Source organism: Blastomyces dermatitidis, assembly GCF_000003525.1.
Source record: "Blastomyces dermatitidis ER-3 genomic scaffold supercont1.3, whole genome shotgun sequence".
Lineage (NCBI taxonomy): Eukaryota > Fungi > Ascomycota > Eurotiomycetes > Onygenales > Ajellomycetaceae > Blastomyces > Blastomyces dermatitidis.
In genome coordinates this window covers 7,573,241-7,645,329 of record NW_025544776.1, presented here as the reverse complement: position 1 = coordinate 7,645,329, position 72,089 = coordinate 7,573,241, and the positions used below count along the sequence as shown (strand labels likewise).

The 72,089-nt window shown below is 32.5% G+C and overlaps 3 protein-coding genes and 1 pseudogene across 4 annotated transcripts; 2 read left to right on the top strand and 2 right to left on the bottom strand.

Annotated features, from left to right (window-relative positions):
- Window positions 1-3,538: 3,538 nt before the first annotated feature.
- On the bottom strand, window positions 3,539-3,627 carry BDCG_16801 (annotated as a pseudogene). The gene has a single exon. The product of its transcript is annotated as a tRNA-OTHER (tRNA).
- A 3,641-nt stretch (window positions 3,628-7,268) lies between these two features.
- BDCG_16800 (uncharacterized protein) lies at window positions 7,269-9,113 on the top strand (the record flags this gene model as incomplete). Its single annotated transcript, XM_045425998.1, has 4 exons — window positions 7,269-7,272; window positions 7,362-7,574; window positions 7,855-7,934; window positions 8,697-9,113. 4 exons carry the CDS (start codon window positions 7,269-7,271, stop codon window positions 9,111-9,113), a joined length of 714 nt encoding a protein of 237 aa, XP_045280664.1.
- Window positions 9,114-9,736: 623 nt separating this feature from the next.
- On the bottom strand, window positions 9,737-11,538 carry BDCG_16799 (uncharacterized protein; the record flags this gene model as incomplete). The annotated part of the gene is made up of 4 exons (XM_045425997.1): window positions 9,737-9,825; window positions 10,125-10,253; window positions 10,993-11,253; window positions 11,478-11,538. The coding sequence occupies 4 exons, from the start codon at window positions 11,536-11,538 to the stop codon at window positions 9,737-9,739; spliced, it is 540 nt and encodes a 179-aa protein (XP_045280663.1).
- Window positions 11,539-46,350: 34,812 nt separating this feature from the next.
- On the top strand, window positions 46,351-49,394 carry BDCG_16798 (uncharacterized protein; the record flags this gene model as incomplete). Its single annotated transcript, XM_045425996.1, has 6 exons — window positions 46,351-46,506; window positions 47,250-47,354; window positions 47,475-47,825; window positions 48,031-48,052; window positions 48,793-49,044; window positions 49,225-49,394. The coding sequence occupies 6 exons, from the start codon at window positions 46,351-46,353 to the stop codon at window positions 49,392-49,394; spliced, it is 1,056 nt and encodes a 351-aa protein (XP_045280662.1).
- Between the last annotated feature and the right edge of the window lie 22,695 nt (window positions 49,395-72,089).

Below are 72,089 nucleotides of genomic sequence, written 5' to 3'. Positions count from 1 at the left end.
GTCAAGTGTTGGTTATACAGGAGGAAATACAGGTGTTGAGACCACGCCAAGATAACAAGAATATAGGAAAATACAAAGGAGTGACAATTAGATACATGTGATAATAACTTCCCAGCCCAGGAACATAGAGCGATTCATTGAAGTGATTTGTACACCTCTGTATTTATTAGGAACCTGAGGTGCTTGAGTTCTGGATTTAATGTATCCCCTGCGGGTTTCAAACCCACGCGCCTTGGTTTCCCAAGCCAAGGCACTACCAGGTGGCCGCATTAACCATTCGGCCACCGGGGCAAGAAGCCGGCGTACGCCTGTAATTGTACACTGGCTTAAGCAACCTTTGAATCATATCTGATAGCATGTCTAAAAACCAGTAAGAAGTGCAGGCTTCTTCAGAGTATGATAATTCTGTCTACAAAGCAATTCATAGTTATCATGTCAGTGTGATTCTAGAACATCTCAAAAGATAGTATATGAAGAGTAATGAGTGAAAGAGCATTCAATTAATACTGTTTTACTTGTTGAGAGAAAACTTCACATTCAGGCAAATGCCACATATGAGATGTGAATGAATGAGATATGAGAAAGAGAATGAGAGTGATGAACCAGATTCAAAGAAGTCTGCTTCTTACTCAAAAGAAGAATAAAAGAGAAGATGATCATCACCAGAGTTGTACAATGATAACAGAAATTATATAATAATACAGTAATATAATGATAAACATTATACAATCAATAAGAAATCATCAAAATAAATATCTTCTCTAGTTGATACAAATAACATCCTTCTCTGCTATCTGAACCAGAAGATATACAGAACCTCTCAGAGAGTCTACTTAAAGCAGTAAGAAAAGCAGCTGAAATCACTGAACTGAAATTGAAGCTCTGAACATGTACAAGAATTCTAAATGAGATTAAGGCCTTGTATACACAGTGACAGACTGAGATAAAAGTCAAACAACAATTGACATTCACTCTGAATTAAGCATTTACTATGAAGAGCTTCACTGATGCAATCATCATTATCAATAAGAATAGAGAAAATCAGATCTTAGGTCTGCAGTGAGAAATCAAATGTTTATATAGATAGATAACTACATCAAACCTGAAGATCTTATTATAATTATTCATAATCTCTTCAGAAGTGTATACATCATCAGAGACTGCTGTGCAGAATGAGAATCTAAGTATGAAATATATTAAGTCAGAAGATCTGCTGAAGTTATCAAGCTTTAATAGTGATTAAAAAAATAATGCTGTAATCAGCTGACTAAGTCAGATATAATCATATTATCAGATTGAATATGAACTCACAGACAGACAGTTAACAGAATTTCAACAAGTCTTAAGATCTGTCACATTTCTATGTGAAAAAGCAAAGTTATTATAAATGACTGATAAAAAGATAAATCTTGCAGACTTGAAGTGATATTCATTCTTATAAATATGAAATGAGTTTTTCAAATGAATCTTGCACAACTTTGAGAAAGTGAATATATGAGACAAGTGTTACAAATGCTTCACTGAGTGTAGATAAGTGAGTGATCTTATATTATACTTCACACACTTCAGTTTACACTATCTTGCATTGAATGAAGAGCTTTCAATATCTTTCTATTTACAGATCTTCATTCATGATCTTACACTCAAGTTAAGAGTGAAATGAAAATGCTTAATCTCACAGTCAGACATAGTGAAGAAAGCATATAATATTCTCATTATATGAGAATAAGTAAGTCAATTATGATAGAAAATACTGTAATTAAGTATGTCTCAGCAGAGAACAGATAATCAGACTTCTATAACATAAGTCACACATCTGAATGTGATGAATCTAGATCTGAATGCTATCACTAAAGCACTGAATCTTCTGAAAAAGGAATTTTCTGAGTGAAAATCTTGATATTATGAGTATTAAGCTTGCTTTAACTGTGAATGTCAAAATCATGATACAAAAGATTGCACTCAGTGTGTGCAGTCAAGAGAAGCAAGAGAGTTAAAAAACTAGCAGAATCAGTGAGCTTGAAGACACTTACTGATATTCTATGAAGAGTCTTCAAAGTGAAAGAGATGCCTGTGTTAGATGACTCTCTGAATTCTGTGAATGTTAAGAGAAAGCAGACTTCTGACTGAGATGCAGATGAGAATGAAGTAAATACTCATCTCAATACCTTGAGACCTGAAATGTTAATGTATAAGAGACACTTGAATAAGAATTGAGAGATAACTGCAAAAGTGTTAGTAGATATAGAAGCTTCTACATGATATATTAATAATTATATAATCTGAAGATTGAAAGAGATTCACTGAGTGAAGAATTTCTGATGTATAAGATTATCTGATAACTGATATTTGATATCATCTGCAAAAGTAAGAGTTTTCTTGCACTTTAGAGAATAATCTTGCTATATTTGAGTGTGAGAGCTGCAGAATGTGAAATACAATCTTATTCTCAGACTCAATTGATTTCAAAGATTCAATTCACAGATTCAATGATGTACATGTCATATACAGTGAACTGATAAGAAGAAAACAGTTCATACAATTCTATTAACTGATATGAGAAGAACATTTCACACCTCTGATATAGAAGAATTAAATCTGCTTACACATTAACAAGTAAAGAGAATGATTTGTAAGACCTTATCTGAAAGCATTCTGTATGTCATACAGAATCTGAAAGTGAAGGAAACCAAGATAAAGAATATATAGAAGAACAAGTGTATAAAGAAGCTTCTGAAGAAGCATGAGAAGGTCTTCTGAACAGATCTTTCATCAGAATTGCTGCTGGAACAAGGATTCATACATGAGATTAATACAGAGAATGTAAAACCAGTCAATCAGAATGTGTACTCTCTGTCACAAATGCATCTCAAAGAACAGAAGTATCAGATCACTGATCTTCTAGAATGTAATCTCATACAATTCTCATCAAGTGTGTGAGGCTTTCTAGTTCTATTCATGAAAAAGGCAGAGAAGAAGTGATGAATATGTATAAATTATCAAGCACTTAACAAGCTTACAATCAAGAATGAATATTCACTGTCATGAATTCAACAACAGTTGAATACAGTCAGAAACACCTGATATCTATTAAAGATTGATCTTCTCTCAGAATACTGGCAGATCTGTGTAGACAAACTGTCAGTTCTGCATAGACTGACCGTGTGACCGTGTCTGAGACCAGGACCAGAATTTTTGATAGTCTCATTGTCAATTCAACAGATCCCATTACACAGTTCTAACATTAGATAGTTATTATTATTATTATTATTATTCTTCCATTATACTCATATGCAAGCGGAGCTTATGATGAGTCCTTGCGTGATGTTAAATACAGGTCAAGTGTTGATTATACAGGAGGAAATACAGGTGTTGAGACCACATCAAGATAACAAGAACATAGGAAATACAAAGGAGTGACAATTAGATACATGCGATAATAACTTCCCAGCCCAGGAACATAGAGTGATTTATTGAAGCGATTTGTACACCTCTGTATTTATTAGAAACCTGAGGTGCTTGAGTTCCGGATTTAATATATCCCCTGCGGGTTTCGAACCCACATGCCTTGGTTTCCCACGCCAAGGCGCTACCAGGTGGCCGCATTAACCATTCGGCCACCGGGGCAACATTAGATAGTAGTCCCATACTGTCTCAGTGAGACTTACTGTCTACTCTTGTCACATTTTTCAAATGAGACCATGATTTCCACTTCTCAATTTAAATTATTTTTATTGCTTTAAATGACTTTAAATCTCATTTGAGCATTATCAAAAAGTGTTACTTTTTAAAAAATTAAAAATAGTCTAAAAAAAACCTTAAAATGTCTAAAAATAGTAACTTTATATCAAGAATGAAACTAAATGAGATCAAATGAGATCACTTTCTCATTTTTTTCAAGTCATGGTTTCATTTTGAGATCTGATATATAGTCACTTTGCATGTTTATTTAATGATTAGTCCCAGTGGGATTCACGCCAAGAAATGTATGAGACCAGATCAAATGAGATTAAATGTGAAATTCATAGTCTCAGCGGCCAGTCTAGTCCTGCAAACTGTGTTTAATACACAATGAGAGAAGTTTGAAGTTCTGATAATATCATTCAGTCTGACAAATGCATCTGTCATCTTTCAAATAATGATGAATACAATTCTTCATAAACAGAATGAAATCTCATGTCTCATATATCTCAATGACATTCTAGTCTTTTCAAACTCATATAATGAATATCTAAAGTATCTTGATAAAGTGCTTACAACTCTGACAGAGTATAAGCTCTATATCAAATCAATCAAGTGTGTGTTTGAAATAGAAGAGTTGAAGTTTATAGAACATATAGTAAGTGATAACTGTATACATCTTATTCTGAAGAAATTGAATGTTATACTGAATTGATCACAGCTGAGAAACATACATTATATACAACAGTTTCTTGAGTTGATCTCATATTACTGCAGATTTATCAAGGATTTCACACAAATATCTATATCACTCTCAGATCTCTTAAGAGAAATAGATATAAATCTGTGAAAGAAGAAGTTTCATTCAATTATCTGAAATGCTGTGTGTGAAGAGGCTTTTCTCACACTGAGAGAACATGTAATAATATTCTCAGTGCTTATTTAATCAGATTATGATAAATCTTTCTACATCAAGACAGATGCATCTGAATGAGCTATTGAAGACACTCTTCTACAGATGAGTAAGAACAGCAAGCTGTATCTGATAATATACAATGATAGAAAACTATCAGATGCTGAGCTCAATTATTCAGTGTATAAAAAGAAATTACTAGTAATCAAGCACACACTGACATTGTGAGATAGATATATTGACAATGAGTATACAACAACAGTGATCACAGATCATGAAAGTCTCATCTATCTATAATCAATAATAAAACCTTTCAAATGCTTAGCATGTTGAATCTCAGAGTTTCAAGTGTACAATCTTCATATCAAATACTGAAAGAGATCAGATGCAGTGATATCTGATGCAATCAGTCACAGACCTGATTTCATGAGTGAGAGTTCTGTGAATCAGGCACAAGAAACATTCATGTTAAATGTGCTGAGAGAATGCAAGAAATCAGAATGAGTGAACATCATGATCTCTCACTTGAAGAATGATAAGATGTCAGATAACAAGTGTCTCATAAGAGTAGTAGAAGAGATGCTTTCAAACTTCAAGCTGAGGAAATTGAGAAACTAAAATGACATTGTGCTTTACTGCAATCTAGAATACACAGAAGCTCCCTATCTAGAATCTTCATTTAGACATGACTTAGTGACTCACATGCACAAGGAATTCAGTCACTTAGAAAGCTCTGAACTCATGAGTGTACTTGAATTAAGAGTATACTGATCAAGCATGACTGAGAACATTCAGATATACACTTACAAGTGCCTGAAATATCAGATCATAAAAGAATCTAAGAAAGGATTAGAATGTGAGAAAGTGCAACATCAGATGAAGTGTATGATACAACTATTCAAATGATGAAAGATGAATCTCATAGATATATTACTGCAAATGCTAAATGAAAATTGATGAATAATTACTGCTATTGATTACACTACTGACTGATCAGTTGTAAAAGCAGTTTCAGAGATGATAGAGAAGATGATAGTGAAGTTTCTACATAATGATATCTATGTCAACTATGAAATGCTGCATGAGATTCTAACTGATAACAGTGTGAATCTTGTAGAAGAAGTGATGAGGCATTTCATCAGCCAGTTACAGACAAGACATCATAGAACAACATCATATCATCCGCAGATGAATAAAAAGATGAAACACTTGAATGAAATCTTGAGCAACATGCTGATGAAATATCTAGTGAGCAAGTCTACAAGACTATGAAATGAATATCTCGGGCAGGTGCTACTGATCATGCAGATTTGACAGCATGCAGTCTTCAAGTGTTTATCATTCTACCTGTTGTATGAATTGCATCCACACATCCCGGAGAATGCTTCGGAAAAGGTGAGAGAGAAAACAGCAGTTATGAATGCAGCAGTAGCAGTTGTGAATGCAACAGTTGTGAATACAGAACCAAGATTGAAAGAGATCAGCCATGCACATGTAAAAGCTAATGAGTTACTAACTTACTTCTAAACTGAGCAATTCAATTGAAAAGAATACAAGACTCACTTGTTAAGAAATCAAGTCTCAAGATGAGAATGTGAGTTCTCATACATAATGAGAGTTCTGAGAAGTTTCAATTTAGATGATTTGAGTCATATAAAATACTCAAATCACATTCTCTGAAAATGTACACATTGAAAGAATCAGAGAGATGAGTCTTATATAACTTAATTAATAATTTATAACTTATAAAAGCAAAGATGTAAGATCTGAGCAGATTATGATCATCTACAGCACTATCATCAGTGTTGAAAAAGAAGAGACTTATAATTGAAAAGTCTCACAAAGTAAGAGAAATCATAGACATTTATGAATCAGATAATCTCACTTATTCCAATCTTTTCACAATTACAAGAAAAGAATGAAAAGAAATGAAGAAATCAGATGAATATCACACTTCAATAAGTGATAAGACTGTAGCTGATTGTATAATAACACACTGCAGACAGCAGATGTAATATGATAAAGAGTAATCTCAAAGCAGCAGACTTATATATGAATCAGATTGCAGAAGAAAAAGGAATTCAGAGTTGAATTTAACTGTTTATATCAGTTCAATCACAGAGATCACAGAGAATGAACTATATAAAATATTCATAAATGTGTGAGACTAAGCTATCTTGATCTCTGAGAACACTCAGAGATTGAGTGAGATTAGTTTCAATGAGCTGTTCACTGTAGTGATCTAAGTAGATGAAGAGAGACAGTATAATATGTGAGACAGAATCACAAAAGATGAAAGCTGCTGAACCTAGTCACTGATCACTGTATTATATAGAGATTATATAAGAGTAGTGACTAGCAGATAAAGAAAAAGCATAAGAAAAGAAAAGAGATAATGAATTAATCATCAACTGTAAGAATCAGCTGCAAAAGACAAATGGTATTATACACATCTCATTCATTTTCATATGCTATACATTTAATCTATTTTCAATGCCACATCATCTGAAAAATGTCAAAAATAAAGGAAATCTCAAAACTCAAGATCTGCAAGGAATTTGAGAGCTGCAAGCTGCTCTTGCAACAATACTATACATGTCTCTGATTCCTCTATCACTCTGTGTACAACATTAATGTCATTTATCACAAGATTCACTGAAATGCTAATATAGAAATGTGTATGTGTATATATAGAGAAATTGAAGAAGAGCATGTGTGGCGGGCTGCGCCCGATCAATCATATAGACTATTCCGTTACACTCCACAGATTCTACGTACGCTCCGATCCTCGGCCATTCTCGATCGCCGATCCTCGGCCGCCACCCCGATCAATCATATAGACTATTCCGTTACACTCCACAGATTCCACATACGCTCAGATCCTCGGCCATTCTCGATTGCAGATCCTCGGCCATTCTCGATTGCCGATCCTCGGCCGCTACGAACGTGTATATGTTCTTCCGCCCCGAAGCTCCACCGCGTACGCCACCACATACACATATAAATATCCACCTCAATCGCTGATTCTCACACTTTCTCTTTCTTTCCTTCTCCAGCGTTTTTATCTTTGTTATATAAGATCTATCAATATTATACCGATCTATTTGGCGTAGGCCCCTTACACTATAAAAACGCTCATTGTCTCCTTATTAGGAAACAATTATCCAGCATCGTCTCCTCATTAGAAATGATTATCCATTGAGAGATATCCAAACGCGTAACAACATATAAGAAAGAGAAACAGTCACACAGTTAAGCAGACACTGAGTCCCCAGATAGTCCCCAGATAGAAGCTTGCTCGCCAGTCACCCTGGCCCTGCAACAAGATCTTACAAAGAGAGTAAGATCTTACAAGAGAACATCAGCGAAAGAAAGAGAAACACAGCTAAGCAGACACTGAGTCCCCAGATAGAAGCTTGCTCGCCAGTCGCCCTGGCCCCGCAACAAGATCTTACAAAGAGAATAAGATCTTACAAGAGAACATCAGTGAAAGACCCGAGAGTCCTGACACCCAGACGTATGAGAATACAATTACACTTCTTCAGATTCCACAGATATCACACATCCGACAATCGATACAACCATGTCTAATGATAATATGGAACCCTCAAACTCGAACTCGAACTCGAACATGAGCATAGATGCAGTGCCACAGTGGCTCTGAGCAATGTTGAAATTACAACAGCAACAGATAGCTGATATGCATGCAACTCAACAACGCCAATATGAAGAGATTCAATGATTATCACAAGGAACCCATGCAATTTCAACATCTACAGAATCGAATACAAAAGCGCCGAAAGAACGCTTAGATGCCCCTGCATATTTCAATGCTTCCAATCTCACTCTCTACTCATCATGGAGGATGGAAATGCTCGCGAAACTGAGTGTAGATGGAGATTCCATCAGTTCATTAATCAATCAAGGTTGATATATCAATGAAAGATTGAAGAATCGCGCGAAACAGAAGTTCCATCCATGGATGGAAGCATGTGAACCAGTGTTGCGAACGCCTGACAACATCATGAAACATCTTGATATTCTGTTCCAAGACACTGGCATGCAACAGAAAGCATTAGATTGGTTACAGAGTTCTTGACAGAGGAACACTCCTCTTACAACATTCATCCCTGACTTCAACACCAAGATCCTAGAAGCAGGTGATCAATCTTGGAAGGATAGAATGAAGATTAGCATGCTCAAGAAGACATTGACTTTTGAACTCTTACAGGCCCTTGTAAGTGCAGATGAAGACCCAACTTATGAAGGCTTCTGCACACAGCTCCGGACAATGAATGACCATCTTACCAAGCTCAAGAATATACAGAACAGTGGCAGAAGACATTACACCCCAGCGACTTATACACCTGCACCAATGAATAACCCAGTCACTTATACACCTGCACTGACAGATAACCCAGCCACTCATACACCCACACCGAAGAACAACCATGATGCAGATATCATGAACTGGATAGATTCAAATGCCTATGCACAAGCAAGAGTTTCTGCCATTTGAACAGGCTTCCGAGTCCCAGGGATCACTCCCGAAGAAGTCGCTGATCGACATCAATGTGAAGTATGCATCAATTGTAACTGATTGGGACACATAGCTTCCAACTGCCGATCGACCTATGTGCCTCCACACTCAAGAGAAAGATCAGCGCCTGTCCGCGCCAGCCATGTTACATTAGAGGAAGATTCAGAAGATAACTACAAGAATGCCCTGATGAAACAGGGAAAAGATTAGCTCCTGTTCAAATTTGCAAACAGGAGCTTGAAGAGATTGAATGATAATGATTTTAAGAGAAGCCACTATGCAATGATAAAATCTCCAGTCATAAGACATCATAACCTCCAGCGTATCCCCTTATCAAAAACTACACACCGAACCGCCGCGCCGCCACCAATCTGATCCCTTCTCAACTGACCTGGACTCCGAGTTCCGCGTTATCCGAAACAGCGGCCCTTGACTGATGGGAACTGCTTCTGGAAAGGGGGGGCTAATGTGGCGGGCTGCGCCTGATCAATCATATAGACTATTCTGTTACACTCCACAGATTCTACATACGCTCCGATCCTCGGCCATTCTCGATCGCCGATCCTCGGCCGCCACCCCGATCAATCATATAGACTATTCCATTACACTCCACAGATTCCATGTACACTCAGATCCTCGGCCATTCTTGATTGCAGATCCTCGGCCATTCTCGATTGCCGATCCTCGGCCGCTACGAACATGTATATGTTCTTCCGCCCCGAAGCTCCACCGCGTACGCCACCACATACACATATAAATATCCACCTCGATCGCTGATTCTCGCACTTTCTCTTTCTTTCCTTCTCCAGCGTTTTTATCTTTGTTATATAAGACCTATCAATATTATACCGATCTATTCGGCGTAGGCCCCTTACAGCATGAGACTTACAGAATCAGAAGTCAAGAAAGAAGAAGTGAAGATAAAACAAATGAAAGAAGGAGATGCAGAATCAGATGAATAATAGAAGTCACTCAGAGCTGAACACTTACAATTCAGTGTGTACACAGCCTTCTCTGCAGAGAAGAGAGAGGAAGTGATGAGACAAGCTTGAAAGTGAGAGGAAATAGTCTTAGCAGTGTTATCATCTTCAATTAGAATGATCTCTGACACTGAAGCAACTAAGAATCATTGTTAGCATATAAAAATCACAAACTCAGAGATGAGAACAGTTACTGAATGAACATCTGCTAGTCTTAGAGTTGTACATGCAATTACAACACACACAAGACTTCTCAGAAAGAGAGAGAGAGACACAGAGAAATGCAGGAAGCAGAACACAGTATACAAACAGCTCATTTTCACAATGACATCTTAGACAAGGTGTATGAGCCTCACATCTGCAGGTGTAAAAGAGAATGATATCTGCATTTCTGTTCTCAAAAACACAGATATTCTTCATCTGCATCATGAAGTTGAACAACAAACATCAGAGAATAGGCTTATACAGATTAATCATGCAGAAGATATTCATTAGAGCAGATATATCTGTAATATTAAATTTAATAATTGTGAAAAGTTTCTTGATATCTGTGAATGTCATGACTTCATGCATAATAAAACTCATAACAATTTCTCCTAAGAATAGAAAAATCAGTGTCAGAAAGAAAAGATAAAAAGAAAAAGACTTACAATCTCAACACTGTTAAGAGAGAGAGTGATTCTCTGAAATGAATGAATAATTATCTTATCATGAATATTTAAAATGAATATAATAATCAGTGTCTGTGACTGAGCTTCAGATAGTTATGTTATATACAGTCTTCATACAATAAATTATTCTGAGAGTTGATAAGAAGAGTGAGAGTGTACATGCTGAGAGATGTGATTCATTAAGTCTACACAATATCTCCTTGAAACAGGGAGAGCTGATAATGAAAGCAGAGACAGCAAAACCAGGGATTGCAGAAACAGAGATAGTGAGAGCGGGAGAACCAGACACAGAGACAGGTGTAGAAGATTGAGAGGCAGCGGCAGAAGAGGCAGGGAAGAATGCGGGAGACTCAGCCACACATGGCACAGATAATTTCTTCATTATTATGTCCTTCAGATTCTCAATCAATGATTCAACATTGAGTTCACTATCATTGATGAATGTGAATCTGTCAATATATGAAGATTCTACATAAATAAAAACAATATATCAGCATCTGCATCCACATAAAATCATGTCAGAAAACATGATCAGAAACTCACTGAGAAGAGAAACAGTCAAGAGTGTACAAGGAGGTGAAGAGAGTATATAAGAAGGTGGAGAAGATATGTCATTCATGATAATACATCATTCTGACAATTATTAGAAGATAAACAAGTCCTGATCATGTTTCACAACATGTTACACTTACTGCTAATGAACTGCTCAGTATGAGCACTATGATAATGCTTGTTATGAGAATGAGAGATCATTGTCAGAAATGTGTATAATATGATAGATAAACAGATAGAAAGAGTTGAACAGAAGAAGAGATAGAAATCTGAGATAATAATGATGTTTGATAATGATGATAATGAAGATGATGATTGAAGAATGAGAAAAGTTAGTGAATGAGTGATATAATATAGTGGAAGTTTCTTTGTGAGAGTGTACACAGAATACTAGCTGAATCAGAGATAAGTTATATAATTGTGAAATACTAGTGATGAGCTAATCTGCATGAAGCTAGAGTGTACAACATGGTCACATGAGTGTGACTGAATCTGGTGAGAGAGGATGTGGTTTGAAAGAATGTATAACTGTCAGATAATAACATGGCTGCTTCTGAACGACTAGTGTATGAATGTAAAGAGGGCCATAGTGGCCACTAATTAATTTAGTGTACGAGATTCAATATATAAGAAGCCGGCGTACGCCTGTAATCGTACGCTGGCTTAAGCAACCTTTGAATCACAGTATTATTGATCATCAAGATCTCAAACACATCAATACTGATAGAATAAGACGATTTTAACTTCTGATGAGCGTATCAAATGAAGCAGTAGTTCAAATAATGATTATCTTGACAAGGAATCCCGAATTAGCAGCGATTTTGCGCAAAACGGGTCTCATAACCTGTAGGCTACTGGGACAAAAGAGCTCAATCACCACCAGCGCCTGCTGGTAGAAGAGCGGACCAACCGCGGGACCCCCAACAAAAAACATGTAAAGTGACTATATATCAGATCTTAAAATGAAACCATGACTTAAAAAAATGAGAAAGTAATCTCATTTGATTTCATTTAGTCTCATTCTTAGTATAAGGTTACTATTTTTAGACATTTTAAGGTTTTTTTTAGACTATTTTTAATTTTTTAAAAAGTATCACTTTTTGATAACACTCAAATAAGATTTAAAGTCATTTAAAGCAATCAAAATAATTTAAATTGAGAAGTGAAAATCATGATCTCATTTGAAAAATGTGATAAGAGTAGACAGTAAGTTTCACTGAAACAGTATGAAACTACTATCTAATATTAAAACTGTGTAATGAGATCAGTTAAATTAATAATAAGACTATTAAAAAATCTGATTCTGATCTCAGACACAGTCATACAGTCAGTCTAAATCTTATTACATAATTTTAACATTAAATAGTAGTTCTATACTATCTCTGTAAGACTTACTGTCTACTCTTATCACATTTTTCAAATGAGATCATGATTTTCACTTCTCAATTTAAATTATTTTTATTGCTTTAAATGACTTTAAATCTTATTTAAGCATTACTAAAAAGTGTTACTTTTTAAAAAATTAAAAATAGTCTAAAGAAAAACCTTAAAATGTCTAAAAATAGTAACTTTATACTAAGAATGAGACTAAATGAAATCAAATGAAATCACTTTATCATTTTTTTCAAGTCATGATTTCATTTTGAGATTTGATATATAGTCACTTTGCATGATTTTTTAATAACTAGTCTCAGCAGAATTCATGCCAAGAAATTTATAAAATCAGATTAAATGAGATTAAATATGAAATTTATAATTCTGATAATCAGTATATTTATAGTCTTTATTTATAGTTATATAACTCTTACTAATTATATTACTGAACTTATAAATTAAGATTTATAAATTAATTATAATCTGAAAGAGATTATTATTAATTATTTAATATTTAAAAGTTAAAGTTTTAAAGTAATTAAATACTGAGTATTTAAAAGTTTATGTAATTATTAATCTATAAATAAATCTGAGAATTATTTCACTGACTTTAACTTACTGTTTTAAATATAATATTTTTAAAAGTATTAAAGCTTAAAGTACTTATTAAAGTTAAATAATTGTAAGAAATCTCACTTCTCATGAATTCTTTATATCTATCTCTATCTCTTATATAATCAATTAGACTAGCTGATAAGACTATAAATTTTACATTCAATCTTATTTAATCTGATTTCATATATTTCTTGATATAAGTCTCATTAGAACCAAGTATTAAAAAAAATATGAAAATAAGTTATTTTTGAGAGAAATGATGTAAAAAATGATTAGATTTAATTTAATGTGATTCGGAAGAATATACAACTAGACTGGTCACTGAAATCATGAATTTCACATTTGATTTCATTTGGTCTGATCTTATACATTTCTTGGCGTGAATCCCGCTAAGACTGGCTATTAAAAAAACAGATAAAGTGACTATATATCAGATCTTAAAATGAAACCATGACTTGAAAAAAATAAGAAAGTGATTTCATTTGATCTCATTTAGTCTCATTCTTGACATAAAGTTACTATTTTTAGACATTTTAAGATTTTTTTTGAACTATTTTTAATTTTTTAAAAAGTAATGCTTTTTGATAACACTTAAATAAGATTTAAAGTCATTTAAAGTAATAAAAATAATTTAAATTGAGAAGTGAAAATCATGATCTCATTTGAAAAATGTGATAAGAGTAGACAGTAAGTCTCACTGAGACAGTATGAGACTACTATCTAATGTTAAAACCATGTAATGAGATCAGTCAAATTGATAATGAGACTATCAAAAAATCTGATCCTGGTCTCAGACACAGTCACACGGTCAGTCTATATACAACTATCAGATAATAACGCGGCCGCTTCTGAAGACACTTACAAATGTAAAGAGACTCTAGCGGCCACTAATTAATTTAGATAACATATATAAGAAGCTGATGTACATCTGTAATTATACACTAACTCAAGCAATCTTTGAATCACATCTGATAGTATGTTTAAAAACTGGTGAGAAGTGCAGGCTTCTTCAGAGTGTAATAATTTCATCTATGAATATAAGAAATCCCGCTTCTCACAGATTCTTTATCTCTATTTCTATCTCTCACATAATTAATAGAGTTAACAGCCCTTGACTTCACACAACTATATAGACTGAAGTTTGTGAATACTATTCATAACTCAGCTTGAATACTATTATACATTTAATCTTTACATTTTATCTTTCTACTGTGAATATGTAAGAAATCCCGCTTCTCGCGGATTCTTTACCTCTATTCCTATCTCTTGTGTAATCAATAGGGCTAGCAGCCCTTGGCTACACACAACTATATAGACTGGAGTTCGCGAATACTATTCATAACTCAGCTTGAATGCTATTATACATTTGACCTCTACATTTTATCTTTCTACTGTGAATACTTCTAGTAGTTAACAGTACATATCACACCAAGCTGCAAACACCTGAATAATCGCCTGTGAGCACTTATTCTTACAGAATACTTCTAGTAGTTAACAGTATATATTATGTCAAGCTGTAAACATCTGAATAATTGTCTGTAAGCACGTATTCTTACATTTCAAACTCAGTCAGTTAGTAACTACTTATTATAAGTAAAAGAACTAGAAACTTATATGCTTCAATCTCTGTAAACTCTACTACAGATACTCAGAAGCAGCTATCTGAATCATGAATAACTTCTATAAAAGAAATTTCAGAGAACTTATCAATTACTTATAAGATATCACTCTATACATCTGTGACAGAGAAACTCTCTGAATTCATGAATAAATCAATCTCAGTGAAGAACATTCTTGAGTATCTTTTATAAAATCAAGTTATTTTTCTATAAGAAATACTTACTATCTGTAAACACTCTTAAACTGAGTCTCTAGACATGATCTTCAGAGATATCTATGAACTGAAAAGAAACTTTCTTAAGCTACAATTACTTAAGACTAACTATTGAATCACAATTTATAAAAGCTTTTACAAGTTTGTATTTGAAATTGACTTACAAGCTCAGCTGTGTGATATAAAAGATAAAGAAACTGTTATTTATATAATAACAGATCTCTACTATACTGAAGTCAAGAACTGACTGAACTATCTTGTAAGAAATCCCGCTCCTCGCGGATTCTTTACCTCTATTCCTATCTCTCGCGTAACCAATAGGGCTAGCGGCCCTTGGCTACACACAACTATATAGACTGGAGTTCATGAATACTATTCATAACTCAGCTTGAATGCTATTATACATTTAATCTCTATATTTATCTTTCTACTTGAACACTTCTAGTAGTTAACAGTATATATCACATCAAGCTGCAAACACCTGAATAATCACCTGTGAGCATTTATTCTTACATTTCAAGCTCAGTCAGTCAGCAACTGCCTGTTATGACTGAAAGAACTATAAACTTACATGCTTCAATCTCTGTGAACTCTACTACAGACACTCAGAAGCAGTCATCTGAATCATGAATAATTCTTATGAAAGAAGTCTCAGAGAACTTATCAATCACTCACAGAACATCATTCTCTGCATCTGTGACAGAGGAACTCTCTGAACTCATGAATAAATCAATCTCAGTGAAGAACATTCTTGAGCATCTTCTGCAGAACTAAGTTATTTTTCTACAAGAAATGCTTACTGTCTACAAACACTCTCAAACTGAGTCTCTAGACATAATCTTCAGAGACATCTATGAACTGAAAAGAAACTTTCTCAAGCTGTGATCACTTAAGATTATCTATTGAATCACAATCTATAAAAGCTTTTATGAGTTTGTATTTAAAATTGACTCACAAGCCTGACTGTGTGATATGAAAGATGAAGAAGCTGTCATTTACACAATGACAGATCTCTATTACACTGAAGTCAAGAACTGACTGAATTATCTAGAGAATGATTATAAGAGATTCTGATAATCTGTTCTTAAGATCTATCTAGAGAACAAGTTGAGAAACTTCACAAGTCAGACAGAGAACATCTGAACTGTGATCATCAATATTAGAAAAAGAGATAAGGAATCTGATAAAGACTACTCACAGTGCTTCATGAAATTATGATATGAATTGAGATCTGTGAAAACAGGGCTCTGAAACAAGATCTGAATGATGATATTTATGAAGAGACTGAATAAAGATATGCAGAACAAGCTCATTGAGTAAGACTCTAAGTTCTTGACTCTGAAGAAACTGATGACTCTCATTCATTACTTACAGATCACTGTGAGAGTCACAGACCTGTGAAGAGCAGATCATCAACTGGCCCTGCAAGGGCCAGGACAACAGAGAACAGATTTGTCAGAAAAAGATAATAAGATACAGAGAGATTTGTATCTGACTGCTGAGTAGAGAGAGAGAGCTTTATAAGCTTCTGTGAACAGAGTGTATAACAGAGAGATTAAGAAAAAGAGACTCTGCTTCATCTATTCTAAATCAGAATATCTTTATACAAACTATCTGAACAAATTAAAATAGAAATTTAAAGAGTCATGAACAGAGTTAGTAACAGCCTTCTTAAGAGCCTTGAAGCTGATATCTGAATCTGTTACTCTCTTAATGAAAATACTTGCTTATAAGAAGAGACTGCACTGCAGTACTGTTATCTCACAAGTATGAAAAGTATTGATAGACTCAGAATCCCAGATCACTGTAATGTCTCTAAAGCTTACAGAGCAAATGAACTGAAAGATGAAAACTGAGAACCTGCTTTTATAATAAGCAGAATGTAAGAACTCAGATCTGAGAACTGAGAGACTTATAAGAATTATCTTTGAATTACAAGATCTCTCTGAAATCTGAAGAAGATTTACAGAAACTATGATTATTACAGATATTACAGATAACATGTATTTGAGACTTGCATGACTTCAAAGACATAATTCACACATAGCTGTTCATAAGTCAGGTTTATACTTCTGATCAGTGTTGACAGACTTACTTACAGAGATAGAAGCAGTTGATGCTGCAGAGTTAATTAGAGAAGACAAGCTTATCTATATATTGACTTTACAAGTGTCTGAGAATCTTGCAGTCATGAAAACTGAGCTTCAGATATCAGAGAAATACTGAGATCTCACAGAGATGTTCAGCTTAGCTAAGATAGCTAAGCTTTCTTCTCACTGTAAGAAGAATCTGACAATAGATTTGATAGAAGAGTAGAAACCCTTCTGAGAATCAATCTATAAGCTCTCTCATTATGAGACAGAGGTCTTGCAGACCTATGTAAAGAAGAATCTGAAGAATGACTTCATCTGATCTTCACAGGCCTCTGTGAGAGTCTCTGTGATGTTCATGAAGAAGAAGAATAAAGATCTCAGATTATGTATAGACTATCATAATCTGAACTTCAAGATAATAAAGAGTCACTACTCTCTGTCTCTGATTGAGAATGTAATCAACTGTTTCATGAGAGCTGTCATATTCATACAACTAAATATAATCAATGCATATGCACAGCTGTGAATACAGTCTGAAAATGAATGAAAGACTGTCTTTAGAACTGCACTGAGACTGTTTGAATATCTAGTGATGTCTTTTGATCTGACTAATATTCTCACAGCATTTCAGTCTTTCATTAATAAAACACTTCATATATATCTGAATGTCTTCATGATAATATATCTGAATAATGTGATAGTGTACTCTGCAAAGAAGGAAGAACACACTGAGTATGTGTGAAGTGTGTTAAAGGTCTTAGATGAGACAGAACTGTATATTAAGCTTGTAAAGTACAACTTCAATACTCATTGAATTAATTTTCTAGAATATGTAATCACTGTGAATGATATTCAGATGAAATCTTTGCAGATTGAGACTATTCTATTATAATCAGAGTTAACTAGTATTTATGAGATTCAGATCTTTCTGAGCTTTGTGAATTTCTATAGATAGTTTATCTTTGCATTCATGAGAATCTTCTTAGTTCTTACAGACATGCTGAAGAGTGAAAATAAGAAGAAGTTATTCTGTGAATAAAGAATGAAAAGATTGTTGAGAAGAAAGAACTGTAAGAACTTTCTTATCTCAGAAGCTTGTGAGGTCTTTGTAAGATTGAAACAGATATTCATAGATACAGTGATACTGTTTCACTTTGATTTCTTACTCTTAATCAGATTGAAGACAGATATCTTCTTCTTTGCAATTTCAGAAATAGTCTTACAACTACAGTTAAATGAGAACTGGGTTTCAGTAGCCTTTTTCTCATGAAAGATATAACTCACAGAGATCAACTATGACATTCATAATCAGAAGCTTCTTATAATAGTGAAATTCTTCTATCACTGATATCACTACTTTAAGAGTCTTATGATAGTGATTACTATTAGAACTGATCATAACAGCTTACAACAGTTTGCTTCAATCAAGAAACTCTCACAGTGACAGATTCACTCAGCTCAGAGACTGAGTGAGTTCTGATTTAAGATAGAATATATCAAGGAAACTAAGAACTCAGTGAATAAACTCTCTCACAGGCCAGACTATGTTAAGAAGGCCAGGGTGACAGATACAGAGAGATTAGAGAAGATAGAAAAGCTTTACAGAATGCTCAGACTGAGTGTTACAAAGAGATTGACTGAAGAGTCTCTTAATTTCTCATAAGAGAAGAGAGAGAAGAAAGAGAAGAAGTCTGTATAACTACTTTCTGCAACACTGAGAGTCAACACTCTGAGAATCTTTATGAGAATTCTTGAAGAGAGTATCTATAATCTGAAGAGTTTACAGGCTTTGAGAAGTATCACAGAAGACCTGATGTAAGAAAAAACAGAGTACAAGTCTTTATAAGATCTTCTATTCAGATTGTCTGAACTGCAACTGAAGAATGAATATGCTCAGTATATTCAGAAACTGCTCACAGCAGGAACTAACTCTGCAGAAATAAAGAATTAAAGAAACTTAAATAATCTCTTGTAAAGAGAGGGCTGGATTTATATGCCTGTAAATGAGTTTCTATATATAGAACTTATTAAAAGGTATCATGACTCTTCTCTAGCAGGTCATTTTGTAGATACTAGAACTCATGAGTTACTTATAAGAAAATACTTCTGATCAAAGATGCAAGAACTTGTGAAGAAGATAGTGAATTCTTATACTGTTTATCAGAGTTTGTAGATAGTGCAGTTCAGATTATATAAAGAACTTACTTCTCTACTCATTTCATAAGAATCTTGAAAACAGCTAGAAATGAATACTCTTGTGAGCCTCTCTGAAAGTAAGAACATATATAATATCTGCTTTGACAGTGTACTGATGATAGTGAATTACTTTATTAAGATAACACACTTTATACTCACTTATAAGAACTTGAAGTCAAAGAATTTGACTCACATCTTCATCTGTGATATGATTCAGTTATATAAATTATCTGTGAATATTATCTCAGATAAAGAATCAATCTTCATAGAAGAGTTCTAGTCTGATCTGATAATTATACTGAAGATCTTATGAGATCTAAGTATGACTTTTCATTAACAGACAGATAATCAGACAGAACATCTGATAAGTATATTGAAACAGTATCTGTGATACTTTGTCAATTATAATCAGAATGACTGAGTGTATTGATTATCACTCACAGAGTTTGTATACAATAACTCAAAGCATATCAGCACAGATAAAACTCTCTTTGAAATGCTCACTGAGACTCATCTGTGAATGATCTTGATAAACCTGTGAGAGTATACTATAAAGTGTGATAATACTCATGAATAAGCTGAGAGAATTCAGAAGATCTGAGAGAAAGCTTATAAATTCTTAAAAAAGACCTAAGAGTATCAGAAGAGATACTATGACTTCAAGTATATTATAAAGAGTTTTAAGAAAGATGATAGAGTCTGACTGAGTCTAGAAAACATTATTATACAAAGATCTAGTAAGAAGCTGAATCTCTTATAGACAGAGTCTTGTAAGATTATAAAGAAAGTTAGCTTACAGTTCTACAGATTGAAACTGTTATCTAAGTTGCAGATATACAATGTTTTTTATATCTCTTTGCTTCATGAATATAAGAAATTCTTAGAAGAGAATTCTATGACTTATCACTCTATCTATGAAGTATTAGAGAGTGAAAGAGAATATCAGATTAAAGAGATTATTAACTCAGAGAAGTAAGATCACAAGCTCTGATTCAAGATTCAGTGATAAGAGTATTCTGATAAGATGAATGAGTTCACTTAAGAATTATTCAGACAGATAAGATATCTGTAGAAGCTGAGACATGACTTTCATATTATAAATTCTAATAAGTCAGAATGATACAGTCTTCACTAAGAATCTGATTGTGATAAAGATATTAACACTGTCATTTGCAAATTCTAGTCTATAAGATGATAAGTTTCTACTGAGATGAACAGTCTGCAGTTTATACAAGAAAAGAAGAAAATATGTTCTTATTAAAGCTAAAAAATAAGAAAATAAACAGGGCTGTGAATACAATTTAGAGATCAACAAAGAAAAAATAAAGAAAACTTATATTCATATTATTAACACTCACAACACTTAATCTCTTTATAACTATCAATTTTTCTCTTCAAAGAAGCAGAGAGCATTATATCTATGATACAGACAATTGTTACATTTGATATGAAGACTGCTAGAAATGCACAGACTTCAGAGAAGTCAGACATCAGAGTGTACACAGTTACAGCAGAGTCTTGAAGACTGGTTATCTGTACATGTGATCAGATATCTCTTACAAAGCTGTGTCTGCTCTCTCAGTTGTGCTGGAGTATTCAGCCTGAAAACAATGAGAACATGAAGAGAGAGCTTATCTGCTCAGGCTAACTTCTGTCATGAATTCATGACATTTGTATTGTCTTGATTACCTGGATTTTGCAGGTACTCAGAGACTCATCTTTCATTGATAATGAGATTGCAGAAATGCACTGTGGCGCGAGGATCATTGATAGAGAACCTAGACATATTCACATATACCTGGTCAGAGATTGTGCAGACAGAGAGAGAGTGATTGTAGGCCTGCAGAGCTGCAGAAGACACTGACAATATCAGAAGCTTCACAAGAACTGTCAGCTAGAGTCTGTAAGAAATTATTTATGAGAAGACTTACAGCAAAGAAGAGGACTGCACTGCTTGAAGCCAGGAGCTGGCCTGAGAGAGACAGAGAATTGACTGCTGACCTGAAGATTGAGTGCAGTGATGAGACTGAGAAGAATGAAGATATGATCATGAGTGACAGTGTCCCTGCTTCATCAGCTGATAAAAAGCAATCAGAGAAGTTGCAGAGACACTCATGAGAAGCTCAGTGATAATCAGATATTATTTATGAAAAGATTGAAATTGAAAAAATTTTTATTCTTGAGAAGTTCTTGAATCAATATATGAACACTGTTAGAAACACTCTCTCTCTATCATCTGAGTGAAAACACTTCATGAATGAATGAGAATACTCACAGTTTGTGAGAATAGAAGCTGTTACAGAAAAAGGAAAAAGAAGATGAGATTCTGCAAACAGATCTGAGATATTTATACTACTTTAGAGAGATTTGCTTACACTGTGAGTGATTTCACAGAACAGTCAGATCACTCTAGTAAATAAGAGTGATTATGAATCACAGGCCTGAATCTTTCTATATAACTATAAAGAGTGATTGCAGACTGTGAATATCTTGATTCTATAATTCTACAGAGTTGATGAAAGAATGGAAAATTCCTCACAATTCTACAGTGTCAAAGAGCAATGATTTGCAAGAATGAATGAAAGATTAACTCACAAATATTTCTCTTTGATAAAGATAATCTCACAGAGAGTGATTCATCTGTGAGATGAATCTGTGTGATGATTATACAAGAATCTCATGAAAATGATTAAGAGTCAACTGAAACTCTTCTATATGAAAGATGTAAGATGAATCTGTGTAGTAGTCAGAGAAGAATCTGTAGATTATAAAGAATCTCATGAAACAAGGAACTGAGTGACAGACTCTTTTCTCTTCACAGTAATAAGAGATTTTTTCTCACTAAGATTTTTTATAGATGTAAAGGGTTTTTAGTGAGTATCACTGCAGTGCTGAGCTGACTATGAAGTCACTCAGTGAAAGGCTTTGTGAATGAAGCCTTAGAGAGAAAGGAATATGTAAGAAATCTCACTTCTTGTGAATTCTTTACTTCTATTTCTATCTCTCATGTAATCAATAGAGCTAGCAGCTCTTGACTACACACAACTATATAGACTGGAGTTCATGAATACTATTCACAACTCAGCTTGAATGCTATTATATATTTGATCTCTATATTTATCTTTCTACCGCGAACACTTCTAGTAGTTAACAGTACATATCACGCCAAGCTGCAAACACCCGAATAATCGCCTGCGAGCACTTATTCTTACATATCTAGAGAATGATTATAAAAGATTTCACTAATCTATTCTTAAGATTTATTTAGAGAATAAGTTAAGAAACTCTACAAACTGAACAGAGAACATCTGAGCTGTCATTATTAATATTAGAAAAAGAGATAAGAAATCTGATAAAGACTACTCACAGCACTTTATAACATTATAATATGAATTAAGATCTGTGAAAACAGAGCTCTGAAATAAGGTCTGAATAATAATATTTATAAAGAGACTGAATAAAGATATACAGAATAAGCTTATTAAATAAGACTCTAAGTTCTTAACTCTGAAGAAACTGATGACTCTTATTCATTACTTATAGATTACTGTGAGAGTTACAGATCTGTGAAGAGTGAATTATTAATTAACTCTATAAGAGTCAGAATAACAAAGAACAGATTTATCAGAGAAAGATGATAAGATATATAGAGATTTATATCTAACTACTAAGCAGAGAGAGAGAGCTTTATAAACTTCTATAAATAGAGTATATAACAGAGAGATTAAGAAAAAGAGTGTCTACTTTATCTATTTTAAATCAGAATATCTCTGTGTAAACTGTCTGAATTAGACTGACCGTGTGACCGTGTCTGAGACCAGGACCAGAATTTTTAATAGTCTCATTGTCAATTCAACAGATCTTATTACACAGTTCTAACATTAGATAGTAGTCTCATACTGTCTCAGTGAGACTTACTGTCTACTCTTGTCACATTTTTCAAATGAGATCATGATTTTCACTTCTCAATTTAAATTATTTTTATTGCTTTAAATGACTTTAAATCTCATTTGAGTGTTATCAAAAAGTGTTACTTTTTAAAAAATTAAAAATAGTCTAAAAAAAACCTTAAAATGTCTAAAAATAGTAACTTTATGCCAAGAATGAGACTAAATGAGATCAAATGAGATCACTTTCTCATTTTTTTCAAGTCATGATTTCATTTTGAGATCTGATATATAGTCACTTTGCATGTTTATTTAATAATTAGTCCCAGCGGGATTCACATCAAGAAATGTATGAGACCAGATCAAATGAAATCAAACGTGAAATTCATGATCTCAGCGGCCAGTCTAGTCTGAATAAATTAAAATAGAAATTTAAAGAGTTATAGACAGAGTCATCAACAGCCTTCTTAAGAGTTTTAAAGCTGATATCTGAATCTGTTACTCTCTTAATGAAAATATATACTTATGAGAAGAGACTGTATCATAGTACTACTACTCTATAAGTATAAGAAGTATTGATAAACTCAGAATCTCAGATCACTATAGTGTTTTTAAAGCTTGTGAAGTGAATAAACTGAATAATAAAAACTGAGAATCTGCTCTTATAATAAGCAGAGTGTGAGAACTCAGATCTGAGAGCTGAGAAACTTATAAAAATTATCTTTGAATTTGTAAGAATAAGTGCTCGCAGGCGATTATTCGAGTGTTTGCAGCTTGGCATGATATGTACTGTTAACTACTAGAAGTATTCACAGTAGAAAGATAAAATGTAGAGATTAAATGTATAATAGCATTCAAGCTGAGTTATGAATAGTATTTGTGAACTCCAGTCTATATAGTTGTGTGTAGTCAAGGGCCGCTAGCTCTATTGATTACATGAGAGATAGAAATAGAGATAAAGAATCTGTAAGAAGTGAGATTTCTTACATATTCTCTCCTCTCTAAGACTTCATTCATGAAGCCTTTCACTGAGTGACTTCATAGAATCAGCTCAGCACTGCAGTGATACTCACTAAAAATTCTTCATATCTATAAAAAATCTCAGTGAGAAAAAATCCCTTGTTACTATGAAGAGAAAAGAGTCTGTCACTCAGTTTCTTATTTCATGAGATTCTTTATAATCTACAGATTCTTCTCTGACTATCACACAGATTCATCTCACATCTTTCATATAAAAGAATTTCAGTTAACTCTCAATCATTTTTATGAGATTCTTGTGTGATCATTACACAGATTCATCTTACAGATGAATCAATTTCTATGAGATCATTCTTATCAAAGAGAAACATTTGTGAGTTAATCTTTCACTCATTCTTATAAATCATTGTTCTTTGATACTGTAGAATTGTGAGGAATTTTTCATTCTTTCATTAACTCTGTAGAATTATAGAATTAAGATGTTCACAGTCTGTAATCATTCTTTATAGTTATATAGAAAGATTCAGGCCTGCAATTCATAATCACTCTTATTTACTAGAGTGATCTGACTGTTTCACAGAATCACTCACAGTGTAAGTAAATCTCTCTAGAGTAGTATAAATATCTCAGATCTATTTATGAAACTTTATCTTCTCTTCTCTTTTTCTGTAACAGCTTTCATTCTTATAAACTGTGAGTATTCTCATTCATCTGTGAAGTGTTTTCACTCAGATGACAGAGAGAGAGAGTATTTCTGACAATATTCATATATTGATTCAAGAACTTCTCAAGAATAAAAATTTTTCAAATTCAATATCTTTGTAATAATGTCTGGTCACTGCTGAGCTTCTTATAAGTGTTCTCATAACTTCTCTAATCACTTTTTGCTGGCTGATGAAGCAGGAGCACTACTGCTTATAATTATATCTTCATTCTCTTCAGCTCTGTCATCATACTCAATCTTTGAGCCAGCAGCTCATTTCATTCCTCTTTCAGATCAGTTTCTGACTTTAAGCAGTGAAGTTCCTCTCTTTGCTATAAGTCTTCTCATAAGTAATTTCTTACAGATTCTAGCTGACAGTTCTTGTAAAGCTCTTAGTGTTATCAGTATCTTCTATGATTCTGCAGGCCTATGATCACCTTCTCTCTGCCTGCACAATCTCTGACCAGGCATATGCAAATATGTCTAGGTTTCTTATCAATGATTCTCACGCTGCAGCGCATTTCCATAATCTCATTATTAATGAAAGATGAGTCTTCAGGTACCTGTAAAATCCAGGTAATCAAGACAATACAAATGTCATGAATTCACAACAGAAGTTGATCTGAACAGATGAGCTCTCTCTTTATATCTCAATTATTTCTGAGCTGAATACTTCAGCACAACTGAAGAAGTGATCACAGCTTCATAAGAGATATCTAATCACATATGTAGATAATCATTCTTCAAGATTCTACTGCAACTGTGTGCACTCTGATATTCAGCTTCTCTGAAGTCTGTGCATTTCTGATGATCTTCACATCAAATATAATAATTGTCTGTATCACAGACATGATGCTCTCTGCTTCTTTGAAGAGAGAAATTGATAGTTGTGAAAGAATTGAGTATCACAGATATTGAGAATGTGAGTGTGAGTTTTCTTTATTTTTTCTTTATTAATCTCTAAATTGTGTTCACAGCCCTGTTTATTTTCTTGTTTTTTTTTTTTTTTTTAACTTTAATGAGAATATAATTTCTTCTTCTCTTGCATACACTGCAGACTGTTCATCTCAGTAGAAACTCATTATCTTATAGACTAAAGTTTGTAAATAACAGTGTTAATATCTTTATCATAATCAGGTTCTTAGCAAAGACTGTGTCATTCTGACTTATTAGAATTCATGATATGAAAGTCATGTCTCAGCTTCTATAGATGTCTTATCTGTCTGAATAATTCTTAAGTGAACTTATTTATCTTATCAGAATATTCTTGTCACTGAACCTTAAACTAGAGCTTACAATCTTACTTCTCTGAGTTAACAATCTCTTTGATCTGATATTCTCTTTCACTCTCTAGTGCTTCACAGATAGAATAATAAGTTATAGAATTCTCTTCTAAGAATTTCTTATATTTATAGAGTAAAGAGACATGAAAAACATTGTATATTTATAACTCAGATAACAGTTTCAATCTGTAGAACTATGAGCTAACTTTCTTCATAATCTTATAAGACTCTATTCATAAGAGATTCAGCTTCTTGCTAGATCTTTATATAATGATGTTTTCTAGACTCAGTCAGACTCTATTATCTTTCTTGAAACTCTTTATAATATACTTGAAGTCATAGTATCTCTTCTGATACTCTTAAGTCTTTCTCAAGAATTTACAGACTTTCTCCTGAATCTTCTGAATTCTCTCAGCTCATTCACAGATATCATCACACTCTATAGTGTACTCTCACAGGTTTATCAAGATTATCTACAGATGAGTCTCAGTGAGCATCTCAAAGAGGGTTTTATCTGTACTGACATGCTTTGAGTTATTGTATATAAACTCTGTAAGTGATAATCAATACACTCAGTCATTCTGATTGTAATTGACAAAGTATCACAGATACTGTTTCAATATACTCATCAGATATTCTATCTGATTATCTATCTATTGATGAAAAGTCATGCTTAGATCTTATAAGATCTTCAGTATAGTTATCAGATTAGATCAGAACTCTTCTATAAAGATTGATTCTCTATCTAAGACAATATTTATAGATAATTCATACAACTGAATCACATTGCAGACAAAGATATAAGTTAAATTCTTTAACTTCAAGTTCTTACAGATAAGTATAAAGTGTGTTATCTTAATAAAGTAATTCACTATCATCAGCATACTATTAAAACAGGCATTATATATGTTCTTACTTTCAGAGAGACTTACAAGAACATTCATTTCTAACTATTCTCAAGATTCTCACAGAATAAGTAGAGAAGTAAGTTCTTTATATAATCTGAATCACACTATTCACAAACTCTGATAAACAGTATAAGAATTCACTATCTTCTTCACAAGTTCTTATATCTTCAGTCAGAAGTATTTTCTTATAAATAACTTATAAGTTCTAGTATCTGTAAAATGACTCACTAGAGAAGAGTCATGATATCTTTTAATAAGTTCTACACATAGAAACTCATTCACAGGTATATAAATTCAGTTCTCTCTTTACAAGAGACTATTTAAGTCTCTTCAATTCTTTATTTCTGCAGGATTAATCCCTGTTATAAGCAGTTTCTGAATATACTGAGTATATTCATTTCTCAGTTGCAGTTCAGACAATCTGAATAGAAGATCTTATAAAGACTTATACTCTGTTTCTTCTTATATCAGGTCTTCTGTAATACTTCTCAAAGCCTGTAAACTCTTCAGATTATAGATACTCTCTTCAAGAATTCTCACAGAGATTCTCAGAGTGTTGACTCTCAGTGTTATAGAGAGTAGTTGTACAGACTTCTTCTCTTTCTTCTCTCTCTTCTCTTATAAGGAATTGAGAGACTCTTCAGTCAATCTCTTTATAACACTCAGTTTAAGCATTCTACAAAGCTTTTCTATCTTCTCTAGTCTCTCTATATCTGTCACTCTGATCTTATTAATATAGTCTGATCTATGAGAGAGTTCATTCACTGAGTTCTTAGTTCTCTTAATATGTTCTATCTTGAATCAGAACTTACTCAGTCTCTGAGCTCAGTAAATCTGCTGCTGTGAGAGTTTCTTGATTGAATTCAACTATCATAAGCTGTTATGATCAGTTCTAACAGTAATCACTGTCACAAGATTCTTAAAGTAGAGATATCAGTGATAGAAGAATTTCACTATCATAAGAAGCTTCTGATCATAAATGTCATAATTGATCTCTACAGGTTGCATCTTTCATGAGAAAAAGATCACTGAAACTCAGTTCTCATTTGACTATAGTTGTAAGACTATTTCTGAAATTGTAAAGAAGAAGACATCTGTCTTCAATCTAATTAAGAGTAAGAGATCAAAGTGAAACAGTATCACTATATCTGTGAATATCTGTTTCAATCTTGTAAAGACTCTGTGAGCTTCTGAGATAAGAAAGTTCTCACAGTTCTTTCTTCTTAATAATCTTTTCATTCTCTGTTCATGAGATAACTTCTTCTTATTTTCATTCTTCAGCATGTCTGTAAGAGCTAAGAAGATTTTTATAAATATAAAGATAAATCATCTATAGAAATTCACAAAGCTCAGAAAGATCTGAATCTCATGAATACTAGTTAACTTCAGTCATGATAGAATAGTCTTAACTTATGAAGATTTTATCTAAATATCATCTACAGTGATTACATATTCTAGGAAATTAATTCAGTGAGTACTGAAGTTGCACTTTGTAAGCTTAACATACAGTTCTGTCTCATCTAAGGTCTTCAACACACTTTATATATACTCAGTGTGTTCTTTCTTCTTCACAGAGTACATTATCACATCATTCAGATATATTATCACAAAGATATTCAGATATACACAAAGTGTTTTATTGATGAAAGACTGAAATACTACAGAGATATTAGTCAGATCAAAAGATATCACTAGATATTCAAACAATTTCAGTGCAGTTCTAAAGACAGTCTTTCATTCATTTTCAGACTGTATTCACAGCTGTGTATATACATTGATCACATTCAGTTGTATGAATATAACAGCTTCTGTGAGACAGTTAATCACATTCTCAATCAGAGACAGAGAATAGCAGCTCTTTATTATCTTGAAGTTCAGATTGTGATAGTCTACACACAATCTGAGATCTTCATTCTTCTTCTTCACAAACATCACAGAGGCTCCTGCAGAGACCTGTGAAGATCAGATAAAGTCATTCTTCAGATTCTTCTCTACATAGGTCTGCAAGACCTCTGTCTTATAATGAGAGAGCTTATAGATTAATTCTCAGAAGAGTTTCTACTCTTCTATTAAATCTATTACTAGATTCTTCTTACAGTGAGAGAGAAGCTCAGCTGCCTTAGCTGAGCTGAATATCTCTGCAAGATCTCAGTATTTCTCTGATATCTGAAGCTCAGTTTTCATAACTGCAAGATTCTCAGACACTTATAAAGTCATTATATAGATGAGCTTGTCTTCTCTAATCAACTCTACAGCATCAACTGATTCTATCTCTGTGAGTGAGTCTGTCAACACTGATCAGAAGTATAAACCTGACTTACAGACAGCTATATACAGATTGTGTCTTTGAAGTTATATAAGTTCTAAGTACATATCATCTGTGATATCTGTGATAATCACAGTTTCTGTAAATCTTCTTCAGATTTCAGAGAGATCTTGCAATTCAAAGATGATTCTTGTAAGTCTCTCAGCTCTCAGATCTGAGTTCTCATATTCTGCTTATTACAAGAGCAGATTCTCAGTCTCCATCTTTCAGCTCATTTATTTCATGAGCTTTAGAGACATTACAGTGACCTGAAATCCTGAGTTTATCAATGCTTTTCATACTTGTGAGACAGCAGTATCACAGCACAGTCTCTCTCTATGAGTAAGCATTTTCATCAGAGAAGCAACAGATTCAGATATCAGCTTCAAGACTCTTAAGAAGGCTGTTACTGACTCTGTCTGTGACTTTTCAAATTCCTATTTTGATTTGTCTGAATAGTTTGTGCAGAGATATTCTGATTTAGAACAGATAAAACAGAGTCTCTTTTTCTTAATCTTTCTATTATACACTCTGTTCACAGAAGCTTATGAGACTCTCTCTCTCTACTCAGTAGTCAGATATGAATCTCTCTGTATCTTATTATCTTTTTCTGATAAATCTGTTCTCTGTTATTCTGACTCTCACAGAGTCAGTCAGTGATTCACTCTTCACAGATCTGTGACTCTCACAGTGATCTGTAAGCAGTGAATAAGAGTTATTAGTTTCTTCAGAGTCAAGAACTTAGAGTCTTACTCAATGAGCTTATTCTGCATATCTTTATTCAGTCTCTTTATAAATATCATTATTCAGGTCTTGTTTCAGAGCTCTGTTTTCACAGATCTCAATTCACATCATAATTTTATAAAGTGCTGTGAGTAGTCTTCATCAGATTTCTCATCTCTTTTTCTAATATTGATGATCACAGTTCAGATATTCTCTGTTCAGCTTGCAGAGTCTCTTAACTTATTCTTTAGATAGGTCTTAAGAACAGATCAGTGAGATCTCTCATGATCATTTTTCAGATAATTCAGCCAGTTCTTGACTTCAGTGTAATAGAGATCTGTTATTATATAGATGACAGCTTCTTTATCTTTCATATCACACAGCTGAGCTTGTGAGTCAATTTCAAATACAAACTTGTAAAAGCTTTTATAGATTGTGATTCAATAAGTAATCTTAAGTGATTACAGCTTAAGAAAGTTTCTTTTCAGCTCACAGATGTCTCTGAAGATTATGTCTAGAGATTCAGTTCAAGAGTGTTTGCAGACAGTAAGCATTTCTTGTAGAAAAATAGCTTAGTTTTATAAGAGATGCTCAAGAATGTTCTTCACTGAGATTGATTTATTTATGAATTCAGAGGGTTTCTCTGTCACAGATACAGAGAATGATGTTCTTTGAGTGATTGATAAGTTCTCTGAAACTTCTTTTATGAAAGTTATTCATGATTCAGATGACTGCTTCTGAGTGTCTGCAGTAGAATTCACAGGAATTGAAGTATGTAAGTTTCTAGTTCTTTCAGTCATAATAGATAGTTGCTGACTGACTGAGCTTGAAATGTAAGAATAAGTGCTTACAGACAATTATTCAGATGTTTGCAGCTTGATATAATATGTACTGTTAACTACTAGAAGTATTCACAGTAGAAAGATAAAATGTAGAGATTAAATGTATAATAGCATTCAAGCTGAGTTATGAATAGTATTCGTGAACTTCAGTCTATATAGTTGTGTGTAGCCAAGGGCCGCTAGCCCTATTGGTTACACAAGAGATAGAAATAGGGGTAAAGAATCCGCGAGGAGCGGGATTTCTTACAGAATTATAAGATCTCTCTGAAATCTGAAGAAGATTGATAAAAACTGTAATTATTACAGATATCACAGATAATATATATTTAAGACTTGTATAACTTTAAAGATACAATCTATACATAGCTGTCTATAAGTCAGGTTTATACTTCTGATCAGTGTTGACAGACTCACTTACAGAGATAGAATCAGTTTATACTACAGAGTTAATTAGAGAAGATAAGCTTATTTATATAATAACTTTATAAATATCTGAGAACTTTGTGATCATGAAAACTGAGCTTCAGATATCAGAGAAATACTGAGATCTTATAGAGATGTTCAGTTCAGTAAAGACAGCTGAGCTTTCTTCTTATCAGAAAAAAATCTGATAATAAATTTAATAGAAGAGCAGAAATTCTTCTGAGAATTAATGTATAAGCTCTTTCATTATAAGACAGAGATCTTGCAGATCTATGTAAAGAAGAAACTGAAGAATAACTTTATCTAATCTTTACAGATCTCTGTGAAAGTCTCTGTGATATTTATAAAGAAGAAGAATAAAGATCTCAGATTGTATATAGACTACTGTAATCTGAACTTCAAGATAATAAAGAGTCACTATTTTCTATCTCTGATTGAGAATGTAATTAACTGTCTTATGAGAGCTGTTATATTCATATAACTGAATGTAATTAATATATATATATAACTGTGAATATAATCTGAGAATGAATAAAAGACTGTCTTTAGAACTATACTGAGATTATTTAAATATCTAGTAATGTCTTTTGATTTAACTAATACTCTTATAACATTTCAGTCTGTTATTAATAAAACACTTTATATATATCTGAATATCTTTGTAATAATATATCTAAATAATGTGATGATGTACTTTATAAAGAAGGAAGAACATACTGAGTATATATAAAGTGTATTAAAGATCTTAGATGAGATAGAACTGTATATTAAGCTTATAAAGTGCAACTTCAGTATCTATTGAATTGATTTTCTAGAATATGTAATCACTGCAGATAATATTCAGATAAAATCTTTATAAGTTAAGACTATTCTATTATAATCAGAATTAACTAGTATTTATAAGATTTAGATCTTTCTGAGCTTTGTGAATTGCGATAGACAGTTTATCTTTATATTTATAAGAATCTTCTTAATTCTTACAGACATACTGAAGAGTGAAAATAAGAAGAAGTCATTCTGTAAATAAAGAATGAAAAGATTATTAAGAAGAGAGAATTATAAGAACTTTCTTATCTTAAAAGCTTACAGAGTCTTTATAAGATTGAAATAGATATTTACAGATACAGTAATACTATTTCACTTTAATCTCTTACTCTTAATCAGATTAAAGACAGATATCTTCTTCTTTACAATTTCAGAAATAATCTTATAACTACAGTTAAATAAGAACTGAGTTTCAGTGATCTTTTTCTCACAGAAGATGCAACTTATAGAGATTAACTATAATATTTATAATCAAGAGTTTCTTATAATAATGAAATTCTTTCATCACTGATATCTAGACTGACCGTGTGACCGTGTCTGAGACCAGGACCAGATTTTTTGATAGTCTCATTACCAATACGACTGATCTCATTACACGGTTTTAACATTAGATAGTAGTCCCATACTGTCCCAGTGGGACTTACTGTCTACTCTTGTCACATTTTCCAAATGAGACCATGATTTCCACTTCTCAATTTAAATTATTTTTATTGCTTTAAATGACTTTAAATCTCATTTGAGTGTTACCAAAAAGCGTTACTTTTTAAAAAATTAAAAATAGTCTAAAAAAAACCTTAAAATGTCTAAAAATAGTAACTTTATGCCAAGAATGAGACTAAATGGGACCAAATGAGATCACTTTCTCATTTTTTTCAAGTCATGATTCCATTTTAAGATCTGATATATAGTCACTTTACATGTTTTTTTGATAGCCAGTCCCAGCGGGATTCACGCCAAGAAATGTATGGGACCAGACCAAATGGGATCAAACGTGAAATTCATGGTCCCGGCGGCCAGTCTACTGATATCACTACTTTGAGAGTCTTATAACAGTGATTACTGTTAGAACTGATTATAATAGCTTATAATAGTTTACTTTAATCAAGAAACTCTTGCAGTAGCAGATCTACTGAGTTTAGAGACTGAGTGAGTTCTGATTTAAGATAAAGTATATCAAGAGAACTAAGAACTCAGCAGATGAATTCTCTCACAGATCAGACTATATTAAGAAGATCAGAATAACAGATACAGAGAGACTAGAGAAGATAGAAAAGCTTTATAGAATGCTCAGACTGAGTGTTATAAAGAGATTAACTGAAGAGTCTCTTAATCTCTTATAAGAGAAGAGAGAGAAGAGAGAGAAGAAGTTTGTACAACTACTCTCTATAACACTGAGAGTTAACACTCTGAAGATCTCTGTGAGAATTCTTGAAAAGAGTATCTATAATCAGAAGAGTTTGTAAACTTTAAGAAGCACTGTGAAAGATCTGATATAAGAGATAACAGAGTATAAGTCTTTATAAGATCTTCTATTCAGATTATCTGAACTGCAACTGAAGAATGAATATACTCAGTATATTTAAAAACTACTTATAACAGAAATCAATCCTGCAGAAATAAAGAATTGAAGAAACTTAAATAATTTCTTATAAAGAGAGAGCTGAATTTATATATCTATGAATAAGTTTCTATGTATAGAACTTATTAAAAGATATTATAACTCTTCTCTAACAGATTATTTTACAGATACTAAAACTCATAAGTTACTTATAAGAAAATACTTCTGACTAAAAATACAAGAACATATAAAGAAGATAGTGAATTCTTATACTATTTATCAGAATTCATAGATAGTATAGTTTATATTATATCAAGAACTTGCTTCTCTATTCATTCTGTGAGAATCTTGAGAATAGCTAGAAATGAACACTCTTATAAGTCTCTCTGAAAGTAAGAACATATATAATACCTGCTTTGACAGTGTGCTGATAATAATAAATTACTTTATTAAGATAACATACTTTATAGTCATCTGTAAGAACTTAAAGTCAAAGAATTTAACTCATATTTACATCTGTAATATAATTCAGTAGCATGAATTATTCATGAATATTATCTCAGATAGAGAATTAATCTTTACAGAGAAGTTCTCATCTAATCTGATAATTATACTGAAGATCTCATAAGATTTAAGTATAACTTTTTATTAACAGACAGATGATCAGATAAAGTATCTGATAAGTATATTAAAACAGTATCAGCAGTGCTTTGTTAATTATAATCAAGATAACTGAGTGCATTGATTATCACTCACAGAGTTTATATATAATAACTCAAAGCATATTAGCACAGATAAAACTCTCTTTGAGATACTTACTGAGACTTATATATGAATAATCTTGATATTTATTATTATTATTATTCTTCAATTATAGATGTATGCAGTCAGAGACTATGACATCTACCTGAGAACTTTAGTTCTCAGGGTTTTTTCTATGTCTGTAAAGTTAACTATTATATATTCATCAATTTCAGATATGCAAAATCAGAAAATTCCAGCCCAGAATACAAAAACTGTTTACAAATTGCAGTGTTTTAACATCTTTTGATACTTTGAAATCATTTGACAATATCATGACAAAAGAAAAGAGAAAAAGAACACAGTCTCAAAGATAGACACATTAAATAAATAGATAGAAAGAAATTAAAAGAAAAAGATAAAGAAAAAGATAAAGTAAAGAGAGACTATAACAAAACAAATTATTAAAAGAGAGTGTATAGCTGTTTTAACAGACTATATCTGATTAATTTCCTCCTCTTCATACTCAGATAATTCTGAATTTAGTCATTTTCTTATAGCTGCTTGAGTTTCTGATAGAAAGTCTATTAAGTATTTAATTCCTGTCTCAGTTGAGAATAAGAATCTCATATTTAATTGATTTAGATCATACTTCTCTTTCAATCTGGCTCTGAGACTATTGTATAATGCACAGTGTATTACAATATACTCAGAATTCTCATTTGTATTGCAGAATGAGCATTCTATTGAGTCAAATCTATCATCAAATCTTTGTATATAAGATTTGAAATAGCCATGTTCTAGTTTCAGCTGTATTATAGATGAGAATATTTTCTTTTTACATTTAATTGAACAAGATTTTCACTTGAGTTTTGTTTCAAATCTTGAATAATGTATACTCTTCTTTTGTTTCTGCCAGCTTTCATTTCACTTGTCTAAACAAGATTCTTTTATTTTTCTCTTTATAAAAGACCAGGACATAATTTTTTGAATAGATCTGCTTAATTCTGCACTCTTTTTTGCAGCTGAATCAGCCAATTCATTATCATGAATATTCATGTGAGCAGGAACTCAGTGCAGATGAATTATCAGCTTTGATATTCTTCTCTTTTGAATTTTCAAAACAGAGTTTAAGATCAGTTCAAGATTCATTTGATCATTATGAATCTGACTATTTCTAAGTCTTTTTAAAGCAGCTTGACTATCAGAGAATATTCATGCCTCTTTCAAACAATTTCCTCTTTTATGAGATTTTATTTCAATGAGTTTGAAAGCTTTCACTATTACAAATAGTTCAGCATCAAAGACTTCACATTCAGAGCCTAGATTCCAGAAATCTGAGATAAAATTAATATTATCTTCAGTATAAGCAATGCCTGTGTCTAATCTATTCAAGTTCTCATTTTTTGAGTCATCTGAATAAACCAGAATAGAGTCTTTTATATTGATTGTAGAAATTCTCTTCAAATGCTGTTCATATTCTTTCTCTTTTGATAGTTCACTTATTTATAAGTCTATAAGAGATTCAAGCTTTTCTCTTCAGAGAGATAACTTCTCATGATCAACTTTTTCAACATTTAAAGAAGAAAATTGATTTTTAATCAGAGAGCATAGTCTGTACAGTTGAGAAGGCATTTTCTTTGAAGAATTATTTTCATTTCAATCAAGAAATCTATTTCAATCCAGTTCATTTCCAGAGTTAATTGATAGAAATGAAGAAGAGACTCTTTCTCTGATTATATGATTTGAGCTCATCTTTACAACTCTCAGAGCATAGTTCATACAGGCCTTTTCAAATCTAATAGCAGAAGAAGGAATTGAAGCTTCAATTTTCATTGCTTTAATAGGAGATGATTTGAATGCTTCCAGAATTCTTCTCAAGGCTCTGTTTTACAGACTTTGAAAGAGTTCAGTGAAATTCCCTTGATTATTCCATCAAACTTGAACTCCATAATCAGCTACTGATGTAATACAGGCTATATATAACTGTCTCATAGCCTGGAAGGATAGACCTCTCTCTGTATTTGATAGTCTGATTATGTTGTTCAATAGTCTTTCTGTCTTGACAGTTCTTTGTTGAATGTGATATTTAAAATTCAACTTGAAGTTTAACCATACTTCTAACCATTTGACATTTACACTGGGTTTAATCTCTCTATTTAAAAGAGTTAGAGATAGTTCTTTCTCATTGAGTCTAGAAAAGAAATGAATTAACTCAGTTTTATTCATATCAAATTGAATTTGATTGATATCTGCTCTAACAAAGATTTCCTTTGCAGCTTCTTCAATTACTTTTAAATTCTCTTTGATAGTTTTTGAGCTGTAGACTAGATCAATATCATCCACATAACTCAGAGATCACACTATTCTCATATTTCTATTTTTGAATAGATATGCAGTGTATATTGCAAATAAAATGAGTGAGATTGAAGATCTCTGTGATACTCCTATTTTTATCTCAGTCTTGTCTTATTTCATTTCATCAAAGAAGAGTTGTATAATTCTTTTAGATATAAAACAGTTAACTCATTTTATTAGAGAAAGTGACAGTTTTAATATCTTCAATATCTGAATTAACTTTGACTTTAAAACATGATCAAATGCTTCCTTTATATTAATAAAAACTGCAGTTGAGACCAGACCCTCATGCTTTGCTATTTGAATATCATGAACAACTGAGAGAACAGTGTCAATTGCAGAACACTGTTTTCTATCTCTCATTTATTCACTGAATAAAAGAGAATCATCTATAGAGCTTATAAAAGATAGTCAAGTAGCTATTATCTTTTCTAAAACCTTTTCTAATCAGTTCAATAGAGATATTACTCTATATGACTTAGGAATTGAAGTTTTTCTATTAGGTTTTGTAAGAATCACTCCAGTGGCTTCTCTTCAGCATTCAGAATGATATTCATTTTTCAAGAGATTGAAAAAGAGCTTAAAATATTCATTCTTTAAGTAGGAATATGTATTTTGAATAATCAAGTGATTAATTGAATCAGGACCTGCAGCAGTTTTAACAGAACTTGAGAAGATAGCTGACTCTAATTTATCTTATGTAAGATCAGGCCATTCTCAGTCAGTTTCATCAATGTAGTTGAGAAGTGATATATTCTCTTTCTCTGAATCTGAATCTGAGTCTGATGAGTTCTGAAAGAGAATTCTCATGAAAGCTTGACATTTGTCCTCAAAAGAGTTTGCTGTATATGATTCATTCTGAAACTCATATTCTAAGGCTGGAAGTTTTGCTACACTTCTTATTTTAGTATAGTTAAAAGCTTTAAAAATTTCCTTCTCTTGTGCTTCTTTAAGAAATTTATTCCAGCAGTCTGTTTTAGCTCTTTTGATATCTGAAAAATATTCATTTCTGACAGCTTTGAACTCTTCATCAGATATTACATCATTTTTTCAATCTCTTCTAGCAGTAGCTAATTCTTTCCTTTTAGATGAGATATTCTCATTTCATCAAGGTTTTGAATACTCAGAAGATTTTCTTTTTGAAATATTATCTCTAACACTTGTTAGAATAATAGATGTAATAAGCTTCACTCTATTCTCAAGCATTTCATTTGAGATATCTTGATCAGAATTTCAATATAGCTCATTCTGTCTTTCAGATTTTAGCAGTTTTATGCTTTCTTCAACTGCTTTTCAATCAGCTTTTTCAAAGTTATACTGCTTAGAGAGAAGAGGATTTTCACTCATTTGTTTTTCACTCAGTTCAATATCAAATTGAATAATCTCATGATCTGATCCTGATGTCTCATTTGAATCAATAAACCAGTTTACAAGTCTTCTTTCCATTAGATTTTGTGACAAGAAGATTAGATCTATAATAGACTTCTGTTTCATGCCTTTTCTAAAGAATGTTTATTGATCAGACTTATTAACCAAATCTATTGAATGCTCAAAGGTTCATTCAATCAGATTATCAGCTCTCACTGCTCTCTTGCATTCTGAATTTCATCAGAGATAATATGCATTGAAATCTCCTGCAATTATAGAGTTTCTTGATGAAGTTATGTTCAGAAATCCTCTATCAATTGTTCAGATATTGTTATTTTCCTTCAATGACTTTTCATTATAGATATTTATGAGCTGTATAGTATCAAACTCATTTTCTTTATCTATAATATCACTCATCAGAATATCAGGGTCAGACATGATATCAAATCTTAGATTAAATTGATATCTTGATCTCTTTCTTCCATAGATCACTACTCTTGACTTTATCTCAGACTTTTGAGGTAAAAAGCAGTAGTAGCTTGAATGAGAAATAACATATTTTTGCTCAGCATCAAAATTCAGCTTCTGAAGCAGTATAAAATCAACTTTTTATTCAAATGCAATTTGAAGACAAGAATAAATACAATTTGAGTTTCTATTCACATTATTTTGAATAAATGTGATTTTTGAAGAGTTTTTAAACTTTTTTTGTTGTTTTTGTTGTATATTCATACTAAAAGAGAGTAGAGTAGAATCTAATCACTATCATCAGATAGTAGATTATAACTGTTCTGAAAAGTAGGAATCTCAACTGCTTGCATTATATCTAGTTTATCATCAGAGTCATTTCTCAATTCTCTAATCTTAACAGGAGTTTGAGAATTCAAGTTCTATTTACATTTAGCTGGAGAGTTGAAGTTTGAAGACTTAGATAGTTGAGAGTTTCTTCTTTTTGAGCTTGCAGTTGTGAGTTTACTGGCTTGACTCTTCTCTTCAGTTCTAGATTGACTTTGAGCTTCATCTTTTCTTCAGTTCTTTTGAGTTCTAGAAGCAAATATACATTCTTTTGAGCTAGATGCATGTTTTTCTTTGCAATTAGAGCACTTAAGCAGAGTATATTGACAAATTTCATCTCTTTTTAAGCATGTTTCACATTTATGCTCACTAGTTTTATGATCTCTGGCACAGAATGCACATTTTGAGTCTCTAAAATATGAGATTGCAAAGTATTCATATCTTTGACAGTTTGAACACTGTATTTGAGCTTTGAGATTCATCCTTGAGTCTCTGTATTCATGAACTCTCATTTTCAAATCTGCTACTCTTACTTCAGAGATCTTTGACTGTTCAAGTGTTTTTATATATACTAGAACAGAGGCATTTCTCCTGCTTTGTCTGAACTCAATTGAATTTAGTCATACAGGCTTCTTTCTCAGTTGAATAGAGTTGTATTCTTTCAATTCATTTTTGAGAAGTAGCATTCCTTCTTCACAGTCAAAAATTTCAACTGAAATATTATGAAGAATGAATTTGTCTCACTTTTCATCTCTTTCAGATAGAATTATTGTATTTAACAAAGATTCTACTGCTAACTTTCAGAGATTCTCATTCTGAATAAGGAATTCAGCACTGAATTCAGGCATTGTAGTCAGAATGATGAAGTTTTCAAAGAATGATGATTCAATTGAAGCTATAACTGGTTTTTGAACTTCAATATCAGTCATCAACTGAGAAAAGAACTGCTGGTTAATTTCATTTCTGATTCTGAAAATGAGATTTGAGTTTAGCTTGTTTCTTTGCAGAATGTCCTGATTTGAGACTTTGAGAATAAGTCTTCTATTTCTGAAGATTTGAAAGTTTTTCTCTTTTTACATTTTCTTTTCCACTTTTCTATGAATAGAGGCATGAGCAGTATTCTTCTCAGTTTTCTCAGGATTTTGAGCAGGTTTTGAGACAGCAGATTTAGAGATAGCAGGTTTAGAGACAGCAGATTCAGCTGCTTGAGCATATGTTTTCTTCTGATTCAAAGAAGAAGAAGAAGAAGAAGTAGAAAAGAAAGAAGAGCAAACTGAAGAGTCAGTGATTGTATTAGAAATTTTCAAAGTTTTTTGAACTGTGTTTGAAATTCCAAGTTTGAACTTGATCATTTCCTGTAGTTATCTAGCCTGAGTATGAAGAATTAACAGAACTTCTTCATTCATCTCACTCAGACACTGCTTTTCAAGAATTTTACTTACTTTTTCAAGTTTCTGTATTTCAAGAATTTGTTATTTCTCTATCTCTTCTTTCTTTCTTCTCTTCAGAATTTCAATCTCAGAAATAGCATTTGAGAAAGCATCTTTTTTCACATCAACTGAGTGTACTTTTGAACTCATTGTTCTTACTCAATGAAAAGTTGATCAGACTAATTCAATTGAGATATTTATTAAACTCTTTTGAATTGAAAAGTTGATCAGACTGTTTCAATTGAGAGATTTCTAAGTCTGTTTTCAATTGAAAAGTTGATCAGACTTATTTCAAAAGAAGAATTGCAGACTTTTATGTATAAAATATCTGATTTTTTTCACACTAGTTCAGTAACTAGATTAGATTTTTGAAGAGAATCTAATAAACTAAAATTGATTTTTAAGATAAATCAATAAAATCTTTACAATCTCTTTCTTGGAATACAGTGAGGAAAAGTATGATATCAATTGATAGTAAATCAGATAATATGACAGTTTTTAAGAGAAAAACTGACAAAAAATAAATCAATTTTTTGAAGAGAAATTGATTAAAACTATTCAATTTTATTCTAAATTATTCAATTCTCCTCACACAACAGGTGTGTAACTCAAATCAGTTAATAAAGAGTGTAAAAAAGAATTAAGTATTAATGAAAGCTCTTCAGTCACTGAAAAAGTAATTCTTACTTAAAAGAATATGAAATTATGACAGAAAACAACTCTGTTTTTAATTCTTTGTAAGAATATTGTGTAAAACCCAGAGAAAAACACCTTACTTTTTTAAGAGAAGTAAAAAACTATTTCTAAAATCTTTTTTTTGCATTAACTGCTGTAGAAGAATGAGATAGAAACTGCTAAGATATGCACTACTGTATATTCTCTATCAAGACTTTCTCTCTTCAGAGTCTTGATATTATAGAGAATATAAGTCTGTTTCTATATAATAATATAAATATTGTCAGCAGGATGTAGAGGAACTGGTTATTTATATCTCAAAATAGAAGACTTTGTCAATGATTATATCAATATAGAGTTAATTCTCAAATTCAATAGAAATCTAGTATTGCTGTTCTCAATCCCTTGCAGAATCTATTGAATATTGAGATATTAAAACTAGATTTAATATATCTCACTGTGCAGGGATCAAAGGCTCAGTCAGACCTTGGGATATACTGATTTTATAGTTGTCATATCTGCCAATTATGTATTGAGTACAGTTGCTGAGGTATCTTTTTGTACTTTTCTGTCGGGGATGGGCCAGATTGAGAGGGGTGGTACAAGGGCGAGACTTGGCGTTGATGTCCAGATACACTGAAGACAGATCGCGGAGGTTGCACTTTAGAAGTGGCTGTTGATTATGTGCTTGATATTATCACTGAGGTATCTTTTTGTATTTTTCTGCCGGGGATGGGCTAGATTAGGAAGGGTAGTACAACAGTGGGACTTGGCATTGGTGTTTTGGAACATCAAAGATGGACAGGGTTTTCGCGGAGGTCGCTCCTCAGATATCTCCACAACTACAGATCGGGGATCTTCCAAAATCGAGAAGATTGGTGCATATGACTAGGTCTCTTCACCTTACAATTTGTATGGCACTTTGGCCCGGGGTTGTGGTGTGGTAGGAGAGAACGGGGGATACTCCCACACAGGAGTTTCGAACAACGTCCGGTTCACGTTTGGCTGGATAACTCCACCACCACACAGGGTATGCGGTCGGCGATGGGGTCAGAATGCTCGTCTGATCGAGGGCTTTTCGATGGATCTATCGGCGGGTTCTTATTCGAAAAATCGAGCGAGTTCGTGGTGGAGCGGTTGGATTATTCGGAATAATCTTGATAAATCTGCAAGAGTATACTATAGAGTGTGATGATATCTATGAACAGGCTGAGAGAATTCAGAATATTCAGAAGAAGACTTATGAATTCTTGAGAAAGATCTAAGAGTATTAAAAGAGATACTATAACTCTAAGTATATTATAAAGAGTTTTAAGAAAGATAATAGAGTCTGACTGAGTCTAGAAAACATCATTATATAGAGATCTAGTAAGAAGCTGAATCTCTTATAAACAGAGTCTTATAAGATTATAAAGAAAGTTAGCTTATAGTTCTATAGATTAAAACTGTTATCTGAGTTATAGATATATAATATTTTTCATATCTTTTTACTCTATAAATATAAGAAATTCTCAGAAGAGAACTCTGTGACTCATCACTCTATTTATAAAGTACTAGAGAGTGAAAAAGAATATCAGATCAAAGAGATTATTAACTCAGAGAAGTGAGATTATAAGCTCTGATTTAAGATTCAGTGACAAGAATATTCTGATAAAATAAATAAGTTCACTTAAGAATCATCTGAGCAGATAAGATATCTGAAGAAGCTGAGACATGACTTTCATACTGTGAATTCTGATAAGTCAGAATGATACAGTGTTTGCTAAAAACCTGATTATAATAAAGATATTAACACTGATATTTGTAAATTCTAGTCTATAAGATAATAAGTTTCTACTGAGATGAACAGTTTACAGTGTATAAAAAGAAAAGAAGAAATCATGTTCTTATTAAAAGTTAAAAAAAATAAAGAAAATAAAAACAGAACTGTGAACATAATTTAGAGATTAATAAAAAAAAAATAAAGAAAATTCATACTTATATTTTTAATATCTGTAACACTTAACTTCTCTATGACTATTAATTCTTCTCTTTAAAAAAGTAGAGAGTATTATATCTGTGATACAGACAATTATTGCATTTAATGTGAAGATTATCAGAAATGCACAGACTTCAGAGAAGCTGAATATCAGAATATACACAGTTGTAGCAGAGTCTTAACAACTGATTATCTGTGTATATAATCAGATATCTCTTATATAGCTGTATTCACTCTCTCAGTTATACTGAAGTATTGAGACTGAAAATAATTAAGATGTAAAGAGAAAGTATATCTGTTTAGATTAACTTCTGTCACAAATTTATAATATTCACATTATCTTAATTACTTAGATTTTACAGATACCTGAGAATTCATCTCTCATTGATAATAAGATTGCAGAAATATGCTGCAGTGTGAGAACTGTTAATAGAAAATCTAGACATATTTACATATATCTGATCAGAGATTGTGTAAATAGAGAAGAGATAATCATAGACTCACAGAGCTGCAGAAGACACTGACAATACTGAGAGCTCTATAAGAACTATTAACTAGAGTGTGTAAGAAATTACTTATAGAGAGACTTACAGTAAAGAGTGAAACTATACTACTTAAAGTCAGAAACTAGTCTGCAGAAGACACAGAGTTGACTGCTAATTTAAAGATCAGATATAGTAACAGAGCTGAGAGAAGTGAAGACACTGTTGTAAGTGAGAACACTCCTGCTTTATTAACTAGTAAAAAGTGATTGAAGAAGTTATAGAAATATCTGTGAGAAGCTCAGCAGTGATCAGATATTATTCTGTAAGAATAAGTACTCACAGGCGATTATTCGGGTGTTTGCAGCTTGGTATGATATGTACTGTTAACTACTAGAAGTATTCACAGTAGAAAGATAAAATGTAGAAGTCAAATGTATAATAGTATTCAAGCTGAGTTGTGAATAGTATTCATAAACTTCAGTCTATATAGTTGTGTGTAGTCAAGAGCTGCTATGTAAGAATAAGTACTCGCAGGCGATTATTCGGGTGTTTGCAGCTTGGCATGATATGTACTGTTAACTACTAGAAGTATTCACAGTAGAAAGATAAAATATAGAGATTAAATGTATAATAGTATTTAAGCTGAGTTATGAATAGTATTCATGAACTTCAGTCTATATAGTTATGTATAGTCAAGAGCTGCTAGCTCTATTGATTATATGAGAGATAGAAATAGAAATAAAGAATCTGTGAGAAGTGTAATTTCTTATATATCTCTCTCTCTCTAAGACTTTATCTGTGAAGCCTTTCACTGAGTAACTTCATAGAATCAGCTCAACACTGTAGTGATATTCACTAAAAACTCTTCATATCTATAAAAAATCTCAGTGAGGAAAAATCCCTTATTATTATAAAGAAAAAAGAGTCTGTCACTCAGTTTCTTATTCTGTGAGATTCTTTGTGATTTACAGATTCTTCTCTGACTATTACACAGATTCATCTCACATCTTTCATATAGAAGAATTCTGATTGACTCTTAATTATTTTCATGAGATTCTTATATAATCATTATACAGATTCATCTTACAGATGAATCACTCTCTATGAGATTATTCTCATTAAAGAGAAGTATTTATATGTTAATCTTTCACTCATTCTTATAAATCATTATTCTTTGACACTGTAGAATTGTGAGGAATTTTTTATTCTTTCATTAACTCTGTAGAATTGTAGAATCAAGATATCTGCAGTCTGTAATCACTCTTTGTAATTATATAGAAAGATTCAGATCTGTGATTCATAATCACTCTTATTTACTAGAATGATCTGACTATTTCACAGAATTACTCACAGTGTAAGTAAATCTTTCTAGAGTAGTATAAATATTTCAGATCTGTTTATAAAATCTTATCTTCTTTTCTCTTTTTCTGTAACAGCTCTTATTCTTATAAACTGTGAGTATTTCTATTCATCTGTGAAGTGTTTTCACTCAGATAATAGAGAGAGAGTGTTTTTAATAATATTCATATATTGATTCAAGAACTTTTCAAGAATAAAAATTTTTCAATTTTAATATCTTTGTAACAATGTCTGACTGTCACTGAGCTTCTCATGAGTATTTTCATAACTTCTCTGATTACTTTTTATCAGCTGATGAAGTAGAGACACTGCTACTCATGATTATATCTTCACTTCTCTCAGCTCTATCACTGCATCTGATCTTCAGATCAGTGATTCATTTCATATCTTCTTCAGATCAGTTTCTGGCTTCAAGCAGTGTAGTTCTCTTCTTTACTGTAAGTCTTCTCATAAGTAATTTCTTATAGATTCTAGCTGACAGTTCTTATAAAGCTCTCAGTGTTGTCAGTGTCTTCTGCAGCTTTATAAGCTTATAATCATCTTCTCTCTACTCACACAATCTCTGATCAGATATATGTAAATATGTCTAGATTCTCTATCAATGATTCTCATGCTGCAGCACATTTTCACAATCTCATTGTCAATGAGAGATAAGTTCTCAGATATCTGTAAAATTCAGATAATCAAGATAATACAAATATCATGAATTTGCAATGAGAGTTAATCTGAGCAGATAAGCTCTCTCTTCATATCTTAATTATTTCTGAGCTGAATACTTCAGCATAACTGAGAGAGTAAACACAGCTTTATAAGAGATATCTGATCACATACATAGACAGCCAGCTCTCAAGATTCTGTCACAACTATATACACTCTGATGTTCAGCTTCTCTGAAGTCTGTGCATTTCTGACAATCTTTACATCAAATATAACAATTATCTGTACTATAGATATAATACTCTCTGCTTCTTTAAAGAAGAAAATTGATAGTTGTGAGAAGATTGAGTGTTACAGATAATAAGAATGTGAGTTTAAGTTTTCTTTATTTTTTCTTTATTAATCTTCAAATTATATTCATAGCTCTGTTTGTTTTCTTATTTTTTAGTTTTAATAAGAATATGATTTCTTCTTCTCTTACATACACTGCAGACTGTTCATCTCAGTAGAAACTCATTATCTTATACATCATCATCATCATTACAACCGCTCCACCACGAACTCGCTCGATTTTTCGAATAAGAACCCGCCGATAGATCCATCAAAAAGCCCTCAATCATATGAGCATTTTGACCCCATCGCCGACCGCATACCCCGTGTGGTGGTGGAGTTATCCAGCCAAATGTGAACCAGACATCGTTCGGAACTCCTGCGTGGGATTATCCCCCATTCTCCCCTACCACACCACAACCCCGGGCCAAATTGCCATACAAATTGTAAGGTGAAGAGACCTAGCCATATGCACCAATCTTCTCAATTTTGGAAGATCCCCGATCTGTAGTTGTGGAGATATCTGAGGAGCGACCTCCGCGAAAACCCTGTTCATCTTTGATGTTCCAAAACACCAACACCAAGTCCCACCCTCGTACCGCCCTTCCCAATCTGGCCCATCCCCGGCAGAAAAATACAAAAAGATACCTCAGCGATAATATCAAGCATATAATCAACAGCCACTTCTGAAGTGCAACCTCCGTGGTCTGTCTTCAGTGTATCGTATCTAGACATCAACGCCAAGTCTCACCCTTGTACCACCCCTCTCAACCTGGCCCATCCCCGACAGAAAAGTACAAAAAGATACCTCAGCAACTGTACTTAATACTGTCAGGTCACGTGATCTGGCTTACTAATCCCTCCACCATATAACTTTCCACAAAGCTAGCAACCTTTCAATCACACAAGCTTTACACCTTTCACAGGTTATGAGACCTGTTTTGTGCAAAATCACTGCCAATTTGAGATTCCTTGTCAATATATTCACTATTTGAACTACTGCTTCATTTGATACACTCATCAGGAGTTAAAATTGTCTTATTCTATCAGTATTGATGTGTTTGAGATCTTGATGATCAATAATACTACTGCTCACTTAAAAAAGAGGCTTGCAGAAAATGCATCACATTTGTAAAAAAGCAAGAAAAAGAGAATGATATTGACAAGGATTCAATAAATGAATATTAAGATGATGAATTCAATACAATCACACCCACACACATGTTCACAATCTTGTGTCCTTTTCACTGAATCAGTTGCAGTTGATGATGATGATTCTTCATACTCACACTCTGTCAGTGAACATTCTCCTGAAGTCTTTGAAAGCTTCATTGTCAAAACACTGTCTCAATTCAAAGCTGGTTTGAATACAGCTTCTGACATGGTCAGGCCAGCCCTCTAATCTACTCAGCAGCTTGATGAAGCTGGTTCTCTTGATGAGAATATTGAACACTCAGATGTCTACTGTTCAGATGAGGCAAAATCAGATCAACAGATGAAGCATCTCAAGATGATACTTGAGATGAACAAGAAGAAGCAAAGAGTTCTAGAACTTGAACTACAACTGGAAAAACTCTGTCAACAGAGATTCTCATCCTTCACAGATCAAACACAGAATGTCAACAATCATTCTATCATCACATCAACAGCCTGTACAGCCACATGGAATTCTAATCTCAGTGAAAGATTGGAATTCAATCTTTATAAATCAGATAGCTGTGTTGACAAGACAATCTCTCAATTCAAGAAAGATGTCAAGAATACTGTGAGATTAAACAGTCTGACTGATACATTCAATTACATCACATGAAGCATCTTCATGAAATTGAAACTGGTTGATGCACAGTGTTGATATATGATAGAGAAACAACAGACTCAGAACCCTCTACAAAGAGATGATGAATGAGCATCATTCTGAGATGCCAGAAACTGGTGGCTCTACATATTTATCTTGAACTCCTTGGGTGCAGGTGTCAGATCACATTTCTTCAAGTATGATGAAAATCAGATCACTTATACTCTATGAAATGTGATTGAATAGGAATACTCTGTCCTCAAAACACAGTTACACTGTGAGGCAGTTCTGAAATTCATGTCTCTTGATGACACACAGATCATCAATCTACACACATTCTTTGATAAGTTCCAGTCTGCCATCACAAAATTGAAGATGTTGAATGCTTCCTCTTCAGATGCATGAATATTTGATATCTTCTACTCAGTTCTACTCAACAATTGAAGGAATTATGTTCAGAAGAAGATAGAGAAGATACAGGATTCCAAATCCACAGCTGTGGTATTGAATGTTGATCTTCTCATGGAGGAAATCTGTTCACAGCTTGATTCTTCAAAAGATAAAAAGAACCTGCAGAATATAGATTCTGTGGCCAACTCAGCTACAACAGCTACAACAGCTACAACAGCTACAACAGCTACAACAGATACAACAACCACTACATCTATCAATTCTAACAACAATACATTGAATTCGGCCTGTGGAGGCTGAACTGAATGTGGTCATGATAGTACTCAAGAGAGCTTCTGAAACTATAAGAGATCAGGAAATCCACCTACATGTTCTGAATGTGAGAGATCTCACTTTGACATCTGTTGATTGATCAATTCAGACAGTGCTTCAGATAATTGAAGAATCTACAACACTGCAAGGATAAAGGAATTCAAAGAAAAGAAGAAAAAGAATAGTGAGAGTAAAACTCAATTATTTATTACAGATGAATCAGAGATCTATCAGATGACAAACCTTGTAGAGGTTATCAATGTATCAGCCTGTTTTATGAAATCTCACAAGGATCCCTTCAACAGGTGTTTATACATATCAAAAGACATCATCTTTCAGAAGAACCTTTATTTTGCTGATTCATTGATGCTGACTACTTCACACAACCTGAAGGTTCTACTCAATGCGGCCTGTAAGGCGGCTGCAGTGATTCCTTCGGCGACACTAGGCCTACTGACTGCAGCCTGTAAAGAGACTGCAGTGATTCCTGATTCATCAATTGATAATCTATTCATTGATGAGGAAATTTGACCTGAGTGTTCATTATTTCTCATATTCACTAATAATTGATGGATTGACTATGATATCTCTGTGAGAATATCTACTCTTTTAGTGCAGAATACACTGAACTCCCTGAAACTCATAGTTGAATCTGATGACTCTCTGACATCTACAAGAGATATCACTATAGTGAGGGAATCAACAGTGAGGAAATCTTCAGTGAAGAACAGTCTTGAAGATCTACTCACTGATCCTGAGATCACTGCACTTCTGATCCTGAAAAATCTCACGCGCGCCAAAGCTTTCATGAAATGAAAGTATTATTACAAGGCCTGTGTTAAAGAGATCAACTGTTTGAAATATACACATTGAAAAGAGAATATATAAAGAAGATAGAGAGATAGAGGGATAAAAAATGATGTATATCATGACTGATTTTTCATTACTTCACATTTTTCAGTCATTTTTTGTATCTGTACTTGATTTGAAGGTGAATTTTGTATATAGCATTGTGTATAGTTACTCTGATGAGTGGGGGTGTCAGGTCATGTGATCTGGCTTACTAATCCCTCCACCATATAACTTTCCACAAAGCTAGCAACCTTTCAATCACACAAGCTTTACACCTTCCACAAATACATAATTGACAGATACAACAACTATAAAATCAGTATATCTCAAGATCTGACTGAGCCTTTGATCCCTGCACAGTGAGATATATTAAATCTAGTTTTAATACCTCAATATTCAATAGATTCTGCAAGAGATTGAGAACAGCAACACTAGGTTTCTATTGAATTTAAGAATTAACTCTATATTAATATAATCATTGACAAAGTCTTCTATTTTGAGATATAAATAATCAGTTTCTCTACATCCCGCTGACAATATTTACATTATTATATAAAAACAGACTTATATTCTCTATAATATCAAGACTCTGAAGAGGGAAAGTCTTGATAGAGAGTATACAGTAGTGCATATCTTAGCAGTTTCTATCTCATTCTTCTGCAGTAGTTAATACAATAAAAAAAAAGATTTTAAAAATAGTTTTTTACTTCTCTTGAAAAAGTAAGATGTTTTTCTCTGAGTTTTACATAATATTCTTACAAAGAATTAAAAACAGAGTTGTTTTCTGTCATAATTTCATATTCTTTTAAGTAAGAATTACTTTTTCAGTGACTGAAGAGCTTTCATTAATACTTAATTCTCTTTTACACTCTTTATTGACTGATTTGAGTTACACACTTGTTATGTGAGAAGAATTGAATGATTTAGAATAAAATTGAATAGTTTTAATCAATTTCTCTGCAAAAAATTGACTTATTTTTTGTCAGTTTTTCTCTCAAAAACTGTTATATCATCTGATTTATTATCAATTGATATCATACTTTTCCTCACTGTATCCCAAGAAAGAGTTTGTAAAGATTTTATTGATTTATCTTAAAAATCACTTTTAGTTTATTAGATTCTCTTCAAAAATCTAACCTAGTTACTGAACTAGTGTGAAAAAAATCAGATGTTTTATACACAAAAGTCTTTCATTCTTCTTTTGAAACAGTCTGATCAACTTTTCAATTGAAAATAGACTAATAAATCTCTCAACTGAAACAGTCTGATCAACTTTTCATTTGAAAATAGATTAATAAACCTCTCAATTGAAACAGTCTGATCAACTTTTCATTTGAAAATATACTGATAAATCTCTCAATTGAAACAGTCAGACCAACTTTTCATTCAGTGAGTAAAATGAGTTCAAGAGTACACTCAGTTGATGTGGAAAAAGATGTTTTCCCAGATGCCATTCCTGAAATTGAAATTCTAAAGAGAAGAAAGAAGGAAGAAATAGAGAAACAACAAGTTCTTGAAATACAGGAACTGGAAAAAGCAAGCAAAATTCTTGGAAAACAGTGTCTGAGTGAGGAGAATGAAGAAGTTCTGTTAATTCTTCATACTCAGGCTAGACAACTACAAGAAGTGATCAAGTTCAAACTTGGAATTTCAAACACAATTCAAAAAACATTGAAATCTTCCAGTACAGTCACTGACTCTTTTTCATCTTCTACTTCTTCATCTTTGTGATTCAAAGGTTGCTTAAGCCAGCGTATGATTACAGGCGTACGCCGGCTTCTTATATATTGAATCTCGTATGCTAAATTAATTAGTGACTGCTATGGCCTCTCTTTACATTCATACACTAGTAGTTCAGAAGCGGCTGTGTTATTATCTGACAGTTGTACATTCTTCTGAATCACATTCTCCCTCATCAGATTCAGTCATGCTCATGTGACCATGTTGTACACCCTAGCTTCATGCAGATTAGCTTGTCACTAGCATTTCACAATTGTATAATCTATCTCTGATTCAGCTAGCATCTCACATACACTCTCACAAAGAAACTTTCACTATATTATATCACTCATTCATTAACTTTTCTTATTCTTCAACTATCATCTTCATCATTGTCATCATTGAATATCATCACTATTCAAGATTTCTATCTCTTCTTCTGCTCAACTCTTTTCATCTGTTCATCTATCACATTATACATATTCCTGGTGATGGCCTCTCATTCTCACAACAAGCATTCTCATAGTGCTCATACCAGGCAGTTTGTTAGCAGTAAGTGTAACATGTTGTGAAATATGATCAGGACTTGTTTATCTTCTAACAATTATCAGAATATACTATCATGAATAGCATATCTTCTTCATCTTCTCATACACTCTTGACTGTTTCCTTCTCAGCGGGTTTCTGATTGTGTTTTCTGACACAATTTTGCATGAACACAGATGCTGATATGTTGTTTTTATTTGTGTAGAATCTTCACATGTTGACAGATTCATGTCTGCTGATGATAGTGAACTCAGTGTTGAATCATTGATCAAGAACTTGAAGAATGTGATAATGAAGAAATTGTTCATGTCATGTGTGATCAGGTCTTTCACATCTCTCTCTACTTCTTCTGCTGCTTCTTTCCCTGCTGCTTTCTCTCAATCTTCTACACTTGTTCCTGTGTCTGATTCTCCTGCTCCTGCTACTTCTGATTTTGCTGTCTCTGCCTTTGTTACTAGCTTTCCTCATTTCAAGAAGATGTTGTGTAGGCTCAGTGAATCACATTTCTCAGCACATATGCTCTCACTCTTCTTATCAATCTCTAGAATGATTTATTGTATAAAGACTGTGTATAACACAACTATCTGAAGCTCAGTCACAGACATCAATTATTATATTCATTTTAAATACTTATGATGAGATAATTGTTCATTTATATCAGAGAATCATCTTCTCTCTTAATAGTGTTGAGATTGTAAGTCTTTTTCTTTTTCATCTTTTCTTTCTGATGATGATTTTTCTGTTCTTAGAGAAAATTATTATGAGTTTTACTGTGTATGAAGTTATAGTATTCACAGATACTAAGAAGCTTTTTATAACTATAAAGTTCAATATTATAGAAATATTTACTCTGATGAATTTCTTCAGAATAATAGATCTGTATCAGTCTATTCTCTAATATCTGTTGTCTGACTTTGTAATGCAGGCAAAAGATATCTGTGTTTTCAGAAACAGAAACACAGATGTTGTACTCTTTTATATCTATGAGTGTGAGACTTGTATATCTTGTCTGAGATGTTGTTATGAGAATGAGCTGTTCACACACTGTGTTCTGCTTTCTGTATTTCTCTGTGTCTCTCTCTCTCTTCCTGAGAAGCCTCATGCATGTTGTAATTATGTGTACAACTCTAAGATCAGTGAGTGTTCATTTGATAACTGTTCTCACCTCTGATTTTGCAGTTTCATATGCTAACAATAGTTCTTAGTTACTCCAGCATCAGAGGCTATTTTAATTGAAGATAATAACACTGCTGTGACTACTTTCTTCTGTTTTGAAGCTTTTCTCATCACTTTCTCTCTCTCTTCTGCAGAGAAGGTTGTGCATATATCAGATTGTAAGTGTTCAGTTCTGAGTGACTTCTATTATTCATTCAGTTCTGCATCTCTCTTTTTCATTTCTTCTGCCTCTGTTCTTCCTGCCCTGGCTTCTGGTTCTGCAGGTCTTATGCTCTTCTTCAATTTCTCTACATATATATGTACACATTTCTATATTGACATTTCAGCCAATCTTGTAATAAATGACATTAATGTTGTATACAGAGTGATAGAGGAATTGAAGACATGCACAGCATTGTTGTGAGAGCAGCTTGTGACTCTTGAATTTCTTACAGATCTTGAGTTTTGAGATTTCCTTTGTTTTTGACATTTTTCAGATGATGTGTAAGAAATCCCGCTTCTTGCGGATTCTTTACCTCTATTCCTATCTCTCATGTAATCAATAGGGCTAGCAGCCCTTGGCTACACACAACTATATAGACTGGAGTTCGCGAATACTATTCATAACTCAGCTTGAATGCTATTATACATTTGATCTCTACATTTTATCTTTCTACTGTGAATACTTCTAGTAGTTAACAGTACATATCATGTCAAGCTGCAAACACCTGAATAATCATCTATGAGCACTTATTCTTACATTTCATGCTCAGTCAGTCAGCAACTGTCTGTTATGACTGAAAGAACTAGAAACTCACATGCTTTAATCTCTGTAAACTCTACTACAGATACTCAGAAGCAGTCATCTGAATCATGAATAACTCTCATAAAAGAAGTTTCAGAGAACTTATCAATCACTCACAGAACATCATTCTCTACATCTGTGACAGAGAAATCCTTCAAACTCATGAATAAACCAATCTCAGTGAAGAACATTCTTGAGCATCTTTCACAGAATTAAGCTATTTTTCTACAAGAAATGCTTACTGTCTGCAAACACTCTTAAACTGAGTTTCTAAACATGATCTTCAGAGACACCTGTAAACTGAAAAGAAACTTTCTTAAGCTGTGATCACTTAAGATTACTTATCAAATCACAATCTATAAAAGCTTTTACAAGTTTGTATTTGAAATTGACTTACAAGCTCAGCTGTGTGACATGAAAGATGAAGAAGCTGTCATCTACATGATGACAGGCCTCTATTACATTAAAGTCAAGAACTGGCTGAATTATCTAGAGAATGATTATGAGAGATTCTGATGATCTGTTCTCAAGACCTATCTAGAGAATAAGTTAAGAAACTTCATGAGCTGAACAGAGAATATCTGAACTGCAATCACTAATATTAGAAAAAGAGGTGAGAAATCTGATAAAGACTACTCACAGTGCTTTATGAAATTGTGATACAAATTGAGATCTGTGAAAACAGGGCTCTGAAACAAGACCTGAATAATGATATTTATAAAGAAACTGAATAAAGACATGCAGAACAAGCTCATTGAGTAAGACTCTAAGTTCTTGACTCTGAAGAAACTGATGACTCTCATTCACTGCTTGCAGATCACTGTGAGAGTCACAGACCTGCAGAGAGCAGATCACTGACTGGCTCTGCAAGGGCCAGAACAACAGAGAACAGATTTGTCAGAAAAAGATGATAAGACACAGAGAGATTCACATCTGACTACTGAGCAGAGAGAGAGAGTCTCACAAGCTCTTATAAACAGAGTGTATAACAGAGAGATCAAGAAAAAGACTCTGCTTCATCTGTTCTAAATCAGAACATCTTCACACAAACTGTTCAGACAAATTAAAATAGGAATTTGAGAAGTCACAGACAGAGTCAGTAACAGCCTTCTTAAGGGTCTTGAAGCTGACATCTGAATCTGTTGCTTCTCTGATGAAAATGCTTGCTTATAGGGAGAGACTGCACCACAGTGCTGCTGCCCTGCAAGCATAAGAAGCATTGATGAACTTAGAATCTCAGGCCACTGTGATGTCTCTAGTGGCCTTTTTCTCGCGGAAGATACAACCTGCGGAGATCAACTATGGCATTCATGATCAGAAGCTTCTTATGATAGTGAAATCCTTTCATTACTGATATCACTACTTTGAGACTCTTGTAACAGTGATTACTGTTAGAACTGATCATAACAGCTTACAACAGTTTACTTCAATCAAGAAACTCTCACAGCAGCAGGTTCACTGAGCTCAGAGACTGAGTGAGTTCTGATTCAAGATAGAACATATTAAGAGAACTAAGAACTCAGCAGACAGACTCTCTCACAGGCCAGATTATATTAAGAAGACTAGAATAACAGACACAGAGAGACTAGAGAAGACAGGAAAGCTTTATAAGATACTCAGACTGAGTATTATAAAGAGATTAACTGAAGAGTCTTTCAATTCTCTATGAGAGAAGAAAGAAGAGAAAGAGAAGAAGTCTGTATAACTACTCTCTACAACACTGAGAGTCAACACTCTGAGAATCTTCATAAGAATTCTTGAAGAGAGTATCTATAATCTGAAGAATTTATGAGCTTTGAGAAGTATCATAGAAGACCTGATATAAGAGAAAACAGAGTATAAGTCTTCATAAGATCTTCTATTCAGATTGTCTGAACTGCAACTGAAGAATGAATATACTCAGTATATTCAGAAACTGCTTATAACAGAGATCAATCCTGCAGAAATAAAGAATTGAAGAGACTTAAATAGCCTCTTGTAAAGAGAGAACTGAATTTATGTATCTGTGAATAAGTTTCTATATATAGAACTTATTAAAAGGTATCATGACTCTTCTCTAGTGAGTTATTTTACAGATACTAGAACTCATGAGTTGCTTATAAGAAAATACTTCTAACTGAAGATATAAGAACTTGTGAAGAAGATAGTGAATTCTTATACTATTTGTCAGAATTTGTGAATAGTGCAGTTCAGACTATATGAAGAACTTACTTCTCTATTCATCTCACAGAAACCTTGAGAACAGCTAGAAATGAATACTCTTATAAGTCTCTCTGAAAGTAAGAATATATATGATGCCTGCTTTGACAGTGTGCTGATGATAGTGAATCACTTTATTAAGATAACACATTTTATACTCACTCATAAGAACTTGAAGTCAAAGAATTTAACTCATATCTTTGTCTGCAATGTGATTCAGTTACATGAATTATCTATAAATATTGTCTTAGACAGAGAATCAATCTTTATAGAAGAGTTCTGATCTGATCTGATAACTATACTGAAGATTTTATAAGATCTAAGTATGACTTTTCATCAACAGATAAATGATTAGACAGAATATCTGATAAGTATATTGAAACAGTATCTGTAGTGCTTTATCAATTATAATCAGAATGACTGAGTGTATTGATTATCACTTACAGAGTTTATATATAATAACTCAAAGTATGTTAGTACAGATAAAACTCTCTTTGAGATGCTCACTGAGACTCATCTGCAGATAATCTTGATAAACTTACAAGAGTACACTATAGAGTGTGATGATGCTTGTGAACAGACTGAGAGAATTCAGAAGATCTGGAAGAAAGTCTGTGAATTCTTGAGAAAGGCTCAAGAGTATCAGAAGAGATACTATAACTTTAAGCATATTATAAAGAGTTTTAAGAAAGATAATAGAGTCTGACTAAGTCTAGAAAATATTATTATATAGAGATCTAGTAAGAAGCTGAATCTCTTACAGACAGAGTCTTGTAAGATTATGAAGAAAGTTAGCTTACAGTTCTATAGATTAAAACTGTCATCTGAGTTATAGATATATAATATTTTTCATGTCTCTTTGCTCTGTGAATATAAGAAATTCTCAGAAGAGAACTCTGTGACTCATCACTCTATTTACAAAGCACTAGAGAGTGAAAGAGAATATCAGATCAAAGAAATTATTAACTCAGAGAAGTGAGATTACAAGCTCTGATTCAAGATTCAGTGATAAGAGTATTCTGATAAGATGAATAAGTTCACTTGAGAATTATCTGAGTAGATAAGACATCTGCAGAAGCTGAGACATGACTTTCATACTATAAATTCTGATAAGTCAGAATAGCATGATCTTTACTAAGAATCTGATTATAATAAAGATATTAACACTGTCATTTGCAAATTCTAGTCTATAAGATAATGAGTTTCTACTGAGATGAACAGTCTGCAGTGTATATAAGAAAAGAAGAAATCATATTCTTATTAAAGCTAAAAAACAAGAAAACAAACAGAACTGTGAATACAATTTAAAGACTAATAAAGAAAAAATAAAGAAAACTCAAATTCATATTCTCATCATCTGTGACACTCAATTCCCTCACAACTATCAATTTCTTTCTTCAAAGAAGTAGAGAGTATCATGCCTGCAGTACAGACAATTATTGCATTTGACACAAAAACTGTCAGAAATGAACAGACTTCAGAGAAGCTGAACATCAGAGTATACACAGTTACAGCAGAGTCTTAAGAGCTGATCATCTGCATATGTGATCAGATACTTCTTATAAAGCTGTGTTCACTTTCTCAGTTGTACTGAAGTATTCAGCTCAGAAATAATTGAGATGTGAAGAGAAGACTCATCTGTTTAGATCAACTTCTATTATAAATTCATAACATTTATATTATCTTAATTATCTGGATTTTACAGGTATCTGAGAACTCATCTCTCATTAACAATGAGATTGTGAAAATGCGCTGCAGTGTGAGAATCATTGATAGAAAATCTAGACATATTTGCATATGTCTGATCAGAGATTGTATGAGCAGAGAGAGAGTAATTCTAGATCTGCAGAGCTGCAGAAAACACTGATAACACTGAGAGCTTTACAAGAACTGTCAGCTAGAATCTGTAAGAAATTACTTATAAGAAGACTTATAACAAAGAGAGAGACTGCACTGCTTGAAGTCAGAGACTGATCTGAGAGAGAGATAAGATGAGCTGCTGGTCTGAAGATCAGATGCAGTGACAGAGCTGAGAGAGATAAAAGTGTAATTATAAGTAACAGTGTTCTCACTTCATCAGCTGATAAAAAGTGATCAGAGAAGTTGTAGAAACACTCATAAAAAGCTCAGTAACAGTCAGACATTATTGTAAAGATATTGAAATTGAAAAATTTTTATTCTTGAGAAGTTCTTAAATCAATATATAGACATTGTTAGAAACACTCTCTCTATATTATCTGAGTGAAAACACTTCACAAATGAATGAGAATACTCATAGTTTATGAGAATAAGAGCTGTTATAGAAAAAGAGAAAAGAAGATAAGATTCTACAGACAGATCTGAGATATTTATACTACTCTAGAGAGGTTTATTTACACTGTGAGTAATCTCATGAAACAGTCAGATCACTCTAGTAAATAAGAGTAATTATGAATTATAGATCTGAATCTTTCTATATAACTATAAAGAGTGATTACAGACTGTAGATATCTTGATTCTACAATTCTACAGAGTTGATAAAACAATGAAAAATTTCTCATAATTCTACAGTATCAAAGAATAATGATTTGTAAGAATAAGTGAAAGATCAACTCATAAATATTTCTCTTTAATGAGAATAATCTCACAGAGAGTGATTTATCTATAAGATGAATCTGTGTGATAATTACATAAGAATCTCATGAAAATAATTAAGAGTCAACTGAAACTCTTCTATATAAAAGATATAAGATAAATCTGTATGATAGTTAGAGAAGAATCTGTAGATTATAAAGAATCTTACAGAATAAGAAACTGAGTGACAGACTCTTTTCTCTTTATAATAATAAGAGATTTTTCCTCACTGAGATTTTTTATAAATATGAAGGATTTTTAGTGAGTATCACTGCAGTGCTGAGCTGATTCTATGAAGTCACTCAGTGAAAGGCTTTGCAGATAAAGCCTTAGAGAGAGAAGAGTATGTAAGAAATCTCACTTCTTACAGATTCTTTATCTCTATTTCTATCTCTCATATAATTAATAGAGCTAGCAGCCCTTGACTACACATAACTATATAGACTGGAGTTCACGAATACTATTCACAACTCAGCTTGAATGCTATTATACATTTAATCTCTACATTTTATCTTTCTACTGTGAATACTTCTAGTAGTTAACAGTACATATCACGCCAAGCTGCAAACACCCGAATAATCGCCTGCGAGCACTTATTCTTACATGATGTGATGTTGAAAATAGATTAATATGTGACATATGAAAATGAATAAGATATGTATAATAACATTTATCTTTTACAGCTGACTCTTACAGTTGATAATCAATTCATTATTTCTTTTCTTACACTTTTTCTTTATCCGCTAGTCACTACTCTTATGTGATCTCTATATAATACAGTGTTCAGTGACTAGATTCAGCAGCTTTCATCTTTTGTGATTCTATCTCATGTATTATACTATCTCTCTTCACCTGCTCAGATCACTACAGTGAACAGCTCATTAAAACTAACCTTGTCTGATCTCTGAGTGTTCTCAGAGATTGAGATGACTTGATTCTATGCATCTGTGAATGTTTCAGATAGTTCATCCTCTGTGATCTTCACAATTGAACTGGTGTAAACAGTTGAATTCAACTCTGAATTCCTTTTTCTTCTGCAATCTGATTCATGTGTAAGTCTGCTACTCTGAGACTGCTCTTTATCATGTTATATCTGCTGTCTGCAGCACATTATTATATGACTGACTACAGTCTCATCACTTATTAAAGTGTGATGTTTGTCTGATTTCTTTATTTCTTTCCATTCTTTTCTTATAATTGTGAAAAGATTGAAATAAGTGAGATCATCTGATTCATAAGTGTCTATGATTTCTCTTACTTTGTGAGACTTTTTAATTGTAAGTCTCTTCTTTTTCAACACTGATAATAGTGCTACAGATGATCATAATTCACTCAGATCTTGCATCTTTGCTTTCATAAGTCATGAATCATTGATTAAGTTATGTAAGACTTGTTCCTCTGATTCTTTCAATGTGTACATTTCCAGAGAATGTGATTTGAGTATTTTATATGACTCAAACCACCTAGGTTGAAACTTCTCAGAACTCTCATTGTATATGAGAACTCACATTCTCATCTTGAGACTCAATTTCTTAATAAGTGAGTCTTGTATTCTTTTTGATTGAATTGCTCAGTTCAGGAGTAACTTGTTAGCTTTTGTATGTGTGTGACTAATCTCTTTCAATCTTGATTCTGTGTTCATGACTGTTGTATCTGCAACTGCTACTGCTGTGTCTGTAACTACTGTTTTCTCTCTCATCTTTTCTGAAGCATTCTTCAGAATGTGCAGATGCAATTCATACAACAGGTAGAATGATGAATACTTGAAGACTGCATGCTGCTGAATTTGTGTGACTAATAGTGTCTGATCAAGATATTCATCTCATAATCTCATAGACTTGCTCACTAGATATTTCATCAGCATATTGTTCAAGATTTTATTCAAGTGTTTCATCTTTTCATTTATCTGTGAATGATATGATGTTGTTCTACAATGTCTTGTCTGTAACTGACTCATGAAATGTCTCACTACTTCTTCTACAAGGTTTACACTATTATCAGTTAGAATCTCATGCACCATTTCATAGTTAACATAGATCTCATTATGTAGAAACTTCATCATCATCTTCTCTATTGTCTCTGAAACTGCTTTTGCAACTGGTCAGTCAGTAGCATAATCAATAGCAGTGATTATTCATCAATTTTCATTTGACATTCACAGCAATATGTCTATGAGATTCACTTCTCATCATTTGAATAATTGTATTGTACACTTCATCTGATGTTGCACTTTCTCACATTCTAACCCTTTCTTAGATTCTTTCACAACCTGGTAATTCAGGCACTTGTGAGTGTACATCTGAATGTCCTCAGTCATGCTTGGCTAGTACACTCTTGATTTGAGTACATTCATGAGTTTAGAGCTTTCTAAGTGACTGAATTCCTTGTGCATGTGAGTCATCAAGTCACATTGAAATGAAGATTCTAGATAGAGAGCTTCTGTGTATTCTAGATCACAGTAAAGCATAACATTGTTTTTCAATTTTCTCAGCTTGAAGTTCAGAAGCATCTCTTCTACTACTTTTGTAAGATACTTATCATCTGACATCTTATCATTCTCTAAGCAAGAGATCATGACATTCACTCATTCTGATTTCTTGCATCTTCTCAGCATATTTAACATGAATGTTCCTTGTGTCTGATTTGCAGAATTCTTACTCATGAAATTGAGTCTGTGACTGAATACATCAGGTATCACAGCATCTGATCTCTTTCAGTATTTGATATGAAGATTGTACACTTGAAACTCTGAGATTCAATATGCTAAGTGTTTGAAAGGTTTTATTATTAATTGTAGATAGATAAGGCTTTCATGATCTATGATCACTGTTATTATATACCTGTTGTTGATATATCTATTTCACAATATCAGTGTGTGCTTGATCACTAGCAATTTCTTTTCATACACTGAATAATTGAGCTCAGCACCTGATAGTTTTCTATCATTATACATCACTGAGTGCAGCTTGCTGTTCTTACTCATCTGTAGAAGAGCATCTCTGATAGCTCATTTAAATACATCTGTCTTAATATAGAAAGGTTTATCATGATCTGATTGAATAAGTACTGAGAATGTTATTATATATTCTCTCAGTGTGAGAAAAGTCTCTTTGCACACAGTATTTTAGATGATTGAATGAAACTTCTTCTTTCACAGATTTGTATCTGTTTCTCTTAAGAGATCTGAGAGTGATGCAGATATTTATGTGAAATCCTTGATAAATCTGCAGTAATATGAGATCAACTCAAGAAACTATTGTATATAATATACATTTCTCAGCTGTGATCAATTCACTATGACATTCAATTTCTTCAGAATGAGATGTATACAGTTATCACTCACTACATATTCTATAAACTTCAACTCTTCTATTTCAAACACACACTTGATTGATTTGATATAGAGCTTATGCTCTGTCAGAGTTGTAAGCACTTTATCAAGATACTTTAGATATTTATCATATGAGTTTGAAAAGACTAGAATGTTATCAAGATATATGAGATATGAGGTTTCATTCTATTTATAAAGAATCATATTCATCATCATTTGAAAGATGACAGACACATTTGTCAGACTGAATAATATTATCAGGAATTCAAACTTCTCTCATTATATATTAAACACAGTTCACAGAACTGACAGTTCATCTACACAGATCTGTCAGTATTCTGAGAGAAGATCAATCTTCAATAGATATCAGGTGTTTTCAACTGTATTCAACTGTTGTTGAATCTGTGATAGTGAATATTCATTCTTGATTATAAGCTTATTAAGTGTTTGATAATTGATACACATTTATCACTTCTCATCTGCCTTTTTCATGAATAGAACTGAAAAGTCTTATGTACTTGATGTGAATTGTATAAGATCATGTTCTAGAAGGTCTGTGATCTGATACTTCTGTTCTTCAAGATGTGTTTGTGACAGAGAGTACACATTCTGATTAACTGATTTTGCATTCTCTGTGTTAATCTCATATATAAATCCTCATTTCAGCAGTAATTCTGATGAAAGATTTGTTTAAAAGATCTTCTCATACTTCTTCAGAAGCTTCTTCATATACTTATTCTTCTGTATATCTTTTATCTTGATTTTCTCCACTTCTGAATTCTGTATGATATACAGAATGCTTTCAGATGAGGTCTTGTAAATCATTCTCTTTACTTATTGATGTATAAGCAGATTTAACTCTTCTATATCAGAGGCATGAAATGTCTTTCTCATATCAGTTGATAGAATTGTATGAACTGTTTTCTTTCTATCAGTCAACTGCATATAACATGTACATCATTGAATCTGTGAATTGAATCTTTGAAATCAATCAAGTCTGAGAATAAGATTATATTTCACATTCTGCAGCTCTTGCACTCAAATATAGCAAGATCATTCTTTAAAGTACAAGAGAACTCTTACTCTTGCAGATGATATTAAATATCAGTTATCAGATAATCTTATACATTGAGAATTCTTCACTCAGTGAATCTCTTTCAATCTTCAGATTATATGATTATCAATATATTGTATAGAAGCTTCTATGTCTGCTAACACTTTTACAGTCATCTCTTAATTCTTATTCAAGTGTTCTCTATACATTAACATTTCAGGCCTCAAGGCATTGAGATGAGTATTCACTTCATCATTCTCATTCACATCTCATTCAGAAGTCTGCTTCTTCTTTGCATTCACAGAATTCAGAGAGTTATCTAACACAGACATCTCTTTCACTTTGAACTTTTCATAGAATATCAGTGAGTGCCTCTGAGCTCACTGATTCTGCTAGTTTTTTGACTTTCTTACTTCTCTTGACTGTGCACACTAAGTGCAATCTTTTGCATCATGATTTTAGTATCTATAGTTAAAACAAGCTTGATGCTTATGATATCAAGATTTTCATCTAGAGAATCTCTTTTTCAGAGAATTCAGTGCTTTAGTGATGACATTCAGATCTAGATTCATCATATTCAGATGTATAACTTGTATTATAGAAGTCTGATTATCTGTTCTTTACTGAGATATACTTTATTGCAGTATTTCCTGTCACAATTGACTTACTTATTCTTATATAATGAGAATGTTATATGCTTCTTTCACTGTGTCTGATTACAAGATTAAGCATTTTCATTTCACTCTCAACTCAGATGTAAGATCATGAATAAAGATCTATAAATAGAAAGATGTTAAAAGCTCTTCATTTAATACAAGATAGTGTAAACTGAAGTGTGTGAAGTATGATGTAAGATTACTCACTTATCTATACTTAGTGAAGTGTTTATAATACTTATCTCATACATTCACTTTCTCAAAGTTATGCAAGATTCATTTGAAAAACTCATTTCATGTTTATAAGAATGAATATTACTCTGAATCTGTGAGATTCATCTTTTTATCAGTTATTTATAATGACTTCACTTTTTCATGTAGAAATATGACAGATCTTAAGACTTGTTGAAATTCTGTTGACTGTCTGTCTGTAAGTTCATATTTAATCTGATAATATAATTGCATCTGACTTAGTCAGCTGATTGCAGCATTATTTTTTCAGTTATTATTAAAGCTTAGTGACTCTGACAGATCTTCTGACTTGATATATTTCATGCTCAGATTCTCATTCTGCACAGCAGTCTTCAATAATATGTATGCTTCTGAAGAGATCATGAATAATTGTGATGAGATCTTCAGATTCAGTATAGTTATCTATCTGTGTAAATATTCAATCTCTCACTACAGATCTAAGATCTGGTTTTCTCTATTCTTATTGATAATGATGATTATGTCAGTGAAGCTCTTTATAGTGAATGCTTAATTTGCAGTGAATATTAATTATTATTTGACTCCTGTCTCAGCCTGTCACTGCATACACGAGGTCTTGATCTTGTTTAGAATCCTCATATATGTACAGAGCTTCAATTCCAGTTCAGTGATTTTAACTGCTTTTCTTACTACTTTAAGTAAACCCTCTAGGAGGTTCTGCATATCTTTCAGTTCAGATAGCAGAGAAGAATGTTGTTTGTATTGACTAGAAGAGGTATTCATTTCAGTGGTTTTCTCATTGATTGTATGATGTCTATTGTTATTACTGTATCATTATATTACTATATCACTGTATCATTCTATCATTATATTGCTATATCATTTCTGTTATCATTGTACAACTTCAGTGATAGCCACTTCTCTCTTTTATCTCTTTGAGTGAAGAGCAGTCTTCTTTGAATCTGGTTCACTGCTTCCATCTCTTTTCTCACATCTTATCTGTTCGCATACATGGCATTCACCTGAGTGTGAAGTTTTCCCTTAATAAGTAAAGCAGTATCAATCAGATGCTCTTCTGCTCATCACTCTTTGTATGCTATCTTTTGAGATGTTCTAGGATCACACTGACATGATAACTACAAATTGCTTTGTAGATGAAATTATTATATCCTGAAGAAGCCTGTGCTTCTCACCAGTTTTTAGACATGCTATCAGATGTGATTCAAAGGTTGCTTAAGCCAGTGTATGATTACAGGTGTACGCCGGCTTCTTATATATTGAATCTTGTACACTAAATTAATTAGTGGCTGCTATGGCCCCCCTTTACATTCATACGCTAGTAGTTCGGAAGCGGCCGCGTTATTATCCGACGGTCGTACGTTCTTCCGAACCACATCTTCTTCTTCTTCAAATCAGAAGAAAACCTATGCTCAAGTAGCAGAATCTGCTGTCTCCAAACCTGCTAGTTCAAAATCTGCTCAAAATTCTGAGAAAACTGAGAAGAATATTTCTCAGACCTTCATTCATAGAAAGGAAAAAAAAAATGTAAAAAGAGAAGAACTTTCAAATCTCCAGAAATAGAAGACTTATTCTCAAAGTCTCAAATCAGGAGAGCTTGCAAAAAAACAAGCTAAACTCAAATCTTATTTTCAGAATTAGAAATGAAATTAACCAGCAGTTCTTTTCTCAGTTAATGACTGATATTGAAGTTCAAAAACCAGTCATAGCTTTAATTGAGTCATCTTTCTTTGAAAACTCTATTATTTTGACTACAATGTCTGAATTCAGTGCAGAGTTCCTCATTCAGAATGAGAATCTCTGGAAATCAGCAATAGAATCTCTACTGAATACAACAATTCTATCTGAAAGAGATGAAAAGTGAGACAAATTCATTCTTCATGATATTCCAGTTGAAATTTTTGACTGTGAGAAAGAAATACTGCTTCTCAAAAATGAATTAGAAGAATACAATTCTATTCAACTGAGAAAAGAGTCTGTATGACTTAATTCAATTGAGTTCAGACAGAGCAGAAGAAATGCCTCTGTTCTAGTGTATACAAAGACACTTGAACAATCAAGAATCTCTGAAGTAAGAGTAGCAGGTTTGAAAATGAGAGTTCATGAATACAAAGATTCAAGAATGAATCTCAAAGCTCAAACACAGTGTTCAAACTGTCAAAGATATGGACACTTTGCAATCTCTTGTTTCAGAGACTCAAAATGCGCATTCTATGCTAGAGATCACAAAACTAATGAGCATAAATGTGAAACATGCTCAAAAAGAGGTGAAATATGTCAACATACTCTGCTTAAGTGCTTCAATTGCAAAGAAAAACATGCATCTAGCTCAAAAGAATGTGTATTTGCTTCAAGAACTCAGAAGAACTGGAGAAAAGATGAAGCTCAAAGTGAATCTAAAACTGAAGAGAAAAGTCAAGCTAGTAAATTCACAACTGCAAGCTCAAAAAGAAGAAACTCTCAACTATCTAGGTCTTCAAACTTCAATTCTCCAGCTAAATGTAAACAGAATTTGAATCCTCAAACACCTGTTAAGATTAGAGAATTGAGAAATGACTCTGATAATAAACTAGATAGAATGCAAGCAGTTGAGATTCCTGCTTTTCAAAATAGTTATAATCTACTATCTGATGATAGTGATTAGATTCTACTATATCTTCACTCTCTTTTAGTATGAATGTACAACAAAAATAACAAAAAAAGTTTAAAAACTCTTCAAAAATCACATTTATTCAAAACAATGTGAATAGAAACTCAAATTGCATTTATTCTTGTCTTCAGATTGTATTTGAACAAAAAGTTGACTTTGTACTTCTTCAAGAACCAAACTTTGATACTGAGCAAAAGTACATCATTTCTCATTCAAGCTATTACTGCTTTCTTCCTGAAAAATCTGAGATAAAATCAAGAGTAGCAATCTATGGGAGAAAAAGATCAAGATATCAATTTAATCTGAGATTTGATATCATATCTGACTCTGACATTCTAGTGAGTGACATTATAGATAAATATGATGAGTTTGATACTATTCAACTTATAAATATCTATAATGAAAAATCATTGAAAGAAAACAACAATACCTGAACAATTGATAGAGAATTTTTGAATATAACTCTCTTAAAAAACTCTATAATTGCAGGGGACTTCAATGCACATCATCCCTGATGGAACTCAGAGTGCACAAGAGTAGTAAGAGCAGATAAACTGGTTGAATGAACTTTTGAGCATTCAATAGATTTAGTTAACAAGTCTGATCAACAAACATTCTTTAGAAAAGGCATGAAACAGAAATCTATTATAGATCTGACTTTCATGTCACAAAATCTAATTGAAAAAAGACTTATAAACTGGTTTATTGATTCAAATGAAACCTCAGGATTGAGTCATAAGATCATTTAATTTGATATTGAACTGAGTAAAAAACAAAGAAGTGAAAATCCTCTTCTCTATAATCAGTATAACTTTGATAAAGCTCATTGAAAAGCAGTTGAAGAAAGAGTAAAACAGCTGAAATCTGAAAGGCAGAGTGAGCTCTATTGGAATCAAAGTCAAGATATATTAAATAAAATGCTTGAGAATAGAGCAAAGCTGATTACATCTATTCTTCTAACAAGTATTAAAGAAAATATTCCAAAGAAAAAGTCTTCTGAGTATTTCAAACCTTGGTGAAATGAGAATATCACTTCTAAAAGAAAGCAATTAGCCACTGCTAAGAGAGATTGAAAGAATCACTTAATATCTGATGAAGAGTTCAAAGCTATTCAAAATGAATATTTTTCAGATATTAAAAAAGCCAAAACAGATTGCTGAAACAAATTTCTTGAAGAAGCACAAGGAAAAGAAGTTTTCAAAGTCTTCAACTATACTAAAACAAGAAGTGTAGCAAAGCTTCCAACCTTAGAATATGAATTTCAGAATGAATTATATACAGCAAATTCTTTTGAGGAAAAATATCAAGCTTTTATAAGAATTCTCTTCCAAAACTCATCACATTTAGAAGAGGAGAATATGTCATTTCATGAATATATTGATGAAAATAACTGGGAATGGCCTGAGCTTACATATGATGAACTAGAGTCAGCAATATTCTCAAGTTCAATTAAAACTGCTGCAGGGCCTGATTCAATTAATCACTTAATTATTCAAAACACATATTTCTACTTGAAGAATGAATATTTTGAGCTCTTTTTCAATCTCTTAAAAAATGGTTATCATTCTGAATGCTGGAGAGAAGCTACTGGAGTAATCCTTGCAAAACCTAATAGAAATACTTCAATTTCTAAGTCATATAGAGTAATATCTCTGTTGAACTGTTTAAGAAAAATTCTAGAAAAGATAATAGCTACTAGATTATCTTTTATAAGCTCTATTAGTGATTCTCTTCTATTTAATGAACAAATGAGAGATAGAAAACAATGTTCTGCAATTGATACTGTTCTCTCAGTTATTCATAATATTCAAGTAGCAAAGCATGAAGGCCTGGTCTCAACTGCAGTTTTTATTGATATAAAGAATGCATTTGATCATGTGTCAAAGTCTAAGATGATTCAAACTTTGAAGATGTTAAAACTGCCACTTTCTCTAATAAAATGAGTTAATTGTTTCATGTCTAAAAGAATTATACAACTATTCTTTGATGGAAGAAAATAAGATAAAACTGAGATAAAAATAGAAGTATCACAAGAATCTTCAATCTCACCTGTTTTATTTGCAATATACACTGCATATCTATTCAAGAATAGAGAGATGAAAATAGTGAGATCTCCAAGTTATATAGATGATATTGGTCTACTCTACAGTTCAAAGACAATCAAAGAGAATTTAGAAGTGATTGAGAAAGCAGCAAAGAAAATCTTTGTTAGAGCAGATATCAATCTAATTCAATTTGATATGAATAAAACTGAGCTAATTCACTTTTTTTCCAGATTTAATGAGAAAGAACTAAGTCTAACTCTTTTGAATAAAGAGATTAAACCCAGTTTAAATGTTAAATGACTAGGAGTATGGTTAAACTCCAAGCTGAATTTTAAATATCATATTTAACAAAGAATCATCAAGACAGAGAGACTACTGAATAGTATAATCAGACTATCAAATACTGAGAGAGGTCTATTCTTTCAGGCTATGAGACAGTTATACATAGCCTGTATTACCTCAGTAGCTGATTATGGAGTTCAAGTTTGATAAAACAATCAAGAAAACTTCACTGAACTCTTTCAAAGTCTACAAAACAGAGCTTTGAGAAGAATTCTGAGAGCATTCAAGTCATCTTCTATTAAAGCAATGAAAATTGAAGCTTTAATTCCACCTCCTGCTATTCAATTTGAAAAGGCCTGTATGAACTAAACTCTGAGAGTCATGAAGATGAGCTCAAATCATATAATCAGAGAAAGAGTTTCTTCTTCATTTTCATCAGTTAACTCAGGAAATGAACTGGATTGAAATACATTTCTTGATTGAAATGAGAATAATACTTTAAAGAAAATGCCCTCTTAACTGTATAGACTATGTTCACTTATTAAGAATCAATTTTCTTCATTAAATGTTGTAAAAATTGATCATGAGAAGATATCTCTCTGGAGAGAAAAGCTGGAATCTCTCATAGACTTACAAATAAGTGAACTATCTAAAGAGAGAGAATATGAACAGCATTTGAAGAAGATCTCTACAATTAATATAAAAGACTCTATTCTGATCTACTCAGATGGCTTAAAAAATGAGAATTTGAATAGATTAGACGCAGGCATTGCTTATACTGAAGATAATATTAATTTTATCTCAGATTTCTGAAATTTAGACTGTGAATCTGAAGTCTTTGATGCTGAACTATTTGTAATAGTGAAAGCATTCAAACTCATTGAAATAAAATCTTATAAAAGAGAAAATGATTTGAAAGAGACATGAATATTCTCTGATAGTCAAGCTGCTTTAAAAAGACTTAGAAATAGTCAGATTCATAATGATCAAATGAATCTTGAACTGATTTTAAACTCTGTTTTGAAAATTCAAAAGAGAAGAATATCAAAACTGATAATTCATCTGCATTGGGTTCCTGCTCATATGAATATTTATGACATTGAATTGGCTGATTCAGCTGCAAAAAAGGGTTCAGAATTAAGCAGATCTATTCAAAAAACAGTGTCCTGGTCTTTCATAAAGAGAAAGATAAAAGAATCTTGTTTAAATAAGTGAAATGAAAGCTGGCAGAAACAAAAGAAGAGTATACATTATTCAAGATTTGAGACAAAACCAAAGTGGAAATCTTGTTCAATTAAATGTAAAAAGAAAATATTCTCATCTATAATTCAGCTGAAACTAGGACATGGTTATTTCAAATCTTATATACAAAGATTTGATGATAGATTTGATTCAACAGAGTGCTCATTCTGCAATGTGAATGAAAATCCTGAGCATATTGTAATGCATTGTGCATTATACAATAGTCTCAGAGTCAGATTAAAGAAGAAGTATAATTTAAATCAATTAAATATGAGGTTCTTATTCTCAACTGAGACAGGAACTAAATACTTAATAGACTTTCTATCAGAAACTAGAGCAGCTACAAGAAAATGGCTGAATTCAGAAGTATCTGAATATGAAGAGGTGGAAATTGACTAGATATAGTCTGTTAAAACAGCTATACATCATCTTTTAATAATTTTGTTTTGTTATAGTCTCTCTTTACTGCACTTGTTTCCTTCTGTTCTTTTCTCTATCTATTTAATGTGTCTATCTTTAAGACTATGTTCTCTTTTCTTTTGTCATAATATTTTCAAATGTTTTCAAACTATCAGAAGGTGTTGAAATACTGCAATTTGTAAACAGTTTTTGTATTCTGGGCTGGAATTTTCTGATTTTGCATATTTGAAATTGATAAATGTATAATAGTTGACTCTATAGATATATGAAAAACTCTGAGAACTAAAGATTCTCAGGTAGATGTCATAGTCTCTGACTGCATACATCTATAATTGAAGAATAATAATAATAATAATCATTATCTTATAGACTAGAATTTGTAAATGATAGTATTAATATCTTTATCACAATCAGATTCTTAATAAAGATCATGCTATTCTGACTTATTAGAATTCACAGTATAAAAGTCATGTCTCAGCTTCTACAGATGTCTTATCTGTCTGAATAATTCTCAAGTGAACTTATCTATCTTATCAGAATATTCTTATCACTGAATCTTGAATCAGAGCTCACAATCTCACTTCTCTGAGTCAATAATCTCTTTAACCTGATATTCTCTTTTACTCTCTAGTACTTCACAGATAGAGTGATGAGTCACAGAATTCTCTTCTAAGAATTTCTTATATTCACAGAGTAAAGAGACATGAAAAATATTGTATATCTGTAACTCAGATAACAGTTTCAATCTGTAGAACTGTAAACTAACTTTCTTCATAATCTTACAAGACTCTGTCTGTAAGAGATTCAGCTTCTTACTAGATCTCTATATAATAATATTTTCTAGACTCAGTCAGACTCTATCATCTTTCTTAAAACTCTTTATAATATACTTAAAGTTATAGTATCTCTTCTGATACTCTTAAGTCTTTCTCAAGAATTCACAGACTTTCTGCCAGATCTTCTGAATTCTCTCAGCCTGTTCACAGATATTATCACACTCTATAGTGTACTCTTATAAGTTTGTCAAGATTATCTGTGAATAAGTCTCAGTGAGTATCTCAAAGAAGGTTTTATCTGTGCTGATATGCTTTGAGTTATTATATATAAACTTTATAAGTGATAATCAATGCACTCAGTCATTCTGATTGTAATTAACAAAGTATCACAGATACTGTTTCAATATACTTATCAGATGTTCTATCTGATCATCTGCCTGTTAATAAAAAGTTATACTTAGATCTTATAAGATCTTCAGTATAGTTATCAGATCAGATCAGAACTCTTCTGTGAAGATTAATTCTCTGTCTGAGATAATATTCACAGACAACTCATGCAATCAAATCACATCATGAATAAAGATATAAGTCAAATTCTTTGACTTCAAGTCCTTGCAGATGAGTATAAAGTGTGTTATCTTGATAAAGTAATTCACTATTATCAGCACACTGTTAAAGCAGATATTATATATGTTCTTGCTTTCAGAGAGACTCATAAGAGCATTCATTTCTAGCTGTTTTCAAGGTTTCTGTGAAATGAGTAGAGAAGTAAGTTCTTCATATAATCTGAATCACACTATCTATGAACTCTGATAAATAGTATAAGAATTCACTATCTTCTTCATAAGTTCTTATATCTTCAGTCAGAAGTATTTTCTTATAAGTAACTTATAAGTTCTAGTATCTGTAAAATGACCTGTTAGAGAAGAGTTATGATA